At 41.5% G+C, this 71,019-nt stretch overlaps 3 protein-coding genes across 3 annotated transcripts; 1 reads left to right on the forward strand and 2 right to left on the reverse strand.

The window, feature by feature from the left end:
* Positions 1–1,127: 1,127 nt before the first annotated feature.
* CUL4B (cullin 4B) lies at positions 1,128–26,256 on the reverse strand. The gene is made up of 20 exons (XM_051630513.1): positions 25,259–26,256; positions 22,518–22,633; positions 17,835–17,938; positions 16,850–16,919; positions 16,296–16,369; positions 15,593–15,755; positions 15,410–15,499; positions 15,039–15,121; positions 13,888–13,955; positions 12,638–12,756; positions 11,643–11,835; positions 10,486–10,590; positions 10,070–10,180; positions 9,253–9,338; positions 8,364–8,471; positions 7,990–8,103; positions 6,921–7,026; positions 6,671–6,843; positions 6,045–6,197; positions 1,128–4,656 (listed from the first exon to the last, which is right to left on the reverse strand). The coding sequence occupies exons 1-20, from the start codon at positions 25,788–25,790 to the stop codon at positions 4,561–4,563; spliced, it is 2,664 nt and encodes an 887-aa protein (XP_051486473.1). The 5' UTR covers positions 25,791–26,256; the 3' UTR covers positions 1,128–4,560.
* Positions 26,257–29,655: 3,399 nt separating this feature from the next.
* MCTS1 (MCTS1 re-initiation and release factor) lies at positions 29,656–36,094 on the forward strand. The gene is made up of 6 exons (XM_051630711.1): positions 29,656–29,796; positions 30,555–30,707; positions 31,405–31,502; positions 32,618–32,751; positions 33,789–33,856; positions 35,870–36,094. The coding sequence occupies exons 1-6, from the start codon at positions 29,786–29,788 to the stop codon at positions 35,949–35,951; spliced, it is 546 nt and encodes a 181-aa protein (XP_051486671.1). The 5' UTR covers positions 29,656–29,785; the 3' UTR covers positions 35,952–36,094.
* Positions 36,095–38,822: 2,728 nt separating this feature from the next.
* C1GALT1C1 (C1GALT1 specific chaperone 1) lies at positions 38,823–41,096 on the reverse strand. The gene is made up of 2 exons (XM_051630709.1): positions 41,048–41,096; positions 38,823–40,173 (listed from the first exon to the last, which is right to left on the reverse strand). The coding sequence occupies exon 2, from the start codon at positions 40,166–40,168 to the stop codon at positions 39,212–39,214; it is 957 nt and encodes a 318-aa protein (XP_051486669.1). The 5' UTR covers positions 40,169–40,173; positions 41,048–41,096; the 3' UTR covers positions 38,823–39,211.
* Positions 41,097–71,019: the final 29,923 nt, after the last annotated feature.

The raw sequence follows: 71,019 nt of genomic DNA on the forward strand, positions 1-71,019 counted from the left end.
CTGCATTGTCCTGAGCAACAAAACTCTTCCGGGGAGTGATCACTCCCCAGTTTGGGGCTGGACATCTGCTTTGTGTTTTTGGAGCCAGGACTGGAAACAGCAGCCGCTGCTGTAGGAATAAAAAGGAAGAAGCTGAAGGGATACACAGGCAGTGCTAGTTCTGCAAGCAGTAGAATCAGCCCTTTGGCTGCAGAACCAGTTCTTGACCTACCCCTGCTGCAGCCTAAGGAGCAAGCTTTACCTGCACGGTGACAAGGTGCCAGCTCACTTCTGCAGAGGCTGTATTTTGTAATCTTTGTTCCCATCTCACTCCCAAAAGCTGTGCCTCCTCCCCAGCACACCCAGTTAACTCTGTATTTTACAAGATAGCCTCTGCACAAAGTCTGTGTTTTGCCATTACAGCAGCACTGCACAGGGTCTGCCTCCCTGCAGCCTTCAACAGATCAGTTTGGAGGACCAGCGCTTCCTTAGCTACAGTTGTCTGCATTTCCACACCACTCCTCCAGAGCTCTGAAAGGAAAGTTAAAAGACTGCCTCCCCTCTCCACTGACTCCTCAGAGCACATACACTGGGAAAGATAACTCTTGGCAAATTCTGCTCAGACTTAGTCTAGAGGTACCAAATGGCTGAAGAAAAATTAATGGCCCAGTTTGCCATCAGCAGTAACAGAAGGAAGTTCCCTATCCAGCCCAGGCCTTTGTACTTCAATAATTGTACCAGAGCCATTAAACAATTTGCTTACAGTACTGGGAGACAAGGAGTAATCGTGCAGCACAAGAGCAGCCTCCTCTGCTAGCAACCAGCCATTCCTTCTGGGATTTTTGTACCATTTCTGGCACCTACACACATTCTAATCCTGATTCAGGGCTTGCAAGGAAGATTATATCCTTCCCCTCCAATAACCTTGTAGAAGACTTAGTAAGAAAAAAATAAATTCAGGAATGGAAGCCACTTAGAAAACTCAAGGGATTTTAATGACTGAGTGAAGAAAGAACTACTTATTATACTTAAGTAGCAAACAGGTATTTTGCTATCAAAGCACAAGCTAAAGAATTTAAAGAAGCCACAAACATTAGTAAGCCCGACATACAGAACTTTGAGTAAGAAAGGCATTTTACACACAAGAGTTTATCAACACAAAACTGTTTAATATTTATTAAATGACACAAAATACCTAGATAACAGACTCACTCTCTGAAAGGACATGTATTTACATTATTTACCAACTTAAGAAAGACTCTCTGTACCCATATCAGACTTATGAAACATAAAAAAGGTTTTGCTGCTTTTTGCATCAAAGGATACAATGGTGATACATGCCCTGTTTGTAAGTCTGCATAAACTATAACTTCTTGATGCAGTGAAAAAGCACAATTTGATACTCTGGTAGCCAAGTGAAGAGGCTTCTGAAAAGTAACAGGGTTAGTTCCCCCCCCCCCACTCCAGACATACTCTGAAGAACTGTTATACAAAAAGTATATTACATTTTTGAATGCTGCTGTACTCTTACAATTTTAGTGTAACGTTTCAAAGAAAATATTCTTCCTACTATATGAAATCACTAAAAAAGTGGTATTTGAACATTTCTTTAGATGCACTTTTTTTTTTTAAAGAGAGCATTAGGGCAAATGATATGTCTAGGAAAAAATGAAAGACTGACAAAAAAAAAAAGCAGAGACCAAAATATGAAGAACAGCTAAAGCAACTTAATTTGCTAGGGTTTTTTTTTTTATTAACTATTTACTTTGGCACCTTTGTGTAAACTATAGAACAAAACAACGTTTACAACACATTTGCAGTTACAGCATTTAAACAAAATGGTCACTTTTTAAACCAGCCAAGACAAAAAAATAGTCCATTTATGGGTATAAAGATTAAAAAACCTAAAATATATATTTCTAAGAATAAACTGCAATTTCTTATGAACAAGGTGCTATAAACTGCATGCAAGAGTCAAGATTAAAAATGTGTGGCCAAACAGACAAGCTGTGTTATAGCCAGATGAGTTGTGGTCCAAGCCCACTTTGATTTATTTTCTTACAGAGATATATATGGCTCAATAGGCAGGCACATGATCCCAGCAAGAAGTTGCAGAGTTGTACGGCTGGACGATAAATCTTGGCTGCAGCTTTGTCCTTAACCAGGAATGAGCAAGACCTTAGCAGAAGAGATGAGCAAGTTCTTGGGGAAAACCCATGAAGATACAAGAAGAAGCCTTCTCTTCTCCCCTCCCCTCTCTCACCTCCTCTCTTGGCCTAGCCAGGGCTCTCAAAGTCCATTCTTTGGGTTGCTTTAACTAGATTGCTGCTTAGGGTCATGAAGTCAGATGAGATTTGAGGACATTTTCCATATATATATATTATGTTACTGAAATGGATGGGATAAATACTTAATAAACCTGCAGACCTTTCTGGTTAGTTTGACTGAATGCAACACACCTGTCTAACAAGAGAGGATTTTACCAGAATAGGTATTTTAAAGACATAGAGGTGTTAGATTTATATGCTACAACAGACTGAGTGGAACCAATTCAATACTGATACTCATCATCTCCTATCTCCCAAAAAGTTAATTTTTATGCCCCTTCTCCAAAACACCTTTTTAAAAGGAATCTTTTATTGGCTAAAGATACAAAACACATACAAGAAAAAGGAACATTGAATGCAAAACATGGAAGATTTTTTGGGGGACCATTCTTCCCTCCCCAGTGGATCTCTATTTGAACCAATACTTATTTGCAGGAGCAGTCTTCAAGTTTCTTACCAGAAAACTCTACTGTTAGTATTTTTCTTACAGAGGCAAGGGTGGTCCTGGACATCTACCAGTGGTTATGCTGCAATAGAGTCAAAGGATAAAGTAGATTTTCTGCAGATCACAAAGAGCTGTATGACAGTTAGTAGAAGGTGACAGCAAATAATTTAGTAGGAGGAAAAAAATGAATCTGCTTCATCTGTCAGCTGAGGACTGCATATAAAAGAGCTTTAGAGAAAACACAACTAGAGAAAATATGGAATTAAACAGTAGATCAAAAAAGCAAATAAGGATGGGATGTGTCAGATACAAAATACACACACTCTCCCCTCTCACACACGCACACCCCTGAATGTGGGATCACAGTGATAAAAGTTATAGAGAGCTAAGTTACACTGCCATTAAACTAAAGTAACATCTTGCTTTCAAGAAGTATCTGGTATTCCCCAGGACTATCAGTGCCTGAAAGAGAATGAGGTTTTTCTTTGTGCTCTGCAACACAGCTGATAGTAGGTCTAAAGCCTGGCTGGGTAAGGAAGAACTGTTATGTAGAGGAGTTACCTTTTCTGCTGATGCTTTCCCCCCCCACCCATATTTTCCTGGCACATGCTGCTATAGCAATAAAAAAAATGCATTTTGTTGAAACAAAGCTCTACATTCAAGTGACTTATTCTCCCATGTCTTTTAAGAATGCTCTCTGGTCATCTAAGAAAACATAGTTTAGATGCCTTGTAGCAATACTTAACTTTCTATATGAGAGGTAGGCTTCTGGGTTCTAGGAGGCCTGCCACTTCTAGGGCTGAGTTCTTAAAGCTTTAAGTTAAAGCAATCCAAAGCAGGGCAGTCTTAGGAGAGCTGCCCTGTCTAAACCTTGAGGTTAGTTCAAGTTTAGAATGTTGCTAAGCAAAACAAGTATTAAAATCCATTTGTAATTTTTGTTCTTACAGCTTTGCCACCAGAACAGTGTGGCTTTTCATAGAGATCTGTAAATAGATTATCTTGTCTAGAGTATTGCTGCCAAGAGGTGAAGGCCTCCTACCCATGACTTGTAAAAACGGTCACTTTTTCCATTATGGCTGTTTTACGCTTAAAATTCCCAAAGGTGTACAATAAGTTTTATAGGCAAGCCATATAAATCTAATCTGGACTTGTTTTTGTTATAGCAGTTATTTAAGAATGGTGTTTGTATATACAGTATATATGCCCACACTGCAAACTTTATACATCATTTTATATTGGTACCATTTTGTCTTAACTGCAACCAAGAATATTTTCCATTACATCAGCAGAAAGTATAGCTTGGCTTTTTCCCTATTTTCCCTCCCTCAAAGGAAAAATCCAAGTGTGGGCATCAACCAAACCAATGGTATGTTACTAACTGAAATGCATTCTGTACAGTAAATTAAAAGTTTGCATGCAGTTTAAGCATTTTAAAGGCTATTTTCTTATATTAACCTTCTGTTTCCATGTAAAGGTGTGAAAGACATCTGTCGTATATCAAGGGACTCCTCTTCAGACCCAGAGACAAATGGAATCACAAAGACCAGGTACTTCCTTTCAGCTTTCTGCACATCTTACTAAATAACATGCAAAGAGTTCAACAGCATTCTTCTTAAAATGTAAATAGTACTCTTTAAATGGGCATGTTAACCACTGAAAGAAGTCCACTCTACTACACTTTTCCGTTACACCGCTGTCATTCAATCATCGGTAGTATAAAAAGTCAATTAACGGGATCAACAGGCTAGTTTATCCACTGGCAACTGTGTAGGACACCAAGTGTGCAGTAAAACAAAGGCCAACATATGTTTATGCAATATAGTTGTACTGATTCGGGTTTTCTTTATCTCTTTCCATGTAGTCCCTGTCAATTAAGGATTCTATTCTCTTCTTAAGGTCAGCAGGCTGTAAAATAAAGCAGATGCCAGCATTATTACTTTGCAGTCAGTGTTTCTCAGTTCTTTCTTTTAGTGAAGGCAATCATCTAGAGTATTTAAGACTGAGGAAACAGACATCACAGTTTAAGAGAGACATCCCTTAAAGCATCAAAGTTTTTAAAGCATAATTGAAGAAAAAGTTACAAAATCAGCTCGTCACCTGCAGCTATGCAGAGGCTTTTTACAGCAGGGAAAGATATTTGCTGCTGCTTAAACCAAACTCTACACAACTGCAATTCATGCATTATGTACCAAAGTGTTTCTGACTTTTACCTGGTAAAAGACAGTACAAGTTACATTTTACCTCTATGCAAGTGAGTTTTGCAACAGCTGGGGTGCCCTATGACTTTGTTGAGTGAAGGACTTTATTAAAATGCCTCTTGAAAAATGAGTGAGAAAAAGCATTTAAATAATCTGTTATAGCCCTGCAAAGCCCAACTGCAGTTTATGCAATACTTACAGGCCTGCAGGAACATGACACTGTAATAAACCAGAGTGAGATGGGAGTACCTTTTCTGTGTTTCCACTGGGAGAAAACACTGTATATTTAGACTCAGAGGCATCAGTGTCTTTGAAAATCCATTTCCATTTATACACAATAAGCAAGTTAATTAATTTTATATTGCAACTGTGGGCTCTTTTGAGACATGCACCAGTATCTAATTTTCATTCCATATATATAATGTGTGTGTGTGTATATATATATATATACACTAACCAATATAATCTGGAAAAAACACTGTACATTTATTGGCTACTAATTTATTTAAAAGTATCAACCAAATTAAGAATCAAAAACAATAATGCATTTCATATCTGAATCATTTTCACCTCAGCCCCAAGAACACATTGCCACAACACCTAAATGCATGAAGAACAGCACAAAAGGAGAGCTAGCTTCACAGCTACTGCTTACAGACTCTGGTTCTGATAGCCTTTGGTGACAGGCTTTATTAACTTTCCAAAAGCCTGAGGCAATATTCAGATAAATGAATGCATTTGGCTCTTAAAAAAATCCTGAAAGTGAGAATTTGCCTTTTCTAATAGCATCATAGAACGGTTAAGGTTGGAAGGGACCTTAAAGATCATCAGGATCCAACCTCCTGCTACGAACAGGGACACCTCACACTAACTAGGCTACACAAAGCCTCATCCAACCTGACCTTGACCTCCTGGGAGGGGGCATCAACAACCTCCCTGAGTAACCTATTCCAGTGCCTGGAATAGTAACAAAGAGTAATGGTTAAAAAGATGCTTGTTTTAGGCAGAAGCACTGCCTGTGGACTGACTGAGGACAGGCCAGGGGATATAAAACGCAGTAATAAAGTTTTAAAAGAAGAAAAATCAGTACTACACCTTTACTGGGAATTTAAGCTGGTTGTACACCTCTGACACAAGCAGGTTGTGACTCAATGTCTTGCGCATCTTCATGATTCGTACGATCGCAGCGTCAATCTGGTACTGCCGGTCCTGGAACACTCTCTCTGTAGTGCTTGCCTGTTCCTCCACCTGAGGGATCCATTTAGAAAAGGTTAATGAGAACACCAGAACTGTCAACAGAATTATTTCTATCTCCAAGACAATTCTTGGTCTAAGACAGTAAAACATCTGCTGTCCAGTATCTGACACACATCTTCACAAACATTAAGACTGATTTGTCTTTTAAAAAACAACATTTGTACAAGGAATTAAAATATCTGCACAGGTTTTACACTGGATGTTTGTCAGGGAAAATTCACTGTGAACCTGTTTCTGTGTTCACAAACCATTCAGTAAAAGCTCCAGGGAGTGATCAAGGGTGAAAAAGTACATTGACTAATTGGAACTTCTCTTAAACAACCTATTTTAGAGACATCCAGCATCAGTGGTGTCTAAGTTAGTATGGAAGCACACATTTAAATCTGCAGTGCTAGGTATGTATCCAAATGATGCATCTAACTGAACCCAAGGATCTAAACCCCAGAAGATTAAAAATAATATACCGTTTCTTTCATCTGAATTTGGTTGATCTTTATCCTGAAGAGCTTATGTCTGAAATCATCATTACATGTGAATTTATCACCATCTTCCACATCTTTGCCTTTGGGGCTTTTAGTCAGTACTCTGGCTTTGCCACAAGCCAGAGATTGAAGTGTCCTTCTCAGCTCTCCATCCTCTAAAGCAGAAACAAGTTGTTTAGGTTTTCTTTTTAGTAGAAATACTTGGAAGTAGACAGCTGTTTTCAATACCAACCTATCCCAGTGGCTTGTTTTATTTCCTCTAAACTGAACTCCTCTCCTTCATTAAACATTAGCAGCACCAGTGTCTGGAACAAGGAGACCTGAAGTTCTTTTTTGCCCTGTCAGAAGGGAAATTAACAGACATCACTAGGCTGTTTTTTGTTGTTGTTTTTTGGGGGAGCAGGGGGAAGCAGGGGGGCAGAGAGGAAGGAACTAGTTCCTCTTCTATGTCAATTATTTCACTTAAATGATGTGACTTATTTTATTCATTTGGGAATACGAAAGAATAAGAGTGACAGGTCACCTTGTGTTTGCTGTGAAATGCAGAATATATCAGAGGTTAGAAGGTTAAACCATTATATCCAGTGACAAAACTCACCCAAGATGCATCAACATACTCAAGACAAATCCCAAAGCAGCGAGTGCTTAAAACTACAATCTGAAAGAACTTTAAGTCAAAGTGTAACTCAAACATTAGTTTAGGAAACACAGCACTAGAAACTACAGGATCTCTGAGATACCCAAGCTCGGTAATACTTGTTTTACCATTAACATTTTTCCTGCAAAACAGAATTGGCAAGCATTCCTACTCCAAGACAAATTTTCTTGAAATATAATTGCTCCCATGGGGAAATGCTACAGGGGTATCACTGGAAGCCCTTTACAAACAGTTTTCTTGCACAATCCAAAACTCTCCTTTATTTCAGTAACAAAAAGCTTACTGTAGAGATGCTGAATGCTGTCAGATGAAGTACTCTGTGGAACATGGCTCCCTTTTTTTCTAGCCAGTATAAAAATCAGTGCCATTTTTAATACTGAACTGAACTCCAAGCAGTGACTAACAGTTGTTTTTATTCCCCACCAATAAAGAAATCAGGTGCATCTTCTTCAACCTTAATACACCTATTTCAGAAACTACCAACTCCAGAAATGATAGCAAGAAGTCAGAAGTTACAAGTAATTGCAAAAACAGTGCTAAGTTTTCCATCACAGCTCAAAATAAGCTTCCCAATAGAGCCCTAAGGCCCAACCCAGACTTGGAAGCAGCAAAGCAAAAGGAATAAGAGAAACAACAGACTCACCTCTTTAAATTCTGCTTTTAGTACACAATGTCCTAGTGTTGACTGCCATTGAAGTTTCCTACCACTGTGTTTTCCTAAATAGAAGGTCTTGAAAATCTCCTGCAGTTTTACCATCTAAAAAAAACCAAAACAAATAAAAACCCCAAAACACTAGAACACAGCTTCTACTTTAAAAGCATCCTTTCCTCCTCCACAATCAAATAAACCTTAAATAAAGTCTTAGAAAGATGAAAGCAATTACAACAAAAATTTAAAAAAGACACTTCTGCATTTATCTCTAGAGATTATATGTATATCTAAAAGCAGGCTGCAGTTGATATTAAGATGCATGACTGACAGGCTGATACTTGGTCTAATACACCTCTGTTCATTACCTCTGGGGGCAGATGGACCTCCATAGGCACGTAGGTTGGCCAGTAACCCATAGTCAGTATATTCACTGTTAGTTCAATGTTGCCAGGTACATTCTGATTTTGCATATACTGCAGAAAGAAACAAGGTACATTGAAATAAAGCAATGTTTATGAAACATTTCAGGTAGAAATGAAAAGTTAGAACAGGCCTTATGACAGCACAAAAGACAAGTGACTTTATGATGTCTTTGCTATATAAACTGCACATTATATACAATACAATTAGGACAAGAAAAAACACTTTTCTGAAGTTCTAAAGGTACTTCCATACAGCAAAAGTGCTGTAGCAGGCTGATATGAAGGTGTATCTAATTATGTGTGAATGAAGGAAAAAATGTTAAAATTTGCTTGTCATCAAAACATTACAGAACCATCAGAACCAACAGGCAAAAACTTACAAGCCAGTCCATCAGAATATAGTGGTGTTACAGTGTCTTATAACTGCTGTTACAATGTTTTATAAGTTTACAATTATTTTATTACTGTAGGTGGGGTGTGTTTTTTTTTTTTTTTTTAAAGAGCTTCTTGTTTCAGGTGTTTTGCTTTGTTGTTAAGTAAAATGTTCAAAAGCACAAACAGCACAGAATTAAGAAATAGATTCCAACTGATTTTCAGTAGTGATTGTTTTCCCAGTTGGGCTTTTTTTTTTTTTTTTTTTTTTTTTTTAAATAAATCACCTAGAAAGTCCTTTTCTCTGTAGTGAACGAAGGTTGCAGAGAACTGGAATAATTCAAAGAGTTTAACTCAATTGCAATAAAAATGTTCACAACTGAAGACATCCTGCACCCTCTCATTAGGCAAATCATTCAAAGGGTAAATGAAGGAGCCATGTCAGGCTTTCCGAAAGTACCTGTTTAAATTGTATCATTATGTCTTTTGAAAGCTCCATATCTTTAAACATTCCTTCAAGTTTGCTGGTGAAAGCAGCCCCACATTCTATAAAAGAGAAGATATAAACAAGACAAATTTTTAAGATTTATTTTCAACATCAGAGCAGTTATTCTAAATATCAGAAAGTACTCCGAAGCCAGACAACCTATTTCAGTGTATGCTCTTACATAAAGACCTGGATTCAAATTAAGACACAGAATAGGGTTATAAACAAGGTGGAAAATGTTTTAACATGGCAGCTGTTTTGCAACCAAACTCTTTTTCCAGGTGGACATGACGCTTCATCCTAGGACTCCACTGATAACCTGTTACTCAGATGACAGTTCTAATCCCAATCAGCTGCCTGCCAAACTGTCTCCTGATGGTAGAACAAGATAAAGTTCTAAAAATCTTACTCTTGCCACCCAAAGACTCCATCCTGTGAAATAATGGAGACCAGACTAGTGGCAGCTTCACACTTCAGACCTTATACAGAGTAAACAACAGCAGAAGTCCTCCTCAAGTTCTCTGAGCACATCACTGATTTATCCAGCAGGGAACTTCAACTGTATCCCACAGGACAAGACACACTGTGCACTTTATGCTCTTATTTTTCAGCTATTGCTGCTGTAACTACTAAAATAAAAAGCAAATGAGTCTCCTCAAAGCCCATCCGTCATTCAAGACTTGCACACGAGGTTTTTGTCCTCACGTAAAGGGGAAATACAAACAGCACTTCTGGGAAAGCCTGTTAAAATGACTAATTTTTAAAAGCAAGCAAACTGACAGGTACTTACCGTGTTTCAGTTTGGAAAGCATAGATTTTTCAGCATCTACTGATGCACTCTTCCCAACTAACAGTCTCTTTGCTAGATCTTTTTTATAAAAGGCCTCAAAGACATCTTTTCCTGTAAGAGATGAAATTTGACAGTGATCACAAATCATAGCTTTAAACAAGCACTCCCCATGAGAGGCCCAATTCAATGCTCAGTAAAGCTAAAAAGGGGCCTTCACATTAAGATTCTCACCGATTTTGAGTCAGGTCTTGTCACTGACATTTTAACACACAAACCAGTTAACCAGCCCTATGCCAGCAAACTGCATATACAGAGAATGAACACTTGAAAATGCAGACAGACTTAAAAAATTATTTCCAAGTACCTTTATGTTACTGATTAAACAACTGTATCCCCACAAAAACCCCAACACTTACCATATATGAATCTAAATATGATCATAATTTTATCCAGCATTTTTTCAAGTTCTTCATCAGTAGCTTCTTTGTTGCCTGCACGAAGCTTTGAATCTACATATTTAGCTAAAAGAGTATTGAGGAATTAAAAGTTTAGCTTGTGCTTAGTACCACAACAAAACAGTAATTAAATTTGAATTAAAAAAAAAAAAAAGAAATAGTTTTGAAAGGTAAAGATTCCTGGAATTATCTTCAAATCAGTTTCATCACAGCTAGCTTGATAAATTTTCATAGAGGCTATAAAGTTATAAAAACATTACAACCTAGTATATTTTTTTCAGATAAGGAATTGCTACATCTTGACTTTATTAGCATACACAATGGTAAAAAAAATGTATGTAAAAAATCCTGGTCCATATTACAATCTCAAAATAAAAAGTCACTATTGCTATAGATTGACATGGCTATAACTGAAGCAAAAAGATCAGAAGAAAAATATGTAAGCCAGTTATTTAAATGTGTTTACTATTACTTCTGAATCTCTCTAGCAGATTACTGTTTGTTTTAATTTCAAATGGTTTGGTAAGCACATTACAGTTAGTGAATTAATTGTTAAAAAGGAGGATAGAAAGCATTACTCCCCAAGCACAACAGCAAAACAGATTGCAAAGCAGGTATTATTCACTGTATGGGGAAATGATTAAGGTATTCAAACATGCAGAGATCCAGGCTTGTAATGCACAATCTGTAAACAATGTTCTTTGCAAACTAAAAAGGCTCATTCGTCGTGGGACTCACAGCACATCCTCATCTGTCTTAAGTTAATGTAGAGCCCCTAATAGCTCTGTGCACATGTGCTGGTGGCACAGTTATGTAAGCCTCTGAAAAAGTCAAATTATTGGCTGTGCTCTCACATCTGGACACCAGTCAATTGCTGGAATGATCAAGTTCTAATGTTTTTCACTTTTCTACATCCTAGCCAGTGAATTGATTAATAGACCTTCATGTTTAATGCTATCTTCTCAAATAATTCACTTGCACAGTAAGGCACCATAGAGCCCCACTTTGACAATGCTTTGTCCATACAATTCCATCATATCCCACCCATTAGCTGCAGCAGCAACTCCCTCTTGTCCCCCACCCAAATTCTCACATGGGAAGAAACTGAAGAGAAATACCTATGAGTTCAGCTGGCTTATTTGGTCTTTTGTTAATGAATGTTTCAAAGGCTTCTTTCATGGCATTTACAAACTTCTCATTCTTGAGAAAACAAACATCAATAATATGGTCAACTTTGTCTTTAAAATCAAGTAGTTCTTGGACCATGGTTTTGTCTTTTTCTGGATTAATTACTATGGTGCTACCAAATGCCTGCAAAATAAAACATATCTTTCAATTAGTCTGAATAATAAATGTAAATTACAAGACTTCTAAAGCCCAAGTTATCTTTGAAACGTCTTATTCCTGGCATTGGTATTAGTTCCACTAAGACAAGAAATGCAATAGTATTGTAAAGGATTTACTAGATAATAATTCCTAGACCTTGTATGTTGATTAAAAACCAATTTATGAGAAAATTAATAGATTCATAACTTTTGCCTGAAGAAGTAAATTTAAACATGGCAAACCCAACACATTCTTTTTAAACATCTATACCCTCAGGTTTTATGCAGGTAAAGCTCCCACTAAACTTTATTTAACAGTACCATGCCATTACAAAACCTTTCTTCATGACAACATTTTAACTTAGTATTAAGAGGAAACATCTTATGTGATATTCAGTGCTTTTTGAACTTCCACTGGTTGGTAACTTAAGCTACCACCCATTCTGACAAGAAATTTTAGCAGGGAGAAGACAGAAATGTTCTGCCATTACCAAAATGTCTGTTAGAAAAATACAGTTGTCCCCCATAACTAACTATAAGCAAGATAAAAACTCCACATTTATTTGGAGTTTAGTTATTAAATGACCATTCAGCATTTTCTTCAATAGGGCTAGAACAGTTACTGTACTTTTTCTAGTACAAAAAGCTGCCCATTAAAAATACATTTATAAGCAAGCAGCCTTTAATTCCTAGAAATAGGCAACAGTTTATATAGATGACTCAAATATCTGTGTATAAACCCCATTGATACAGTAATGGTATCTGTTCCAGAGTTGTAGAAATAGCACCTTTATGTACTCAATCCAGTGCTGCAAGAGAACCTGCACTCCACCTCTCACACGACTGAACAACTGATACAGAAGAGACAGATCCTGAATTCGGTTTTCATCCAGAAGGTGGTTTAAACCTGCATGAGAGAATTTCAACAGAAATGAAAACCAGAGCAATCCAAAGAAAGGACAGTGTATTATTACAGTAAGAGACCTCTTCAAAGCTAGTCTTTTTTAAAGCAATTAGTTGTTGTTATTTGTTTTGGGGTGTAGTTTTTTTTTTAAGCTACCTTATTTAACAATGAAACACAGACCGGTTACCTGAACAGGATCAAACCTTCAAAACCTTGTTATTGAACTGGATATCTTAGGCTACATGTACTTTATGTACCACACTCATCACAACACCTTTGCTTACTTCTGCTTTACTCTTCCCTAAAGATTTGAAAAGTTTACGCTCTACTAATCTGTAGGAATAGGTTCCCTGGCAAGACAGCACTTCAAGTCTCAACTCCAGCTGAAAACTAAATTTTATAGAAGTCTGAAGGTGAGCAGCTTCAAGAAATATCTTTCACTTTTTAGCTTTCTGGCAGAGATGGTCTGATGCTCCACGACAAGGTTCTAAGGAAGTAGATGGGTAAATATTGCAAACTTGTTACTCCTCTCAGTGAAGTGTCTGTCTCAGATGTGCAGGAAGATGCTCACATACCTGCTTCATCCAGAATCTGGCTAATAAGGGCTTCATAATTTTCTTTTATTATTTAGCTCTTGCTACACCCATACCTATTTCCAGACTACCTCTCAGAGCAACTGAGGATCACTTGAATCTACAGACTATTGCAGAACTGAGACAATGTACTTTATTGCTCAAATTGCACTGAATTTTTAAAATAAGCTGCTTTTTGTGAGAAGCAAATTAATGTTTCCCCTTTCTGGTACAGCCATAAATTTGAAGGCTGCTTCTTTACCTGAGTCTTCAAAACGTTACTTAACACACTGAACTTGAGTCCCCTGTTCTAGTTCCCCCTTTTGCTTTGCTGTGTCTCTGCAGACAGCACTGCACCTCCTTACTTCTGACAAGGAGAATGGTACTTGCCCTCTTGCAAAATGGTCAATGCTATTTCATGAACTGAGTAGCAAAGGGCATAAAAGAATGATGCAGTTTGTATCCTCCCCCAGCACCTCAATCTCTCACTTTCTGCTTCAGCACAAGACTTGAAAGCCCCAAAGCAGCAATTAGAAACATCTCTATAAAGAAGAAAGATTACCTTTCTGAAGAATGGCTGTTAAATGTTCACCTAGAAGTTGCTTTTCTACAGTAGCAATTAGTGGCTTCCTATAGAAAAAAACACATTTGGAATTACTTTTCCTTTTTCCATTATTGACAGTTTTAAATTCTTTTTTTGAGATTGCATTCACTACAATTGTCATTGTGAGTGCTTTGATTATCTGCGGCCAATGACCTGAAATGATTATACACATATTTATCCTTTTTCCTCCCCATTAAGCAATCTTTTTTCTGTTTGCTGACTGGGGATTTAATTCATGCAATAAGCCTGTTGTATGTGACCTCTAGAGGGCTGGACAATGATGATTCCACCAGTGAAGAAACTGGGCAATGGTGTGTCAAAGAATGTACCTTCTCCTGCCTTTGTGGGAGGAGATTTATGTCATGGGAGACAAAGAAGAAAAAACATACCTCGTGAGTCAAGAGGTATTTAAACAAACTAGGGAGTTGGCCACGAATAGTGGTGTGGAAGAAGGAAGCCACTAAACAAGCCAAATGTTTTTAACACCTGAAGGAGGGAGGAACTAAAAACATATGATGGTAGCAATAAAACACCTTCTTGAAGAGATCCTCTGTAGCTGCCCTTTAAGAAGTTGCTACCACTTGCTCAAAGAGTTTTGTTGTATTAGGGACCTACATTTCCTCTAGGATACAACAGCCATGGCTTTGTATTAGGAGAACAACTCTCCTGTACTACCAGTCATGACCTCCACTTGATAGTATTTGAGGAAATCCTGCCTCTAAGTAGAAAAGATTGAAGACTGACATTACTCAGTAATTTCCCAGATTCCATTAAAAATATGCAAATATTTTAATGTAAATATTCAGAGCCTGCAGCTTGAGAATTCTCTGTGATAAGTCCTATCTTTTTGAGGTAGGACAAGAGCTGATTTCAGCAAGAAAGAGATGTTTGTACTGGGGATAGCAGTCTATATTTCTCCAAGCAAATGCCCAACAACATTTGTGTCTAAATAGCTACTGGCTTAGTAGAAAAGGATATTAACTGTGTGAGCCGAGACTAGTGAGAAGCATTTAAGTCAATAACTGAAATAAATAGTAGCTATTAGATGGCCCTCAACAGAAGAAAAGCCAAACAGCTAACAATACCATACCAAGAGAGACTGTACTTACTGTGTGCTCTGGTCTAAATAAGTGATTATCCTGTCTGCTTCTTCTTCCAAGCGCTTGTTGACATGGTGAAGATATTCTGGGACCTGAAAATGCCAGAGTAGTTTTGTATGTTTAAAAAAAAACAACAAACAAAGAGGGGAAAAAGGAAAAGAGAAAAAGACAGTACTGGTTTGACAGCAGCAGCTTGTTTTAAGCAGAAATCATTAACACTGTGACTGAAGGCAAGTGCATGTGAGTTTGCTTTTTTAGAGTAGTATAAAACATAAAGGTCATATTACTGCCCTGTGCACTGGATAATGCAGCAGAATAGCTCCTCTCCCTGACTTCATTCATCATTAGGCTTAACAAATATTGTTGAAGATGGAAAATACCTCTCGTTCCTGCATCAGCCTCTGTCCCTCTGCTGCGTACAGGCGGTTGGTCTCTTCCAAGAATCTATGCTCGAAGGAGTCTTGATAAATCTAGGGAAACAACACAACAGCAATCCAGGGTAAAGCTTACTGAGCATTAAGAAACTGAGCTGTTTAGTTTAAAGGTGAAACAAGTTAACTCACCTGCAAGTCAGAAAGCATGCTTAGAAGGCTTCGCAGTAAACTCCTATCAATAGCCTCACCGTTTCTTTCTCTCTCAATCAGCAGAAGAATGCCATCAATAGTTTTGTTCTGAACCTTCTGATCACTGATTATATGAGTTCTGAACAATTCTAGCCCCATATCCCTAAAAAGAAAATAGACTGTTCAATAAATTGTGTAAGAATCAATCCCATATATTGTCTATTAATAAGATTTGATCTAGATCAAATAGAGAGAACAATAAATAATAGCATTATTCACATTTCTCATTCCTCTGCCCCTAAATCACTCAGGATGAACAAACACTAAAATAAGTCAGGACAAAGCATCAACAGTAAACTACAGTTTTTACTTTTTCCTAGATAACCACCTAACTTTTGCAGCAACTTTATTTTTCACTTGATTAGCAACAACTTCAGTTGCTGAACAGGCCCTTCCCTTACTGTGCAAACAGGAGGTTGGTATCTAGTTTGCTGCAATTTGCTATCACAGCTATTGCAGAAGAATCCTGTAATTCATGGCAAATAAATTAGAAGTGAAATCTCCCTTTGCAACAAGCATGTAACCAGTCACCATCTAATTTACTGGTTGCAATTAATTTTCTATTTAAAGAACACTGAAAATCAGCAAGATGTTTGCAATAATTTAAATATAACCCTAATAGTTTTATTCTTTGTGCCCTTACCAAATAGATGGCAGCATTGAATTCTGAAGTACGTAAGTTCGATCCAAGAACAAAAAGATACTTCTAATCATTATCTGTTATGAGAAGGAATAAGAAAAAGCCACAATCATTTTACTCATGATTTTGAAGAGCAACACAAATTATGTTCAACAACCAAAAAGTCCCACTGACAGGTTTCAGGCAGTGCTTTCTTAGATAGCACTGATTTGTTTGAAATATTCTGCCCATCTCAGTGAGATGATGAATTTGATATTTAGCATCTTCCTGTATGAAAAACAGGTCCTTTTATAATAGGTATAAAAGGAGAAAGGTTCGCATAGGAACAACAGTTAGGAGTTGAGTGTGTGTGGGGTTGTCCCAGATCAGACCAATGTGTCAAGAAACACAAGACAGACAAGCCTTTCCAAGGCTCAAACTTGATACAGTTGTATTTAATGACAAAGCTTCATATACATTTAAGACAACATTTCAGAAACACAGTATGTAAAGGAACAGAGATAAGCAAAACATTGGCTGAGTAGGCAACTGGTTTTCTTTAAAAAGATAAAACTTACCATTTGTCTGCAGTGATCTTGCCAACATTTGTCTATTTTCTTTAGAAAAAGGACACTATCCAATGAATCCATGAAAAACTTGTTAAGAAAATTATGATTAATAGTGTTAGCAATGAAATGAACCAACATTATTCTTTTTCTTAAGATGCTTATCAGAGAGCACAACAAACTCATCTATTCCCAAAAAGAACCAGTTAACTTCTTGCAGCATTTTTTTTTTAAATGAGGGTCCTTGTATTCATAATGAGAAATCAAAATTATTTTAATTATTTAAAAGAAAGGATCTTAATGCTTTTGAATGTTTTGTCTAATTCCCAGTCCCTCAGGAGTGAAACAAACATACATATCCTGACACCTGTTTTTTGACTATAATTTCAGCTCGTGTTGAGATACAACCTTGAGAGAAATTTTGTACTTCAAATTTAACTTTTATTCAGTTCATTAAGTCATTAAGTTTTATTCAGTTGTATAGTTCTGGTACTAACTAATATCCACTTAACAGGTTCTCCACCTGATGCAACTCAAAACTTGTGAAAATAAAACATTTTGATCCTCAGAGCTACCAACACTGCCTGCTGCCAGATCACTAGCACTTTTCATGAAGAAAATAAGAATACTTGTTGGAAGACTTTTCTGTTTACCTGAGCATGACAAGATCAGCATGTAAAGAAGCCTGAACTGATTCAGACAACACAGCCTTTTTAAACCTCGCTGTAAGCTTAATATGAGCTTCTGTAAGATGTCAAAGTGCTTCATAAATACCAATTAAACTTTCTTATAAACTTTTCAAATGGTTACAGGCATAAAGGAACTAGTGGTATCTTCTGAGGTCCCATGAAAAAAATGAAAACAGACCAAATTCTGCTCAAGCTAGGAATTCAGATTACCATGGTCTACTGTTACGGACTAGTCAAAGGAATTCATCACCACATACTGGTAGGCAAAAATGTTTGGTTTGTCACACAAAACAGCTAAAAAAGGATATTCTCTGAATTGGTGGATTTGTGCTTTAATGTGGTCTTCACAGATCTGTCTCAATTGTTTGTACAAGTTTGCAGAAATCTTGTAGGAGCAGAGATTTTCAACAGCCTGAAGTAAAGAGAAACAAATACTAAGAAATTGATTTATATTCTTAGATGTGGTTTTACAAGGAAAGAGGGAACACCACCTCCCCAACAACCATGGAATTCTTCTGCTTCTCACTCAAAACTCTTTTTAGAAAGCTTTTACTTGTAACATAATTAACACTTGCAAACCAGACACCAGGGAGAGACATGGCACTATGATGGCACTAGGAGTAAAGGAAGGCCATACCCTGACCAGCTCACAGCTGATCAGTTTCAGTGGCAGCACAGATATCTCAAAGGAACTTCAGGATTTGCATCTCTAAGAACCAGGGTGTTGGGTTAGTATGTTCAGGCAGCCTGCTGGGCTTACTTCTTACTTCTTACTTCAAAGCAAACACTTAAAGTCTTAATTTTATTAACTGCTGTGCTCTGCAACTCATACTGATATTAGCAGTGTTACTTCCTTTTGCAGTCCTTTCCTTAATTCATCCCCAAGAAGTACATATACATTTATATATAAATATAATCCCCATCAATAACTTCAGCTATAATCCAGAACTATTTTCACTACTAGTATAACATTCCAAATGTTTACAGCGACAAATCTCAGATTTCTAAATCATAATCAAGTATTAGTATTGTTGATGTGCTTCACAGAAAGAAGCCAAAAGAAGTTTAATGGGTACATGTCTTGGAGAAACATCAAGCAAACAAGCATCCCTAAATCCATAAGTGTAACTCAAGATTTTTTCCAAAATTTATACCAATTGCCTGGATTTCAAAAGCAACTGAACAACTTTAACTCTTTACAGACTGGGGAAAGACATCATATGTGATTATTCCATAAAACATCTGTAGAAGCTAGAGGAGAGGTAAATATGATTTTCAACTAACACCTCTCAATTTTAAATTGTTTTTTAATGGAAAACACTTCAGTTGCCAGTACAACCAACTAATAAGCAAAACAAGGACTGGAAGATCAAGTTTGTTCCCCAGCAACTGCAGGGAACAATGCAGAGACAGAGCAGGTCAGAAGTATACAGAGCAAATCTCCATTGCACTGAAGTCCCCCAGAATATCTCCCAAAAGTCCAAACAAAAGCCACCAGCACACAGTAAGCGGCCACCACTAAAAGCACAGCAACAATCAGCACAGCTAAACAAGGAGCTCCTCAGTTTGTCCTAGAATGTCAACAGTAATGATTCTCAGTATCAACAGTAAACAATTTCTAGAGCAATTGCACTCCAGCTAATACAGGCTCTAGGACACAGAGGATTTTAAAAAACCACAGCACCACAAAATTCCACAACAAAAGCACCTCACACAACAACAAAAGAAAACCAAACTTGCAAAAGCTTACTGTCAGAAAGCAACAGGTGTAGCAATTAAAACTAAACCAGGTCTGAATGAGGATTATTAGGAAAGCCAGAACTATCACTGAAGTAACTAATATTTAGAAATAGCAACAAATTCAACTCTCAGCCTTAACACTCATAAAACCCCAACCAAACACAATGATGTGATTGGAAAATGTGTTCCACAGTTCCCTGTTCAGAGCAGGTTACGGACACAGTTCAACTCTGATCTGCTCCTGTGCCTGCAGGGTCAGGCACTAGCTGAAATGGCAGCACAACAGGAAATAACCACTGCTGTGATTCCAAAAGAAAAAGGGGATGGAAAGCACTAAGCCTGATTAGACCTTCAACAAGCTCAATAAATGGGTTTCTTCTTTTCTACCACTTACTCTGGAAGAAGCCAGCTGAGAGCTGGGAAGATGAATGTTTTGTGTAGAACTTGCTAGTCACCTGCTTACCCACAGGTAGCCTTGCTTCCACCTACCAGCTTAGGACACCAGTGGTCATTTCACTATTCTGGTCAGTTCATCCATCTCAACTACCAACACTTTCATAACTGCTGTTGACCAAAACAAGTACTATCTAACCATGCTAATACAAATCCTCAAAAGAATTAGCCTCTGCATGTAATGGACAAACACATACTATTAACTCTTGGAGAAATAATAAAGATGTATCAGTGACACTTTTATGTAGTGTTCATACAAAGCTGTGCTTTTGTATTTGTGTGTCAGAAATTCCAAAGTGTTTGAACACGTCGGCTAGTATCAAGTGTTTGAACACTGAATACAAAACTTCTGCATCTTCTTTGATATCATCCAGAAAAGTGCTGTAATTTTATTTTGCGACCTTTCTAGGCACACAAAGTACAGGACCTTTCACTAAGATTTGCTCTGTGGAACATAACACCACTACTGAAATACTATGCTTTGTGAATTTAATTACTGGTGTTACACAACAGTAATTGCATCAAAAATTCCTATGAACTTGAGGGGTCCACAATTTTTTCTTGTTCTGAATTTGTGGAATAAAACTTCCTGATCAGGCAATCTGTGCCCTAAAGATGGTCAGAACATCCGAAGGCAAAGCATCATATTTCCTTTGTGAAACACATATTCTGGGATTTTGTAGGGGGTGTGTTTTTTTTTTTAATTGCAGCAGCCACACCTGGGTTTGTGCACTGGGGAAAAGTAGGAAAAAGTACTGAACACAGCTCTGATTAAAGAAAATCAGAACTTTCCAGAAGTACTTAACTCTGTGATTGGTACCAAAGATGTAGATCACTATTTTTTGGTACTAGCCTAAGGAAAATGATGCTAATAGCAAAGTTTTCCGTTCTGTAGCTTTTTAGCTACTCTAAGACGTATCTCCTCTCTTGCTGAGAAGGAAAAGAGTGCTAAGCTGGTGTCCCACAAATAAATAAAGCCTCAAAATGTTTGCTCAGTGGGATTTTACAACACAGACAAGAGTTAAACCAAACTCAAGAGGTTTAACTTCGTTTAAAAAAGAAGCATCTGATTTTGAGGTATGCAGGAGAACTTTTGCAGAGTCTTCTGCAATTCCTCTCTATGCTTGGATAATGGTGCCTGCCAAAGCATATTTGGCATCAGATCCATTTACCAAGCAGCTGTTCAGAAATGACATTAGTTTAGTTAGCATTTAAAAACACTACCGATTCCTATTTCTATTTTTAAGTCAATACATTTATTTTTAGATTTATAAGAAAGAAAAATGTCATACTTAATTGCAATCTATTTCACTGAGAAGTATCTTAAGTTACTACAATGTTAAAACTGAGATTTCAAAGAAAAAAAGCACATTTCTGGATTTCTGAGCACAAGCAACATTACATTAAGCCTGTGGTAAAATTGAGCAGAAATGTAAGTGGTTAAGCAGGGCGTTCAATTGAACTTTGTACTTTTAAACAATTTTGGATATTCTTCAAATATCTAATTAACAGTTATTTGCGTTGCTATTCAGTCTAAAGTAATGCACAATGCCAGCCAATACAGTGGATTGTAATTTGCTTAGTTTCACCAAGTTTTGCAAAAGTAACAATACTATTGTTACTTTAACAATATTACACATTATAATGACAAACTGTTAAAGAAAGCTGTTTTTAGATTAATTGAACACTATAAAAGATTACAATGAGCTTAAAAACACACCGAACTGAGGAACTTGTCCCATGAGGCTCTTGGTTCCACAAGGAATGGCAATTTATCCTTCCCTAAATCTGTCCCCAAACCTTGTGCAAACAGGATTTTCTCTCCCCAACTTTTCCCTGGAGTAAATAATATCCAAATGCAACTTTTATTGAAAAGAGGATGGCAGGGGAAGACAAGACAATAAAACCAGATGCAAATAAGGCTATACACACACACAGGAACAAATCAAGCAACTAACCAGGTACTAAAGGCTTTAAAAGTAGAGTAAAAAGCAGGAGTGCTCATTAATACCAAGCTAAAGCAGCACTGTTCATAGGCTGCTAAAACCTTAAGTATTGCCATGTCACTAGGGACAAGGTGAGAAGGAAGAGAAGTCTCCCTACCACCATCATCTGAAAAAGCAGAAGTGGAGCTTATAAAGAAAGTTAGGAAATGCAGTTCAGTCTGATCACTTCCTGAATCATTTAGGGCAAAACAATCAGAGCTGTTGCTGGGAATAAGATGATTCTCTGTTGTTAGAACACACAGAAGGCTCAATTATAAAAAAAGCTACAATCAAACCAATGTAATAAAATAAATAAGGAAAAATGGTAGTTTATTTAATTTTAAGAAGTTAAATTAAAAGTTTGGTTTAAAATAATTTATTTTCAATCATGAACAGACACTGTCATCAGAAAAAGGATTATATTTTAATATAAATAGTCTTTTCTTACCTAAACACCAACATTTTAATTTCACATTTCTCCTTTAGCAGCTACACACCATAAACCACAAAACAATAAAGGGAATACAGGTCCTTGCCTTATTTAATTCTTGTGAAATGTTGCAAGGGAAACCATATCTTGGCTTACGTTGCAGCAGGTAAATTAATTTACAAGCTCAATGTCAGGCCTTGTGAAATTTTCACTGATGACTTTAAAATTTGAGAAATTATTAGAAGTTTTTCAGTGACAAAAGCAGGTATCAAGCATAATGTCATATTCTTACCACTTTATCAAAAGTGTTTTAAGCAAAAAAGAAATAAATCCAACAAGGAAACCAAAAACTCTTCCCCATTGCTTCTACTTAAAGCACTTACCTGATAGAGCTCCTCTAAGTTGTACTTAATGGAAGTACTGTTCTGGATAGCTTCTACAGCTTCTTTCAGTTTTTGCCAGGTTTCATCTGTGTAGTTTTCAGGCAATTTGGGTTTATCTTTAGAAGAAATGATACAGAGTTTGAGAAAGCATTTAGAAAGAGCAGAACACTTCAACTTTCATAGAAATAAAAAATGTGGCTGAGAGGAAACAGGGACAGGCTGATGCTCTAGATGTTACTTTGTACTTACATGAAAATAAAGCTCTAGTGTAAAAGCAGTATCTTATTTATATTTGAAATAGTGATGCATTGTAAAAATTCAACATTGCTCTTCACATACACATCACAGCATCTGTAGCCCAAACAGCATGTGTGATATGTAAGAATCACAACACTGCATCAGAGCAGCTCAAGGGATAAAAAGCTAAAACCCAGCAAAAATTAGCTACCTCTTCAATACACTCTTTTTCACTATTAGACAACACAACCAAAAGAAAGCAAACATAAAAGCTGGAAAGGATGGATTAAAAGATAAGAGTTGTGTATAGCTTTTTTAAAAAATAATTATGGCTCATTAACTGAACTCTGCACAACCAATGCAGAGAAACTCAAAAAACATGCATGGCAACACTGTAATTATAGTACAGGCTTTATGGCCGCAAGGAAAACCTCCATATTTTAAAGTAATCCATTTATGTCTTTCTTGGGTTTGGCCAGTGGATATTTGTGAAGAGTTAAGCCCTCTTTTATTGTTCAAATAGCTCAAGCTTTGCAGATTTTACTCCTTCCATTATTTTTTTTCAGCCCCTTTTCTCTAGATAACCCTGCTATGTGGCATCTGCATTTACAACAGTCTGAGAGATTTCCCAAGCCATAACCTCAAAATACCAGGACTTTTAAAAAAACTTCTGTGTGTTCCCAAACAGAGATAATTTGTGATAATTTGTGTTCCCAAACAGAGCAGGAAGGAGAAGAAAATTCATGGAGGAAGTCACGTGCACACCCATGCCACCAACAGGTGAACCTGGCCCAGAGTTTATACTCTGTGAAAACTGATTTTTACATACTTAAAGGTAAAAAACAAATGGTAAAATTTTATGATTTCTCCAGAAACAACAGCAAGGAGTAATTGTTTTTGTCTTCCCAAGCATTCCCTTTCAATATTGGCAATATCCCAACATAAACTGTATCATAAGAATCTAGAGACAACTAATGACAACCAGGATTCTTAATTTTAGGAAGTTATCTTAGTTGTAAAGGATGTTATTGACATCATACCAAGATAAAGACAGAAATCTTCAGACTGTTACTCAGTTTAGCATCTGAGAGTAAACAAAAAGCAAAGCTGGCAGATTCCTGAGACATCCTTGTAAAGCAAGTGATTCAAATACCAATTCATAAGCAACAGTGATCACAGACCGATGCAAGCCATGACATTTAACAAGTATCTGGAACATGAAAAGCTGATTTCCCTTAGACATAAGTGTGCAAGCAGCATAAGAGTGGCATCTATTTCTCACTACCATGCATCATAGGCAGGAGTGTTAAAATCAGTCAAATGAAATTATGATGTGATGAGCAGAGAACATTTTTGAGAATTAAGAGGACTTTAAAGGAAAAAGTTACACTGTGATCATTAATTCCTGTAAAACTTCACCGTGGCTAAAACAATCCTAATCCTTATCTTCTGCTATATCTCTACAGAACACTTGTCTCAGTTGTGTATTTGAAAATTTATTTTTATGTCAGTAATTTCTTTTACCCCATCCCTACCCCAAAAACATGGGGAAAAAGAAAAAAAACAACAACCCAACAAGAAAGCAAGCCTTCAGACAGTTTTAGAAGAGAGCAAGAGGCAGGAAATTAGAAAGGCCCATGATTTCCCCCTCCTTATAAGGTTAAAAAAAAAAAAAAAATTTAGCTAAGCTTTCTGCCCATACCTACTTCTATTGTTGTTTACTAGAAAATGAAACAACACAGTCAAAAACTTTCATTTCGCTGCTTCAGTTGGTTTCTAGTAACAATACTCACACATCTCAAACACATCTTTTTAGACAATTGGTAAATAGGGTAGGCTTGTAAAGTGAGAGCATGTTAAGACAGAGAAAAGACAGAGTTAAATAAGAAAAACTACAGCAAAGATATTGCAAGGAAAACACTTCAGCAAAAATCTGAACTACCTGCTTTAAGGGCAAGTGGGAAAAGCAGAAAGGAAATCCGCCATAATAGCCTGATAATCACCTTAGTTTCAACATTTAAAACTAAGCACAGGCAGATTAACCTACAACAACATGGAGAGAAGCAAGACATATAGATTTAGGCCCAATTAAAAAAACTGCAAAGACCTTATGATAACTGGACTAAAACATACACTCTGCCCTGAATCAGAATTACTAGAAAAGAGGTATCAAAGGTTAAAAGTTTTAAGAAAGGCAATTCACACAGTTATGTAGTAAAACCTTGTGTCTACCATGCAAGTTAAGGCCTTCACAGCAGAGTGAAAAGAGTATGAAAAACAATCCCAAGCTATGAAGTGTAGCTCAAGACATCTACACGACTGGGCAAGTATGCATCAGAAAACATTACTGCCTCTTTACATAAGCATAGAAACCTTCACCACAGAAAAGCATTTCCTGTAAGACTTTGAGCTATTTGAAAGCCAACCGGTTTTTTCAAGTTGAAAACAAAACACTAAGTTGAGCATCAGCTCCCCACGGGTTGTGACAAATTATGGCCTGTTACCTTTAAAGTTCTTGATCACTAATTTCTTAGCAGAGCCAGGTTTACTGTTGGCGAAACTGGAAACAGTAGAGGAGGCAGCTTTGGTCAGACCATTTGCGTGGTGCCCCACGGCCACTGACGAAATTAAAAGGCTTTTATTTTTGAGCTGTTGTTGGTGCTGCTGTTGAGAAGAGGCAGCAGGAGAGGAGGAGGAAGACGACTCTTCAGCCATCTTCACATCGAGTCCAATAAAATCCACGGAGTCCTCAAAGCGCAGCTTCTTCTGGAGGTGATGGTTGGAGGAGGCAACCCCTGAGGAGGAGCACGAGGAGGTGGTGATGATGGAGGAAGATGATGAGGAGGTGTTTTTGGAAGGAGAAGAGGCGCAGGAAGAAATGGAATCGAATTCTTCTCTTTCAGAATTGCTGTTGCTGCTGTTATTTAACTTTCTCTTCTTGCAGGAGGAGCTGCTGCTGGTATTACCATCAGTGGCAGGTCTGACCTCCTGGGCTGCAGCTGGGGGGTTGGGGGAAGAGAAACCTGTGGGAAACATGAACACACAGAAGTGAGCAGGCTGAGGGGCATCAAATCCTTGTGGTGTGACAAAGGGAGAGAGAGTTGTAGAGCCAGTCTCTGGTGTCTTTCGGGAGGGGGGGTGTCTTTCAACTCTTCTCTCTCATCGGTGGAGTCCTTCCGTATTCCCTCTCCTTCGCTTTCTTCTCTCTCTCAGAGGAGTCACTTTATCTCCGCTCTCCCCTTTTTCTTTATTACTTTGTTTCTTCTCGTATTTCGTCTCTGCTCTCCTGTTTTTACTCTTTCCTCAGCAGAGCGTCTCCGTTCCTGCCTCTTGCCACCCACCAGCTTCCTTCAAATCTCCTCTCCAGCACCGGTACCTCCCCAGGGCTGCCCGCTCCCCCGGCTTCTCCTTCCGCTCCTCTCCGGCTCCGGCCGCCTCGTCTCCGCCGAGCAGCAGCGGGGAGGGCTGAGCGCGGCTGCCTCACGCCTCGGCCCCGGGCCCCAGACGCCACCGCTCCCCCCGCGCCCCGCTCCGCTCGGGCTCCCGCCTCCCCCCGCTCTGCCTCGGGCCCGCGCTTCCTGAGGGGGGACGGCCCGGCCCGGGCTTGTTATTGTCAATCCACGGCGGAGAGGGAGCCTAAAGATGGCGGCACATCCGGCCGCGGGGCACGCTGGGGCGCGGCCGCCCGGAAGCGCGGCCGGTCAGCGCGGCGGGCCCCACCTCCGCCCCGGCGGCCCTGCCCGCGCTCCCGCCGCCGCGCCCCGACCTACCGGCGGCGAGCATGGCCCCGGCCGCGCGCCTCGGCCCTCGCGCGCCGGCGCGGGGCGGGCCGCGCGGGAAGGGGCGTGGCCGCCGCTCTCCGCGTGGCGGGAGCGGGAGGGGGCGGGGCTCGGCGCGCGCGCGGGGGCGGGGCCGGTCCCGCGTCCCCTCGGCGGGGCTGACCCGGGGCCCGCTGCCCCCCGGGACCCGCCGGTGCCGCCCCCGGGACCCGCCGGTGCCGCCCCCGGGACCCGCTGCCCCCCGGGACCCGCCGGTGCCCCCGGGAGCCCGGGCAGGGGCCGCCGGCCTGAGGTGAAGGCTGAACGGGAGCGCGGGCGGCGGCGGCCGCCTGGGAGCGAGGGCTGGACACGGTTTCCCTCCCGGTTATTCACAGGCGATCCCTGAGCATCGATTTTTTCATCTGATCTAAGCACAGAGATGAGGTCGCCTGCGGCCGAAGCCCCGGGCTGGCCTGTTGTGGGGTTTTTAACGGTGTTGTCGGGAGGCAACAGCAGAAGCCGCCGCGCTTCGGCGGCTGTTCCCGGTGTATCCAGCGCCCGAACCACACCGAGCTCTCCGGGAGCGCGGGGAGGATCGAGCCGTGCTGAGAAACAGCTGCAGGAAAAGTAACAGGAGCCGCGCGGAGGTTTCGTCCCGGCAGAGACGGTCCCAGGGCGCCGGGCCGCCCGCGGGCGGGCTGCTGGCGGTGCCGTGCCTGGTAGGAAGAGACGCTGACTTGTCCTGGCACGACCTGTGGCTCGCACAGATGTGAGTGTCATCCTACTGAGGTTTTTCTGGAGCGCGTTTCCTGCCTGAGTAACTGGCAGACAGCTCCCGAGGCCTCAACCCCCGTGCTGGCGCTGTGTCGGGAAGTACTGTCCCCAGATTAAAAAGAAATAACAAAACCACAAAGCTTCAGCCTGGTTTTGCCTGGCTTTAGAACAGGTTGTGTAGTACCCAAGTACTAATAAGCTACATTCCAAGTCAGACGTAACAGAAATAAACAGGTTTGCTGAGTAAATGGAACTCAGGTGATGATGCTGTCAAGTTTTCCTGTGTTCCCAGTAACTGTCATGTTCAAATAAACCCGATTAGGCTAAGAGGTGCAGAGATGTAAGAGATCCTCAGTTTCTATGTATTCTCGGTTTGGGAAAACACTTGGGTTTATGAAAGAGGAGACACGAGTAAGTGTCCCTTTCCTGTCCCAGGGGGAGGAGTCAGTGACTGTGCCAATGGGTCAGAACATGCAGCTTCTGACCAGTCATGGTCTGGGGGATGTGGGAGAGGTAAGGTGCCCGGGACCCAGGAGAAATCCAGGTGCAGTGGATTTTCCCCTTTTCCACGGAAACATATGAAGAAAATCCTTTCTAGTTAACATTTCACCTTGAAGGGTGGTTTCTGTTGGAGCTGTAGGGGTGGTAAAGCCATTTGCTTGACAAGCCTCTTGGTCAGTCCTATCCAGGTACTTTGCTTTTAAAATCTTGTTACTTAAGAGTGACACTGCAACCAGAGCAAAAGTCTCCAGCTTTTTGGGGGTGAGGCTGAGCAATGAGAGCTGTGCTACAACATTCCAGTCTAGGTGCTCATAGCCTTCTTCCAAAATCCTTTGTACAAACAAATTGAGATTGGGCAAGCACTTGGCTGGCATTGAGGTCTTTGCAGCTACAGCAACAAAAAGCATTTGGAAGAGGACATGGAGATGGTGAGACCCACCTTGAGGTTAAGCTCAGCCCTGAGTGGAGCCAGGGGTCCAGGTGCTTGAAGGCTGAGGAGCAGAGATAAGAACTTCCTGGTGTCAGAAGTAATTTTTGAAGAATAGAAATGAGTGAGTCCTGGCGTTTCAGGCTAGCATGGAACCAGTGGCTCAGGGGGCTTCAGTGAGAGGGGCCATATTTATTGGGGGTCAGCAAGGGTAAAAGTTTAGCTTTTGTTTCTAACATTCAAAGTGGGAGTCTGGTGAATTTTTAACTACAGGTTTTAAAAATGCGAGCACACCTGCAAGGGTTGTTTACTTGGCAAAGTATGATTTAATAACAGTTATTTCCAGGAGCACAACAAAATGTGTGGAATGGTTTGTTGGCGTGATAAACCCCTGTTCTCACTTTCTAATCTGGGCGTGAGCGACGTGCCTGTGTTTCAGTGCAAACAAAACTCTTGATTATAGCTTTGTATTTTTAGGGATGCTACAAACTGGGTGGAGGTGGCATTGAGAAGTTAACTGCCTGAATGTTTATCTGATGCTATAGCTCATTCCTGTCCTTTTTAAAAGTTACTAGTGTGTTCCTGACTCTGTATTTCACTATTTGAATAAATTATCCCATCTGTTAAGGCCTGGTTTTGCTTCGTGTGACTGATGGAACTCTCCAGTATTAGGTTTTAATTAGTTGTCATAGTATCAAAGCCGATGAATTTGGTTTGTGTGGGAAAAAAAAAGAACCTGGCAGTGAGCACCGGTGCTGACCTGGTGCTCCGTGCCCTGCCCCACGTGCCAGCAGTGATGTTCCCATTATTCCAATGGCCTGTGTGTGCTCCTGTGGCAGCCACCGGCCTGGAGAACAAAACCTGTCTGTCTGCTTTTCTAAGAGCTGAGAAGCAGGAAGGTAAATTCCCTCGCTCTCTCTTTCTCGATTCGTGTTCACAGTTATCGCACGAAGCCAAACGGATCCCAACAGTCGCTGTGCAAACAACCCCGGGAGCGCAGCCGCTCCCTGCCGGCAGCTGGCATCCCCCTGCAGGCAGCGTTCACCCGCTCCTTCTCCCTCGGGACGATTCCTTGGCCGGTTCCGGGATCTCTTTCACCAGAAACACCTTTTTTCCAGGACCCTGCTCCTGCCCCGAGGCCGGGACGGGGCAGCTCCTGCTGTGCTGACTGGCCGCTGCCTGCGTCTTTTCCCAGCTGACGTTAGCTAGTAGCGCTTTGATTTTCTTCGGAAGGACTGACGTGACGGAAAAGCGACCCGCCGCGCGGTTCAGCTCCCGCACGTCCTCCCGCCGGGCGGGGCGGGCCCGGCCGCCCCAGTGCGCATGCGCAGAGGCACCGCGTTGCCTGCTGGGAGCTGTAGTCCCCGCCCGCCCCGGTGACGCTGTGCGCGTTCGGTTGCCATGGAGCGGCGCGACAGGCCGTAAAGCGTGCGGCGCTTCCGGCGGGCGCGGAGGGGAGGGAGGGCGGGCCGGGAGCCTCGTGTGAGGGAGCGCCGAGGCCGCGGTGTCCGCGCCGCCGGCCCCACGCCCGGCACAAGGCACTTGCCCGTCCGGCGCCCACCGCCCCCAGGATGTTCAAGAAGTGAGTGAGGCCGGACTCGCCGCTCCCGTCGGACCGGGGCTTGGGGGGCGGTCGGAGAGGGGGGGAAAGGGGGCTGAGGCGGGCTCGGCCCTGCTCACCTGGGCTCGGCCCTGCTCACCTGGGCTCGGCCCCGCTCACCTGGGCTCGGCGTGGCCGGGCCCGTCTGCGGGCCGGGGCCGGGGCAGCGGCCGACCCCGCTGCCCCCGCGGCTGCCTGGGCCTGCCTGGGCGCAGGATCCCCTCGGGCCATGGGCAGCCCCCTGGGGCGCGCTGGGCTGGGCTGCTGGGCACTTGGTTGTTACCAGGAAAAAAAAAAAATAGCTAAAATGTAAGCTGAGTCATTACCTTGTCTGAACTTTGGGGTGGTACAAAGTGCCGTTGATATGTCCGTGGTAAAGGTGAAGGGCTCTTTATGAATACATCTGAACAGGGCCATAGGTGTCATACGAGCTTCAAATGAAATCCTGCTGTGTGCCAGGGTGTATCTGTGGGACCACACGCATGTTTCATGCGTGTAAACAAAGTGTAGGATCAAAGGTAGCCTACCAGTGGGAACCCCCTTTCCCTCCCCTGGCCCAGTGTTTTCAGGGGATACATTTAAGCCTCAGGAAATCCTAAGCTTGAAGGTTGGACAGATGTGGGACTGCTAAAGTGTTATGGAGAATCTTTAAACATTTCTGAAGAATGTTGCTGAGATATTACATCTTTGGGGCAGCAAATCGTGCATTTCTGAAATACTTTCTTTCACTCCTGTGATAGATTTGATGAAAAGGAGAATGTATCAAACTGCATCCAGCTGAAAACTTCAGTTATTAAAGGTATTAAGAATCAGCTGATAGACCAGTTCCCTGTTATTGAACCATGGCTAAACCAAATTATGCCAAAGAAGGACCCAGTCAAAATTGTAAGATGGTAAGTTAATTTTCTCCCAACTTTTGCTTCCAAAGTGATAGGATTGCTTCCTTCACGTGCTTATTTTGTGTAGTAGATCAGCTTGGTGCTTTTGAAAAGCATTTAATTTCTTACAGATAACAGTCCATATTATGCCTAGACCTGAAAGTTTGCCTGTGATCACATGCTTGAAGGTGTGCTGGTGGGTGCTTAAGGAACACAAAGATGCTGCCTGCTGGGGAAGGTGCAGCATCCTCAGGGACACTCCAGGGATCAGCCTGTTGTTGAAGGGAAGCATTCAGTGTGATGGATATAGAAGCTGAAACTCCTTTGAATAGCATTTCTTACTGTCTTTGGGCTTCTGTAAATGATCTGGATTATTTTCTTTTTTTGTTTTTTTGCATAGAGGGTAGTGTTTTTTCCTGATTCTTTCTCCTTGTCCACACTGTGTATTGCATTTAAAAAAAACCCTGAAGAAAAGCAGTTTGTGAACAGATGAATGTTTGTATACTTTTTTTCCTATTTTGAAAGGGGAAGAAAGGTGTTGAAAAACAAGCCATACAAAATTTAATATTGTTAGTTTTAAATTTTTTTGCTAATTGACTGTTTTAATTCTCAGATGCCAAGATAGGCCAGACTCTGCGAAGTGAAATATTTCATTTTGTCTGTAAAAAAATTAAGTAGCTATTGGAATAAGTTTTTCTCTTTAATTTTGCAGCCATGAACATATAGAAATCCTCACTGTGAATGGGGAGTTGCTGTTCTTCAGACAAAGAGAAGGGATTTTCTACCCAACACTAAGGTTGCTTCACAAATGTGAGTTTCCTGAGGATGGTAGTGGTGGGGAGAGAGGGGTGATGATATTCCACAAGACTTCTTCCTCTAGATCCAAATTAAAAAGAACTTACTACTTAGATGCATATATATATTCCAGAATAGATCTTAAGAGATCCAGCTACCTTCTCAACTGTAATTTGTTGCTTTGCTACTTCAGGTGCCCATATGGATTGCTTCCCCATAATTATTGCAGTGCTATATGTTAAGCAAGCTGAATTTAGATTTCTAAGAATTAAATTGTGCAGAGATCTGCAAAAAGTATTGAGAGGTTTGCCTAGGACAGAGATTTAGGCAAACTTCCTATTGTTGGCCTCAATCTTTGTTCTTTCAATACTTCCTTTAAGCCCTTTTTGCTTCCTTCCAAGTATTTGTAAGTTCTTACTAGAAAAGTACTCTTTAATAATGAGTTTAGTGGTGTGATGTGTACTTGTCTCCTGTAAGAACTGATGCTTCATGCTTTTTACTTTTTGCAGCTTGCTCTCTTGCAATATTTTTCTTGCTGTTTTCACTGTTCTGGTTGATTGCATTACTCTGATTTGGATGAGCACAGGTATCTCTAAGAAGGTTATTCAGTCAAATCTTAATGTTTGAAATACTTCAAGAAGATGTGTGTGCTTGAGGGATGGTTTGGAGAGCTGACAGCCTTCATGGATTTTGTCCATCTTGGCCTTTTTTGGTCCTGTTAACATGAAACTCTTTTCTTCTTCATGTAAGAGGTTGTTCACGTAATTTGAGGGTTTTAAGACCCCTTGTTTTTAAGACCTCTTAGTATGTGGGCACCTGTGTGATTTTTTTTTTTTTTTCATGGGGGTAACTCGTTACACTGGTTACTCAGTGTGTGGGATATGAATGTGCAGGAGGCACAGGCCTAGTGTTGGATTCCTTTGGTTCAGGTAGAAGGAGAGCTCTGGGACATCAGGACTTGTGTCCTTCTGGGACAGCGCAGCCCAGCAGGAGCTCTGGTCACTGTTTCTCAAGCTTCCTACCCCTGCAGCACACTCTGTATCTAATTGTCCCATCTAAACTGATTGAATGCATTATCCATGTTGTCATCTTACTGTATGAATTGTAATGCTGTATCTTTCCCCTCCTAGACCCATTTATTCTACCACATCAGCAGGTTGATAAAGGCGCCATTAAATTTGTACTAAGTGGAGCTAATATAATGTGCCCTGGCCTGACATCTCCTGGAGCAAAACTTTACCCTGCTGCTGTTGATACTGTTGTTGTATCCTTCTTTAACTGTGAATTACTGCTTGCTGTGAGATGAGTTAAGTTTCTGTTGTGTTCTCAGTTGATCACAAGCTGAGTTACTTTCGGTTTTAATGGTATTTCATGGAATAAATAGGAATATGAAAAAAGCTGCAGAGGTTCAGATGCTATTTGGCATAGTTTAAATTTATTTTGAATTTTTTTTTTACCTGATGTGATGTTTCAAAACAAATAACTTCCTGCTGTGCTTTTGGGTGATATCTAACTGATAAGTGGAGCTCCTTTCTGATGTATGCAGAGCTGTAAAAATAGATGAAGTACAGTGTAATTTGCTCTGTCTCCGTGATCAGTCCTGAATCTCCTGCAGTTACAGAAGAACTCGCTCCTGTTCCTAGGAAATTTGGAAAGATGTTTCAGCTTTGTTCAGATGTTACAGCTTTGCTGTAGTCAGGACTTCTCTATGTGTCTGATGAAGTTAGCATATGTAAAATGAGGAAAGTATGTTAATTCACTCCTGCTCCTTGTATTACTGAGAAAGGAACTCTGAGCAAATACAGCACTAATAATACCAAGCTGTCCTGCTGTTGTTAATGCTATAGGAAAAGCTCAGCAATTAGCAACACATATTACTGAGCTTTAAAAAGAACGTCTGATTTCAGCACATGTATTTTTTTTTTTTTAGATATGTGCCTCAATTATTCAGTACCTAGGAATTTAAAATGACCTCAAAAACGTGCGGTTTTGTTGCAGAGCGGGCGAGATTTATCTCTGGGTTAGGCACAAAGGAAGAAATGAAGTGTAGTGCTGGGAGATCTTTCTCTGCACTTGCTGTTCCAAGTTCATAAATACATGCTTTGTTCTACACACTGTGATTCAATTGTTAAATACAGTGCATTGTTTTGTTTATCTTTAAGAGCTAGAGCTCTAAAATTACTGAAAGGGTAAAAGTTCAACATGGTGTTTTTAAATTTTCTGGAAAGTAATTTCCTTATATTGCTTTTACTTTTCTGAAATAGTTTTAAAAAAACTGTTTTCCTTAGTGGTAATTTGTAGGCGATAATGGCAGAGGGAAAACAACATGCATTATGTGTGGGAGTAATGAAGATGTCAGCTGAGGACATGTAAGTGTTTTAAAAATTGAAATATAATCTATCCCACATCATTCCTATGTTAGCTTGGAATATAAGCCCCACTGTCAGGGTTACTGTGTTCTTGTAGTTTGTCATTCAAGTACAGCATTTCTTAAGATTCTGTTTTGTTAATTAAAATTCAGGGAAATAAGAGGAGGCAGGGAACATCTTCCCCATTTATTTGTTTACTACAGGAAATAAAAATAGTTCTTTGCATGTGGATTTTAAGATGCACAACATTAGAACTGGTGCTCAATGTTTGTATTTTTTGCTCTCTGCTCGTACTTCTTCAAAGTTCTTGCTGAGCAAGTAAATACTTGTGTAGAGTACTTACTACCTGGGCTGGTCAAGAGATGTAATTTGGATTTGAGGGGGTTGAAAATGTTGAAGTGATTTTTGTTTGCAGGGACAGCAGAGACTGTGGTCTTGCTGGTACTGGGTTGACCAGCTGGGCTTTCCTCTGTGGAAAAGGGGAGGTAGTTTTTCTTTGTACCCACATGCAGGGTTCCTGCTTGATGTGCTTACCAGCTTCGCTGAGCTGCTTGTGAAGTGTACAGAATAAACATCAACTGGGAACTAGTTGAGAAGGAAAAGAGAGAAAATGCAAATGAATGTTAGTTGTTCTCAGCATTCAGATAGTGCTAATTAAAAGTGGCTAAACCACTTTGTCACTTTAAGTCCTATGATGTCTTGCAGCAGGATGTAAGATGCACCCGGCAGGTTTGGGCTGTGTTGCTTCCAGCCCGGTCTAGCACTTGTGTGGGTGAGGGAGCTGATTTTGATGAAAACAAGTCACTCTTCATGGGGATAATTCTCAGCAGGATCATTTTCTATGCTGGGTCACTCTCTGGTCCTGAGTTGAGAGGTGGGAACGTGTTAAAGAGGACAGAGATGAAGTGGGGCTGCAGCAACCTGGATTTGCACCTGCAGTAGCTGTTGAGGAGTTACATTCCTCAGGATTTCTCAGTGCCTTCAAAAGACTCCAAGAGTAGGTGGAAAGGATAGCTACTTTTGTCCCAGTCCTACATCTGCTGTGATCTGTTGTGATCACTGCAAACCAAGATTAGGTATTCCTAATCCTAACTTCAGCAGCCTTGCAGCTGTATGTCCTGTTCCTGTGAGAACCAGAGAGGAAACTGAAGTGATACTGATCCGTGCAGCCTGTTAGCATGAGTTTTTGTGATATATTGTTTGAAACAAAGTTATGAAACAGTGTGGTATCAGTCACTTGGTGTGATTGTGGTACACAATGTGTTAATGCTAGTAACAGCAGTATTTTCCTTCCTGGTTACTTTTGGGCAAGTTGTATAAGCAATGGAACACTGAGTATAAATTCAGTAATTATATTATCCAGAGGAGATTTGCTTGTTTATTATGGCAAAACTAGAGTCTGTGGAATAATATACTGGAAAAAAGGTGAACGCAAATCCAATGCAGATCCACAAAACAACCATTTTTAAAAGATGACATAACTCAAAAGATAGAGAAGGGTAGTCTGTCTGAAACATTCTGCAAGTTCTTGGTACATAAATTTTGCATTTACAGCTCTTTATTGAGCAGGCAGATGCCTTGACCTGATTGTGTCAGTGGTGCACTTGGAAGGACAATTGTCAAATTCCACATTCCAGCCATGTGCCACCAGCTCCTGTTCTAGGAGAGGGAGAGTCACAACTGTTGGGCTACTTTGATAGAAAAACACTAACATTAGGAAAAGTAGCAGAAGTGCTGTCTGAAGAGCTGCCTCTTGCAAAGTAGTTAAAAATACTGTGGACAGTTGTTGACAAAACACAGAAGGCAAATATGCTCATCTCACATTCAGCAATGTGGCAGCCTGTAATAACAAATACTGTCTCTTGTCCACCTGCTGTTGTTTATGACTTTGTGTGTGATAGCTTCTGGAACTGCTGAGAAGTATTGCACCTTCTACTTTCACTATTTTATGTTGTGTACTGCTCTAATATTTACCTTAGCTAATACTTCTGTACCTTTTTCCTCCTTCTGCAGTGAGAAGGTCAACAAAGGGATTGGTATCGAAAATATCCACTATTTAAATGATGGCCTTTGGCATATGAAGACATACAAGTGAAACACAAGGAACCATGTTACTCCAAAGGAATGCACTTAGATTAAATGTGGACTGCTTTGTAATTCCTTGTTTTTAATGTGACTGAATGTACAAATTATTTTGTTCTGTGGCTATGCTAAATAAATCAAGTGAATGCGAAAGTACTGTTAGGCTACAATAGTTTTCTAAATTTCTTTTTATTACAGTTCTTTTGTCTTAAACCCAAGTCTTCAGTGACTGAAGATATCTGGTGGAAAGATCCTGTATGGACTGAGAGTAGACTATTTGAAACAAAAAGGAGGAAAATGCCAGAAATGTTTACATTTTTATGCTCTTCTAAAAGAGTAATACAAAGTGTATGTGAAATATAATTAATACAGTTTGTAAAACCTCTGAAACATTTCAGATTTTTTTCTTCTGATTAACATCTTCTTACGTCTACTTGTTTTGGAATGTGGAAAAATCAGTTTTTCTGACATTTATTTTTTAATTTATTAACAGCATTAACTTCAGTGTTTTACTTAAGGATTTTCTGTTTTTAAAATGCATATATCTGTATAGTATTTACAAACTTAAACTGGTATGTGGACTAGAAATTCATTTATGCTAGTTCATATCTGAAGAATATACCTATGTTCAGATTTCTACCTGCCAACACTGTTTGATATCACTCTCCTTATAGTGGAGTTTAGAGTCATGGTTGGCAGACTCCAAACAGAGTCTGTGCCAGCTCGGTGCCTGATCCTCTACTCCCTCTTTGCTGCCTTATTTTTAGAAGCAGAAACAAAGTCGCTGTTTAGCAAAAGCACGATAGCAGAAGGTGGTTATCAGTGTAGCCAGAAGTGACTTCCTGAGGTGGAACTGCAGAAGAGCTCTCAGCTTGTGCACACTGCCACATGTCTGTACACCTACAGAATGAGTTGAAGAGCACTGTGTATTTGTCTGGATAATCCAACTCTGTTCAACCACTGCATACCCAAAGCTATGCCTATGGGAAACAGCCTGTGCCATGGAATCCTGTAATAAACTAAGGAAACTTTAAGGTCTACCACTCATAACTCTTTTTGTCTCTGGAAGCATTTATTAATGTTTCAAGTCTAAGCTTTAACACATTTTATAATGGCAGAATGTAATTTTGTATGCAAATACCTTGTCTTGGTGCTGTTCTGCATGTTTGATTTCCCCACTCTGGGGCCTTTACGGAAGATTTGGCAGAGGTCTTCTCCATCAGATTCTGAAGTCAAATTAAGACATGGGAGATGGAGCGTGTTACCTAATATGTGCTAATTTTAAGTTTCTCCTATTATTTACAAAATGTACTTTTGGAAATGAAAGGATAAATCTGCAACTATTAATGTAGGAAGACAAGGTGATTACAGCAGTGTTGCAGAAAAAAGTTTGGTCAAATTTCAGACCTTCCCTTTAGAATGCAAATGGGCATTTTTATGCATCTTAAAGACTACTATAAATGTACTAATGTCTTCTTAGTGCCATGAAGAATCTTGTTTGTGCTTCAGTGGTTCTTTTTTTTTTGCATAAAATGAGCTAGTCTGGAGTTCTGTGGCTTGCTTTTTTCCCTTCCATCTTGTTTCCTCCTGTCATGTTACAGTACCTGTCAAATGGGTGATCAGTGATACTTGTTCTGGTTTGAATTGTTAATTTCCAGTCTATTTTCTTGACTTGTCTCATGACTGCTGTTGCTGCAGTGGGGTCGGAACTGTCTTTAACATCAGAAACACCACTGAAATGAAAATGTTACTTTTTTTTGTCTGGCTTTGTCAGATCTAACCTTTAAAAATGATGCTGTGAGAAGATACCAGTTAAATAATGCTTAATTCATTTGTATATGAATAGAGCAAGATGTCAAAAATACTAACTTAAGTTTTATCTAGGTTTTGACAGCAATCATGGACATGTTTGTCTTGCTATGTCAGCTGAGCTTAGACTGACAGGGAGGGGAGAAAGTGCAAAAGCTTAGAGAAGGTGGTGAGACAAGGTGCAGTTCCTGAAACAGCTGAGCTGTGGGAGCTTGTTTGAGGGTCTGAGCAGTTGTCCTCCCAGTTTTGTCAAAAATGAAGGACCTGATGCTTAAAACAAAATATGTGGATATTGTCATCAGCTCTGAAGCAGCAGGATAAGATACTACAAAGAAAGGTGAAGTAACACACTGTGCTCCAAGGTCTTTTATGGACACCAGTACCACCCAAGCCTGTGGTGGTGCTAGATGTGGTACCTTCCTCAAGTTCTGAAACATTCAGGTTAGTGAATTCTAAATGGAGTAAATCCCAAAGTACTGTTTGTTTTTCCCCCTGCAAGGGAGTGTAACTTACATAAAGTTGGTAACATGTATAAAGCTGACTGTAAGCCCTCCCCAAGCCAAAAAGCAACAATACCAAAAACCATGGCACAGTCCACCCCTCCCAAACCAGATTTGCATAATATTCCAAGAAAGGTTGGGTGTGCAAACACGTTGCTTTCTCTGCATCTTGATAGTAAAATCCCTGCAAATCATCTACACTACATGTGTACTGGTAGATAACCAACTTCCTTGTAAATAGCACCACTTACAGGAATGCAAGTAATACAGAACCTTTGTTCTAATATTTAAATATGAAGTGAAATTTTAAATGGGCAATTACTTTTGTACTGACAGGCTACCTGACCATATTAATTCTTACTCAAATACAGTTATCTCCTTCTTTTGTCTACATAGAAAGGGCAGTCCCAACAGTCAACATTACTATGCTGTAACTTCCTAACAGATCTCTGTTCTTCAGCTTGCTTTCTGCTAACTCCCTACTGTGCTAGGAGGCTGTACATAAGCGACAGGTGCTGCATGAACAGCAGAGCTCAAGCTCTTGTGTAATTGAGTGCAAAGGAAATAGATGAAAGTTGGTCTTTGAGTCTAGTCAGTTTTATTAGTACCTTTTACAAAGATAGAAAGACATTCTAGAAATGCCTGGAAGAACCAAAAAAATCAAAATCTTGCAAAAATATATTTGTAATAGTAGACTAAAGTTAGTTTGAATTTTCATTAATAAATATTTACATGTAAAAACCCCCCATATAAATTTAGTTTCCTTTTATCATAAACATTAGCAACTTCAACATTTCATTCCAGCACTGTCAAAAGCCAGAAGCATTTCTGTATAAAAGATATAGAAAAGAGTTCTCCTTCCACTTTTAAAATGTGAGCTTTACCAAACCTCAATGTGCAAAAAAAATTCATAGCTGTACACCAGGAACACCAGATACAAGGATCCAACCTCTCTGAAGGGCAGTCAATCGTTGTCTGAGCCTTCAGGTGGAAGGAAGACAAGGGCATCATTGTATGTGTGGCCGTAGGGTCTCAGCCTGTAAACACCAAACATCATCACGTGCATGTGGTTGGGGGCCAGTCTGCTGAAGGTGATGGCCATGTCGGAGCAGCAGCCGTCCACCACCTGATCAGGGTGATTGGACATGGCTTCCTTAATGAGGGCACTGACTGATTTAGTGTTGAAGACATCTTTTCCTTCTGAATCTTCTGCATTTTCAGCAAACACTCCGGTGTACTTCAGGCAGATTGCTAGCTGCTTGTCCTCAGCAAGTTTCCAAATCATACCTCCCTGCTCTGGGCACTTGTCAGTGTCTTCAAAAACACGTGAGAGTCGTCTTAGTGATTCAATGCTTAGGACGATTCCTCCCTCACCATCTACATACTCAAGGTCACCAGATTTCACAGTGTGGCCTATATAAAAAGGCTGTGAGGGGTCTTTTTTCAGTAAGAAATACTTGAGATTTTCAATAATAGCGAACGTTGTTGGATATGCAAGGAAGAACCAGTTGAATTCATCTTTATAGCGTTCATAGGTTATCTTGTAAGCTTTTCTCATCATCACCCACATATCGTTTGTGTTGAGGGCTACAGAATCAAACACTTTGACTTTTTCAGAGCTGTAGAATTCTGCCTTGTCACAGTGCTTGCTCCATGTCTCTTTCACTGCAGCCCAGTGCCCCAGATCTTTTGGCTTCACAAGGATGATACAATACACACGGATACTCTTACTAAGCTCCATGCGTTCAGCTTCCGAAAGGTTTAAGACCTCTTCTTTTTTGGGAGCTTGGATGTGATGGTGCTCGTGGTGATGTGATTTAGTCCCCTGGCCCACCTTAATGTGTCCAAGGAGTGTCACCAGCATGCAGAATGCTCCTCCGAGCACCACACCCTTCATGAAGGAGGTGCCTTCAGAAATCATTTTTCCTAGAAAGGAGAGAGAACTGTGAGAACCTACAGGAATATAAATTTACTGCTGCAGATTCCCTCCAAAAGGGCAACTGAAGCTGGTGAAGAGTCTGGAGCACAAGTCTTACAAGGAGTGGGGTTGCTTAACCTGGGGAAAAGGAGGCTGAGAGGCTGACCTTACTGCTCTCTACAACTACCTAAAGGAGGTTGTTGTGAGGTGGGTGTTGGCCTCTTCTCGCTAGTGACAACCGACAGACCAAGAGGAAATGGACTCAACTTGTCCAGGGCAGGTTTAGATTGGATGTTAGTGCCAGGCACTGTGTCACCATTGGACTCAAACCAGGCCACGCTGTCCCAGGAAAGTGGAGTCACCACCCCTGGAAGGATTTAGAAGAAATGTCGATGTGGTGCTGAGGGGCTTCGTCTAGCGGCGGCCTTGGCGGTGCTGGGTTAACGGTTGGACTCGATGATCTTAGAGGTCTTTTCAACCAAAACGAGTCTATCATTCTAGCTCTAATACATTCTCCAGTTTCTAAACCTGGCCGCGGGCCCCTGACCCCACGCACCGGGGCACAGCCGGAAGGCAGAGCGCCGGCCGGCTGCGCTCCCGCCGCCACTAACGCTACGACAGACCCCGGCCCCGCTTCGCCGCCTGCCCGCAGGGCCCCCGCCCCGCAGCTGCTCGGCGCGAACCCCGCAGCCCCCCGCACCGAGACGCTGCTCCCCGCCGCCCCCCGGGGCTCCGACCGCGACCCCCGCCGAGGCGGCCCGGCCCTCCGCCGCAGCCCCCCGGGGACGCGCGGAGCTCCCGGGGAGCCTCGCGACCCGCAGGACCCGCTCCCGCCTCGCTCTCCCCGCGCAGCCCCGCTGACCGAACCCGCCCGCCTCTTACCGGTGCCACCAGAGCCCCCCGCGCCCGCACACCGGTCCCCGCGCGCCCGGCGCCTGCCAGCGCAGCCCCGCCCGGCACGCGCGGCCCCGCCCCGCCGGAAGCGCCGCGCCCGGCCCTTCTAGGCGCGGCTGCGCGGGGGCGCCGCCTGCCGGCGCGGACGCCCAATCGCCAGCCCCGCGCGAGCCCCTCGCGAGCCCCGCGCGAGCCCCTCGCGAACCCCGGTGCCCCTCACGAGCCCCTCACGAGCCCCGCGCGAGCCCCGCTGCCCTCCGCCCCCCCCGCGGGATCCCGCCGCGGCCGCGCTCGCCGGGCGGCTGAGGAGGAAAGCCCCGGTACGGGCGGGGCGCCCCGGGCGTTCGCCGGGCGGCGGGGCCCTGTGGCCCCGGGGGCGGCGGGCAGGCGGGGCGGGGCGGGGCGGCGCTGCCGTCTGGCGGGAAGGGCCGTTGGCGGCTCCCGCTGCCAGCGCGTCCCGCGGGGCTGCGGGGAAGGGCGCGGGCGCTGCTGCCCGGGCCGAGGCGGGCGGAGGCCGCTCACCGTCCGGTTTGCTATATCCACCGGGATCTCTCGCTGTGAACGTATTTACGTGGCCAGCGCGGACAGCGTTTTAAGTTTCTAGGACGAACTCGCTGCTTTTTAAATCAGAAGGTACAGGAATGGGGACAAGATGGTGAAGGCAAGGCAGGCCCGGCCTTAAATCATACCCAGAATCAAATCTGCTGCCACCGATTGGATACACGGCCCTGAATTTCCAAACCAATACAATAAACAGTGCTGGAAACACAGTACATTTCACTTGTTTTCCTTTCCCCTGGCACAGAGCACAGCACGCATATGAGATTAGTTAATGCTTACAGAGTAAAGCCAAAACATTTCTTTACTAACGTAACTTTTTCTTTCCTTTAGTGATAATTCCTGAGCTCCAGACTGAAGGAAGTAGGTCAGGATCACTTCCTACACATCAGCTTCCAGGAGCTTAGGACTGACACCCGATTTGAAGGAGTATCGCTGGACAGTAGCTTGCTCCCTTTTTCCACCAGTCTCTTGGAAAAAAAAAAAAAAAAGGTTTTACATGTTTTATTTCTTTATTAGCTGATAGTGGCATATCCTTAGGCCCACACAGTAGTTAGGATAAAGTCCTATATAGGTTTTCCCTATATTGTAAAGTATGACCTGGTTGGCTAAACTTAGTGGGTTTTATTTAAGCCAATTTACAGCTGAGCTGCTCTGGATTCTCTGGTATCTGGCTGGGGTCCCCAGGTGCCCCAGTTACTCAGGTAAGGTTTTTTTAGGCTTGTGGCTGTACTGTGGACATCAAAGCTTAACAATGTTATTTTTGGCAGAAAGATCTGTAAGAACATGGATTGCTCAGTTCTTCTGGGCCTGGGGAACCACTGACTGTGGTTCAGGTAAAAATGTTAGAGAACAGTGATTTTAGCTGGATCACTGGACGTCCAGAATGGCTCCATTCGGTGGAACAAAACCCTAAACACTGTGGCAGAAAAAATGGTCAGTTTCTATGTTCAGGTAGTTCTGATACTTCATTAAGGGAATATCATTCACCCTATCTTTTCCCGCCTATCTGCTTTTAAGGTATGAATAGGTGGACATTAACGTTGTTATCACATACCAGAGACTGGAGGTCAGTTTTAGGTTGGTGTTACATATCTCCCATTTGGAGAATTAATTGTGGCTTTCAGGGCTTCAGCAGTTGCTTGATCATGTACTTTAAAGAGCTTCGAATGAGTTGCAACTCACTGCTTCAGCTGATGCTTCAACATGTTGTTTTCCTGCTTGACTTCAGTGAGGTTCTTCCGAAAGCTCTGGCAGAGTGACTAATGTAGCTACAGATCTTGATGTCACTGTAATATATTTTCAGCATTGCCTTTATCCAGCAGCTGATCAGTGAAGAAAAAGTTTAAGCAGCATGTAAATCATGCTATAAACCTGAAGAGACTCTTCTGGCATCTATGTTGCTTGAAATTGTTGCTTGGTGTGAAAAGGACTAAAACGGCAAAGTAATGTATAAGATCTCACAGCAGCCATTTTTAAGTGTTCTGGAGCTATGTTAGAGCTTTAGACACACATGTGCCCCTGTAAAACATTAATCTCAAATTACTACAAGAAACTGTTTTTAAGAACTGCAGGATGGAAGTGTTTGAAGTAATTCCACCATGGGCTGGGAACCAGTCAAATGCCATGACCAAGGAGAGGATAACCCTAAGATGGAAGTTGAATAAGGAAAGTCACATGGTAAAGATGGACCAGAAGAGCTAGCTCCTTGTAAGGTCACCACAAATGGCTGTGCATTAGTTTCGTATTAAAACATGAGTCATGTGTGCACACAGGATATTGGTCAGGTTTCAGCCTTGAGAACTGACTTGCGGTTCATTGAGATGTTCTTTAGCTGCAGCTTCACTCCTTACTTGCTACTGATAATTTGTACCGTCTCTACCACATTCTTAAAGAGTAGCAGCTTTGGAAACCTGCAGACCTGAGTCGGGATTTAAACTGCTACTGGAGCTGAACAGCTCCATGGCTCGTTGCTTGTCTTGACAGACAGCTGATCTCCTGCTGTGCTCTGTTTGTCTTTCCCTGCTGCCTGCAGCTGCATTGCCTTCTGATGCTCCTTCTTGCCTCTGAGGAATGACATTAAACATTATGTTCTCATTGTGTGGCCCAAAATGTCCATGAGAGATTGGCTATTATCAAAACATATTTGATAAGAACTTTGTTCCAATTAATGTGAAATGTTTCAGCTGACACATGCGTTGTAATCTTTTACAGTGACTGCTTGTTAATGATCATAAATGTCTGTTCACTCTCTTGGAAAGGGACTATCTGTTCCTCTGTTGAAGTGTGCAGCAGGGGCTGGGCTAGAGCAGGGCAGTGGCTTTCCAAATGGGTAACCAAAGCTAGAGGTGAGCTATTGTAGGTGTTTCTGGGCAGTTAAAACACTAGTTCTGCTATTGGTCATACAGAAAGAATCCCTAATCAGAAGATACTATTGAAATTATGAGAAATGCAGAGGTATGCTTGAACTGGGACAGCTGACTTTGTGGTCACATCACCCATATATTTATAATGCTGAAAATACTGGAAATAATACTTCCATTGTTCCATTCAGCCTAGAAAGTGTGTAATTGAAAAACACATCTGTTGAGATCCTCCATCCTATTGTTGGAAAAGGTTTGGGAATCCCTGATTCTACAGACATAAAATTGTGAGGTGAAGATTCTAGTTCACAGGTACATAAATGTAGATTTCTTCATTCACTTCACAGGGAGCTGCTCAGCTCCCTTTCTTTTGGGGGAGGATGGATTCTGGAGCCAAACTTTAGCGCCCTCTTCTGAAAATTTCGTGCTGCATCCTCTTCAGTTTCACACTCAAAATCTGGAATCTGGAAAGGTGAGGACTCTGTGGGTCTTTGTGCATCTTGAGCAAATGTGCACAGCCACATATGACACCCAGACTTTGTCACAGGGTTAGGCACTGGACAAAGAAAATAAGTTCTAAAGCCAACAAGAGAGACTGTTATATTTTGAATATAATTTCAAAACTCAGGTTCCCGTATTTACTTTGAAAAAGGGTTCTTTCCATTTGTTGGACACAATACTGGAATTACACTGTAGAGACTACATTTTATAGGAAATAATGCATAATCTTTTAGCCTTGAAATCTGTTAAATTGATTAACTATGTTAAACAATAGTTTTAAATCACTTTTCTCTCCTCTTTCATCCATGAGCACTGTCAAGGATGGGCTTGGCATTGAAATAGCTGTTATTTAAATGGTGCCCTCAAGCACAGGAAGACATATGAGAAGCAAAAGATGTGTGACTCCAAAATAACTTAGCAAGTTTGGACTGCTTTATACTTTCTTCAGTTTTTAATGTGTGTAGCTGAATGCAAACCCCATCTTATTATCTGGACATGCTAAATCAATCAAGTGAATGCTAATGACCCGCTAGCTCCAGCAATTCAGCTGGAATTGAACTAGCAGAGACAATGCCCAGAGCTGAGCTGACATCATTGTGAATGGCTCTGATGCACAAACACAACAGAAGGAGAACAGGAACTAGACATTTTAATGTCAACTCTTAGAAAAGGGAAAAAAAGAGTAATCATTGATCAAAGAGAAACAGTCAGGAAATAAAGGCAGAGGTAGAGAAATGTTATTTTTCAAGCTCCCAAAGGAAAAAAAAAGGGGAGATGAAAACAGAATTATATCAGAAAGAATGGATTCTTAGTAGTGCTTTAAAATGAAATGCATGAAACTATAAAGTGCTTTTGCTGCATCTTTAGGGACATTGCTTTTGTCAGTCTGAGGTTATTTGAAAAATGGCCTCTGCAGAAAATGATGGTCTCAAATTATGGTTTCAGGCTCAGATGGCACAGGTAAGAAGCACCATTGCGAGCAGCAGTGATGAGCAGCCCGATGGCACCCAGACAAGCCAGAGGGGGAACCTTGCTCTTTGGGCTCTGTCTGGACGGGATTTACGGGCAGTTTGTGGAGCATGAGCATGGGACTAAGTTTGTGTTTTGGTTTACAGGAGTTCTGGTCAAGTGCCTGAGAAAATTGTCTTTAGACATTGCCTCAGTTTGGTTACCTGCAACCTGGAGATACACAAAAGCTTCTGGCATGATATTTATTGTAAAAGAGGTTATAGTGAGTAAATAGTGTCTGTAGATAGAAATATGTGTGAAGTTCTATTGATGTTAGCCCACTAAGAAAAGAGGAGGAAGAGGAGGGATGGAAATAGCAGAGCATTTGACAGGCCTGAATGTCAGTAGCTTCCATGAGATGCTTTCTTGTCAAATGTTGACATCCCTTCATTTCACCAAGGAAGGTGAGGTTTTGAAGTGTCAGATTCTCCAAGCCGACATTTGCTTTCCTATACTGATGCTGGAATAGGAGACTCTTAAGCTGTATGTGCAGAGGCAAAGCGAAAATGTCATGTGTTTGCAGTGAACTGGATTTGTTCACAATGTTAGAGCAGCCGCTCAGGGCCCTGTACTGCAACCATACATCTATGATTTAGCAGAGAGGAGATGTACCATGAATGTTATATGCCTGGTCCTGGGGTGGGGAAAGAACTGCTTCATCCTTACCTGCTAGCTGAGGTAGACGACAGAGAGAGATTGTTCTGTGTGGGAGGGGATGCTGTTACTCTGGCAGATGTAGGAGCTTTATGCTTTCTGGTGATGCAGGGATGTGAGCAGTGCTTGTGTGAGCAGAGAGCAGCACGGACTGCAGGCAGAGTGTGTAGGGTCTGAGATTCCTGCATTTGAGATCCGTCAATGTGTCAGATTTCAGCCTCCTTCAAACACGTTGACAGTCCTGTGTTGTCTCACAGGGGCTCCGTTTGGCCAGTCCTAACGTGTGGGCTGGTGTCTTTCAGTCTGGTTTGTAAATAGTGGGCTGTAGAGTCCTGACTTGCACAGCCTTCTGTTACTGCAGCTACTGTGCTGCAGCTTTTTGCAGAGGCACTGCAGTCGACAGCTAAACCACATGCTCACGTGTGCTGCCTTTTATTGGCCTTTACGGATCCCTTTAACATAGACAAATCTGCAAAGGTGCCCCTGCTCCTTAGTGCTACAGTAGTATCTACAGTGTGCCAGAGGCTTAATCATATGGGAGGGGGCACTAGGAGAAAGGCACCTGAGGGATCTCTGATCCTACAACACTTGGTGCTGCTCCTGGCTCCTTGAATGCTGGCATTGAGGGATGCCAGTGGAGTGAAGCAAATATTGGTTCTGTTCACACCAGCTGTACATCCCAACAGTCCTTTGATGGCAGGGAGCAAGTTATTGCTACTGCTGTGGGGCAGCAGGTACAGATAAGATATCCCACTTCCTAATTCCCAAGGGAAAGAGGTCCTTGATGATAAATACAGTGGGGTCTGTTGAGGGAGGGGATGCTACATGCTGCATAGGCTTCTCTGTTCTCTCATTTCTGTAGAGCTTCCATGTACTTTATACTCACTATGTGGGACTTTTTTTTTTTTTTTTAAGTATGTGCAAAATCTAACATGATCATAATTCTGACATCATGCTCATAGTTTCAAATGTTGATATGCTGATATGTGGATAATGGTGTCCTAGTTGCCACTGATATCTAAACATCTACCTTAAGGTAGAATAATGCAGTAGCTGATTGTTACACCTTCTTTCATTTGAGCTTAATTTTGCTATCTCATTATTCTAACAAATTTTTCTTGAGAAAAAAATGATACCTGTTTGAGTCAGTTATATCAGTACAAGAGGCTGTGAAGCTGCTGTGAAGGAACAGAAAAATCTCTTTAGTGGTCTGAATTGTCAATAATGCACAGTATCTATTCACACTCCAAAGATTGAATTGAAAGTGATAATTATGTGCTGTTTTTGCTGCTTAAGTGGTTTAATGCCATTATGACTCTGCTACTTAATGGAAAAGCTTAGAATCAGACTAGCATGGGAATAGTAAAAATTTTAATGGATTTCTGCTCAAGTCATTCTTCCTATTAAAAAACAAACCCACCAAAATATGTAACTAGATCTTTGGATTCAATTATTAATCCTTTCTCCTAATTTGAAGAGCAAAATTACTGCTTAACAGCAGTTCTCTGAAACAGAATTTTAATGATACTAGTCATCTAGTTGAACATGATTTTTTCTGATCAGAACAAAGTTAGATGATTCTCAGTGCTGAAGCAGTTATAATTATTAATCCTAAGCAGTTAAAAAATATACTGTCAACAGCATGTCTTGAACTTGTGTCAAAGAAGCTGTCAGAATTATTTTGAATGGGCTCTCAAGTATTACCTGGCTTGTCTGCATGAGGAAAAGGCTTTGGAACATGGTAATTGGAATGGGATTCTAGAAATAATGTATAGGAAGAAAACTAAGCCATACACTTGGAAGGATTCTCATGGGCTGATGCTAACATTTTATAGTTCTAAAACAAATCCTATGGGCTTATTCATAGAGTTATTAGGGTTGGAAGAGACCTTCAAGATCATCAAGTCCAACCATAACCCAGCTATCAGAACCCGTTTCCTCCCGTCCTATCCCTAGTTACTTGGGAGAAGAGACCAACACTGACGTCTCTATAACCTCCCTTTGAGTAATTGTAGGGAGCAATAAGATCTCTCCTGAGCCTTCTCTTCTTCAGAGTAAACAACCCTAGCTCCCTCAGCCTCTCCTCATATGACATGCCCTTCAAACCCCTCATCACCCTCGTTGCTCTTCTCTGGACATGCTCCAGGATGTCAATGTCTTTCTTAAACTGTGGTGCCCAGAGCTGAACACAGTGCTCAAGCTGTGGCCTCACCAGGGCTGAGTACAGGAGCACGATCACTTCCCTACTCCTGCTGGACACACTGCTTTTCATACAGGCCAGGATGCTGTTGGCCTTCTTGGCCACCTGGGCACACTGCTGGCTCATGTTCAGCCAGCGGTCCACCAGTACTCTCAGATCCTTTTTCACCAAGCTGCTAAATCCCTGTACTCTTCTTGAGTTGCCTTCTCCTTTTTCCAAAGGTGGCAGACTCTCCTTTTTTTTTTTTTTTTTTCCTGAGCCCTTGCAAGAGCTCCCTGTTCAGCCAGGCCGGTTGTCTTCCCTGTGTGATTCTATCTCCCCAAGGAAATTTGCAGTAGTTTAGGTGAAGTGCTTGTTTTGACTGTGAAAGGAGAAAAGGAGGCAGGTAGAAGACTGAACAGTTATGGGTCATCCTTCGGTTGGTGCCGAAGCAAATGGATTGAGATATTGAGGTGGTATAATTTGTGCTCCTTGCATGCGGACAGAGGTGTTCATGGCTTACAGGGAGCTGCTGTTGGTTACAACTGCTATTGCAAATTAAAAATCAGAAATAATGCCTCGTAATAAAACTCTGCAAAACTTCTCTAGGTGAAATACAGATAAAGGTGGGAAGACCCAGTTCAAAAACCCCTTCTTTTTTCATGATTAGCCACACACTTCCAGCTATTCGTGTGCCTGATTATTCCCTGGGATTTTTTACATCCACTCTGAAGACTGTGTAAACTCAGGGGAGAATTTTCCTCTATAATGTTAACAACCAAAGCTGCTTTGCTCCCACTGTCTCATGGCAACTATTTGTGCTTTTTGATTCCTGTCCTAGAAAACTAAAGTTAGGAATTGTTCTACAGAATGCATGTTATTTGAGACATCAGTAATTTGCCAGGAGCAGCTTTCTGGCACTTACGAAAATCAAGTCACCTCTTCAGGCCAGCAAGCTGTCAGTCCTTTCTCACTGCTCATTTTTTTTGTGTTTTATACAACATGAGTCAAGTTCATACTGACCAAGAAGGTTGTTTGGCCTCTTAGTAGCAGTAAACTTCTGGGCTTTCATGACAGAATACCCAGTGTTGCAGTTTGCCAATCTGTTCGGATTATTGCATATTTTTCCTTTCCCATGCATTTTTACTTTGTTTTGCCTCTTTCCATGCTAAAATGACAAATAATAAAATGTAATACGCTTGAATTTTATGTTCCCAAGGTCTTTCTGTATTAGGGCTTCTTTACAGTTGCATTCAGTTTTCCTGACTTAGAGCAGGACAACAGAGCAGAGTCTTACACCTATGAACTGTGAGACTGAAATTCTTTCCTTTTGAAATTGAGAAATCGATACAAGTTGACAGAAATGCTCATGTGCCAAGAAACATCTTAAGAGGCTGACTCTGAAGTTCATGGATGCTATTGCAATCAAAGGAAATACTGCATGTTCTGCTATGAACCCAACTCGTTTGTCAGCAGTAGTTAAGCTAATTGTGGGCGTTTTCTTTGGTGATTTTTCCGGTTGGAACTCTATCAGGAATATCACCATGATCAATATTAATACAGGTCTTAATACCACATTCCGCTTCTCAATTTGAAGTGAAAGGCAAGTTGGAGTGTGGGATCAAGCCCTTAATTTGTTACTTACATTTGATTGAAGCTTAGTGTCTGAAGTTGAGCTAAAAGGGTAACGGAATAACTCAGGCCTGTGAACAACTCATCTCATTAGACAGGAAGCAATTTGGTCCAAGGTGTAGCATGTTGGAAGACTGCCACTTCCTTTCTCTTTCAGTGCTGTTCTGCATTCTCTCTCCTGTAAACAGTCTCTTCATCCCTTTCTGTGTGTGTGTCACGATCCGGTATTCGGGTACGTGGCAATTTTTTACGATCTTGCCAGGACAAAACAAGGATAACACAACATCGGGTGCACAAAGAGGCACTGGGGCTGGCGTGCGGTCTTACGAGAGATGGGGCAGAACCCCCTTGCTTTCTAACCCTCCTCACCACAGCAGGAGGCTGGGACAGCTGAATTCTGCCTTCCCTCTCCTGGGATAAGCCATACGGCAGCTGCACCCTTTGTTGCCCAGCAGGACCTGAGAAGAAGTTTAAAGGTGATCCCAAATGGTGAAATTAAGGTGCAAACGAGCTCAGATGTCACACACACAGCAAACTTTTATTAGAGTAACACAGCAAAGTCCCTAGAGCGGATAGGACAGGGAGGAAAACAGAGACAGAAAAGAAAGGAGAAAGCAGAGATACAGAGGACAGCAAGTGAGAGCATAGTTACCACCACAGTCCAGCGATGTTGTCGGTGGGGAAGTGGTTCCTGGTGGGGAAGTGGTTCCTGGTGGGGAAGTGCTTCCCTGCACCCATAGTGTCCCAGATTTTTATACAGTTCTTGCCCACTGCAGCTCCACTTTTCTCCCTGAATAAGGGAAAAAAAAAAAATCCTTCTATCTTCTCCATGCTCCTCCAAGATAGGAGGGGGGTAGGTATGGCTCCAGGGCTATGTCCTGCAGATAGTCTTTGGCTAATTGTTGAGACCAGCCATTTCAAAGAGGAGGTTGGGACAACTGGCACCACAGGATTAGTTTATTGCAGTGGAGTTTTGATCCTAGGAAGTGGCTTGAGACCAGCACTCTTTGTCTTGTCCTGCTAAGTCGGTGGTTTTCATGAGATATCATATCAAGGCCTGGTTATCACTGGATATTCTGTTCCCAGCACCAGCTGTAGATCTCCTTTTTCTCCAAGCTCAGCCTGTCCCACACTAAACTCCCCAGTTCTCAGGTACACATCGCAGGCGGGGAAGCAAAATGGTTGGGTGGGTTGCTGAGACATCTCTTTAGTCCATCAACAAATGTTGTTTAACTCTCAGATGCCACAAGACAGACAACAGATATCCTGAGTGCCAAAGTCCATCACTTATCTCTTGGATTGTTCCAGACAAGCACTGTACATCCTGAATGCCACAGTGTGTCAGGGCTTCCTTCCTGAAACCTTCCCAAATTCAAACTGCATTTGGCAATAATTTTGTATTTGTGTTTGATACAAAAGTTTTCAAAGTAGCTTCTCAGACACTATTCAGGGTAAAAATGCAAATCCAAAATCTGTCTTATTGTAATGTTTCCTTTGGAAACCATTGAATTTCTTACAAGCACACTTTGGCAGATGATGTGGCCCTTATAGTAATAAATCACAGGAACATAAGACACTTCACTGCAGCTGCAATGTGGCTAGTTAGGATCCTATTCAAGAAAAAGGCTTAGGCTGTGTATTTTCTTCTCTATACTCTGCTGTACCATTTCTCCCTCTTATAGATCAAGTGAAAAGACTCTCAGAATGCTCTTATAATTGTCTTCTTAGAGTTATAATCTGCAAATGCTTTTTTTTTTTTCCTAAACGATAAAAATACCCTAATCTTAATGGAGCCTTTTTAAATGGCACATCATTAACTCTCCAACCTCCTTCATGATTTTGTAAATCTCTTTAATAAGGGTGAGAAGAAGCTTAGAGAGGTCTCTCTCATTAAAGGTTTGACCTGGAATTTGTCTTATGGAGTCAGCAGGTTTACTGTGGTAGTCTTAGCAGAGAATCTTTTGAAGTGCTTTGCAGGTGGAGCTGTAAAGAGAGTTATATAAAACTTGCTAAAAATGTAGCAGAAGCAGTTAAGCATCAGGGCACTATGTTGAAAAACCAGATCCATAGAGCACTGGGAGCAAACTGCCTTGCTAATTTGAAGCTTGAATTTGTAAGTCTTGTGAGTGAGATGATATTGGCAGAGTTTCAAGAAATGGAGGCTGGATTCAGTGATCCATGAGGTCCCTCCAGACCTATGCCCAGGCTTCCTGCAATGCTATAATTGCTGAAAAATAACAGTTCTAAGAAATTACTCAAATCAGCAAGAAATAAAGCCAGGACAGTGAGTTGCATGGAACTTAATGTGCTCAGTGCTTCATCACCATGTGTGACTTGTCTCAAAGGAAAAGACCAGGGGCACGAAAACCTGTGAGGCCTTTAAACCCCTCTAATTTTGAGTCTTATGGGTACAAGTTTCTTAGAAGGTGATGTTCCCCTCAAGGTCACCTAAATGTCCACTGACAGATTTGCTGTGTTTGTCAGTGGTGGCCCTATAATTCTGATTGATGGAAATGCTTCTCTGTAGGATGGGTGGCCTTGCTTCTCCCTGCTGTGACTCTGTAAGATCTCTAAAGCTTAAGCAAAAATTTCAGTATGGGGCAGTGAGTCTATGCTGGTTTTATTGTACAATATTTAATGGCTGACTACAGGAGGATTTAGGAGGAGAATCATCCAACATTTACAGTACTTAGGTCAGAGACCTCAGAAAGGTCAGATTTTCTTTGACAGTGTCCTTTTTTATTTAGTATTTGCTTTCGCAGTTGGACTGCTTGGCACGAATATACAACATTCCTGTAGCTGCCAATGAAGATGAGGAAATGGCAGCTTACGGAGATCAGCACTGCAGCACAGGTGGCCTCTGCTTTGGAGGGTCTGTTTGCCAGGCCGATATGCCAAATGTCAGCATGATGAACCATGCTTTGCATATAGCCAGGTTTGCAGGACCTGTAGCAAGGCCATAATGTTTACAAGACTATTATAAGGTCAACAGGGGAGGTCAATCTTAATTTCCCTTGTTTGCCTGTTCTTCCTGGTTCTTTGTACTTTGCAGAAATACGAACAGTACATAGAACGAGTGTGTGCACATGTGAGCTACCCATTCACTGCATGGTGTCAGATGCTGTCAGCTGAACTTCCCACTAAACAAACACCATCTCACTAGCACTGCTGATTTTTTTCAACCTTTCAGGCAGGGTGTTAGGACTTTTCCCTCCTAGCTGCACCCAGCCCCTGCTCCTCTGCTTTTGCCAAGGTGTTGAGACGTGTTTTTGGAGACTTGTCTTGTGCTGGAGGTTGGTGTGTGAAGCAGCCCAAGGGAGCACAGCTGCTTCTGTTGCCTCTCCCACCAACCTTAGATACAGGATTTGCCAGTTCAGAGCAGCTCTTCCCCCAGGCACACAATCTCCACACTTGAAATTTGCTGGGCAGAGGGAAGTGATGGGAGTAGGGAAGGGAGAAGATAAGAAGCGAATAGTCTGTTTTTCCTCTCCCAGTTGCTAAAACAGAGACTGTTCAAAGAGGACCCAGATCTGGCAAAGGGAAGCAGGAAGGACCCTCAGAAGAAGTGGGCAGAACAGAGATGATGAAAAATAGGACATGAAAGTGGCACTGCAGAAAGCTCTTTTAGCCTTGAAGAAAAGTGAAAGGTCTTTGTGTCTCCTGAAGGAAAGCCTTGTCAGTGGCTGTGGGTAAGGTTTTTTGTCAGTTTTTCAAGCAATGTTAAAAAAAGAGACTTCTGTTGCTGTGATAAAATGTTCTCTCCTGCCTTGCAATGATAGCACTAAAGACATTTCAAGTGAATTATTAGGCTCTTGTGTACGACACATGCACATCCTACTCCAGAACTTGGAGGCTGAATGTAGACAGATTTCTCTGCAGATGTTCAATGCTTTTAATCTCTCCTTAGGTTGATGATAGAGGAAGCTTCAGCTTGTATCAGAAGCCTTTAGCATTCTCTTAGAATAAGTCCCATTTCAACAGACTCCGGAGAAACTGAGTGTTGATCTGTTTAGTCTGATTAGGTGGCAGCAAGACTGAAATCCTCTGGAGGGAAGTATTGCTGAAAAGTTGCTTGAACAAGAAAAATTTATAAGGTGATCCCAGAAGTAGCTGGTATTCAAAGCACAGCTTGGCAGAGTACACAAACACATCTGATGGGACAGGGCAGAGGACATGGTAGAGCACCAGCAGTGCTGCATTCAAAGAGCAGTGCTAGATGCTCTGTAGGCTTCCTGAACACCTCAGAGTTTTTTAGTTTTGTATTTGAAGTTTTGTTCCTTTTGAAGAAAAATAGTAGGTATACTTTCATTAAAGAGCAGTAGCTTAGCACCTGTCTCCATATGTGGCCAAATAGGATGGTACAACAGCATGTTGTACAAAATAAAGCATTTCACTGATTTTGCTGTAATTCTGGGAGTAATTTCCTTTGTGACTTCCCAGCAGCCTGCATACATCTTCCTGGAGAAAGAGCAGTGATTATTCCTGCTTGTGTCAGCCTAGCCTTTTTTTGGAAATAATACTGCAGTATTTAAGTCTACTCAAATGGTGGATGACAGGAGCCAGGACAAAACCTTAGACTCTGCACAGTGCTGATGTAACTGGTGGGATGGTCTGGTGGTTATGAGATTAAAGTGCTCCAGGTCACTGTTGCCTTTTGTCTCAGTGGAATGTGCCGTCCTTCATTTTGGATTTGATCCAGCTTCAATTAATAGGATTCAAAAGCACCCAGGAACTTGTCAATTATAGTATCTATTTCTATAAAGAAAGATCAGATCCTTACTATTTGTTGCTGAAGTATGTGATGCTACTTGTGCATTGTCTTCACAGACATCAGCAGAAGCAGATGGCGATGACATCTTGTTTGGAAAAATTCAGTATCTGGAGAAATGTATGCCCAGTGACTTATGTTGCACAGTCCTCACATATTTTTTGTGTGGATCAGCCAAAGGCTACTTGAGCCATTCTGTGGTCCTCAGCTGCCTGTGAGATCAAGCCTTTGTAACAAGGACTATAGCAGGATGTGACACTGCTGCAAGGCATGATGAGTGTATGGTGACAGACTGGGGCTAAGCATGCCCTGCTTTTCCTGTGCTGCATGTGAGGGAGCTCACTTGTACTAAGCTTTCTCTGATTTTTTGATGGGGTTTAAAAAAGTAGCAGAGTATCTAAGGGGCTAGTGCTGAGGCAAGTCCAGCTGCTTTCCAATTGAGGAGATTATTCACTCCTCCTTGTTTAAGCATGTAATCTTTTGGTCCTCTGAATCACCACCTCTGTTGGTAACACTTCTCTCATCTTGTATTCTCCTGAGGGGAATGCAAGCTCCCATCTTTAGATGCTGTTTGAAAAAGCAAAGCAGGCTCTGCATGAACCCCTTAATGTACACAAAGCTGGAATAGAAAAAGTAAAAATACTACCTTCTGTTCCTTGGAACTCTGACATCTGTCTCCTGTTCTCTGATTTGCATACTATCCCATTTCCTTATGTATTTAACTGGTTGTGTAGGAGCCTTTATTGCTTCCAGTATTTAGATAGAGTGAAAACTATTGCTTTAATAGTTCCCGAAATTGTTTCTTTGCTGGGAACTGATAATATGCCATGCGCATTCAATTCCTTTATCTGAGCTAATATTGCACCCAGAATTGCTAACACTTTTTCTTTTGAACCCTTAACCCTATATTGGATAGGTGAGGATTTTTTTTTTTTTTTTCTCTTTTAGTAGCTGAGGTTTCAAATGTGTATATGCTGCAGTCACTCAAGTTGCTGCATTTGGGCATCTCCTTCTCCTGGAGTGTTACATATCTTATTCTCTCACCAAGGGTCTCAGGATGTTTTGTAAAGTTATTCTCAATTCAGATGTGAGGAAAAGGAGGCATAAGAAATGTCAGAATGTCTCTTGCAGAGCTGAGAATAGAGCTACTCTCTGGCTTCCTAGGACCCCAGGCAAACCTTGTCACTTCCCAGAAACCTGTACTGCTCAGGAGTACAATTCCCTCTGCCACTCAGAGGTCAGTGGGAAATTCAGCAGAAACAGGTGGAGTAGCCAGTGTTGGGAGAGTTGGAGAAGGCTGAAATGAAAATGTGGAGTAAGAATGAGAGATGGCAGTTGATGGAGATTTGAAGGCAAGTGGCTGTAAGTGATTGACAGTGCTCTCTCAGCCTAGTGCAAATGTAGAGTGAAAAATACTGGCTTTAATCACCTTCCTCAAGCCTTTCTGATGTTTACCTGATAAGTGCAAGGAAATAGTAACTCGAGCTCAGCTGACAAATGGTAATTCATTAGGATATGGTAATTTGATTGCTTGTGATTGTATTTCTCTTCACTTAGTATCTGAAAAAGAAGAGTATTCTTAATTGTAAGGGAAATAAACTGTCCTGATTTATGCCACACACACAAAAATAATAAAAAAATCCCAGAGGAAGATTAATTCCAAGAAACAAAAGTGTCTGTTAACATAAATGACTGTTGGCTATAGTGAGCATTAAACTTAAATGTATCTATTATCGCCAAGTGGCCCCACAGTTTTTAGCATAGACACTTGAGTGCTCCATTAAGTTGAATGAGGAATAGTGGAAGCTTTATAGCTCAGCCAGGCATTGACATGGTACCAGTTCAGAAAGCTTGACAGGTGAGGCAGTCTTGAGAAAAACAGGTGAATCAAAGCCGTAGTTAGAAAACCAACTCAACACCAATGTTCCCATTTCTCCTATGGTTTAGTAACGGTACTTCTGTTGATTTACTTGCCTCACCTTGTCTCAGGAGATGAGATCTATAACAATGATAGAGAACTCCCTTTTGAACTTACATGAACTCATTCAACAAAGAGATTAAAATTGGATTTCAGCTTAGTGGCTCTCATGTTGACTAGCATGAGGAAGTGTGTTGCTAGCAGGAGAGCTACCTTGCCTGGTGTGTGCCTGTATGTCCTTGAGGGTTAATGTGCTACATCAATGCCCCTATTTTTAAAGCATGTTGCTCAGGCTGCAGCTTGAAGGTCTGTGGTGGCTGAGACTGTTCCTCTGTGAGCTGTTCTCAGGCCAAATGGTCAAGCATTGGTACCAGCCTGCTCCTGCTCTCTGCCTTTGCTATGTAGCTCTGCCATCTCCGCCATGGGAGGACAGTGCTGGGCGCTTATAGTTGCCGTTCTGCCTGTGGGCAGATAGCCACAGAATTTGTGCCTCTCTGCACTCCTTCAGCTCTGCAGTCAGCCCAGCACATTTTCCTCAGCTGAAGAAGCTGCTCTTCTGCACTTGCAGAGCAAAGCACATTTGCTGAGGAGGTGTCAGGGCTCTGTGTGTTTATGGTCAGCCCAGCATGGGGGGAGGAGATATCACTGTGGTCTCTGTCCCTTCTCAGGCTGAAACTGGGGAACTGCCCCAGCTAACCAAAGACAGGGTCATTGTGTCCATGCTGCAAGGTGGATTGCAAGGGGGCTTTGCATGCTGAACTCTGCTCCCTCCATTTACATTGCTCCAGCACATTGTGCTCACATTGCGTTGATGAATACTCAGAGTCAGGTGTGAGGGTTTATTGCCTAGTTGCAGTGCTATCAGTGGTGAGAAAAGATATGGGAAAACGAACAAAAATATTTGAGATAAGCAGATGCAATAATGCAACACTAATCTAGAAAATGCCAGAAAGAAGCAATGACTTCCCGAATTGGCCAATGTCCATTTTGAAAGGGGAGGGTGAAAAAATGTTTTGCGTATCTGTTCTGAAAAGGACACTGGAGAGTCAAGGGTACAGAAGTATCTGTACTAGGAAGTTAAGGCCTGGTAATAAAATCTGGAGCCTACTGCAGCTGTTCAACAGGCAGCTATTGGAGGAAATTGAGTTCGTGACTGTTTTTGAGCTGATGAAATAGATTCTTCCTTCAGGATTAGCTTTGTGGAGTCAAGCAGGGCGATGACTGCTTCCTCCTCTGGCTGCTGCAAAATCCTCAGCTAGATGGTTACCTCAGTTGAAGCAAATAAGAGGCCTGATTTTTTAATTTTTATTTATTTTTAAATATTTTTTACCTGAAGTGTCCTTTGTCTTCTTACAATATACATGTGAGAATAGCCCTTGAAGTATTTTCTTGGAAGCTAACAATTTCTAACAGCCTGCTCAGAAAGGAATAGACTTTTACTTTTTCTGCCAAAGATCCTAACTCCAGCCCTTGCTTGTTATTATTGCTGGAGGACTGAATAAGAGCAAGTAAAAGCACAGATCATTTGGTAGTTGAACTTCATCCTGGTTAGAAAAAAGCTAGATGAGGCTGCAGAACAGCTGCAGAAGTGGCATTGTCACTATTAGGAAGCATCTCAAAGCAGACTGTATGTGTTCACCACAGCTGGCAGAACTTAAGGAACAGAAGTTCCTTTGCTTGAAGGTGACTACTATGGTACTGGAACATAGAAAAGCATGGTAGAAACCGATCTGGCCAAATAGTATATTTTTGAGGCTATTTCATGTATTTTCCTTTGTTCCATTCATCCTAAGGCTGGAACTTCTCTGCGTTGGCTGTGACTGATACTGAGAGATGTTTGCTTCTGATACTCTCCACTGAAGGTTAAAGTAGATACTAGGGAGTTGCTATTGAATCTGCTTTTAGACAGACTTAGAAATTGAAGTAAATTTTTCCTTAATTGAGGTGGAAAGGCTAATGTACTATGAGATTGCTCTGCTAAAGCGGAGTTGCTTTCCATCTGACAGACTGGTGTCTTGATTGCATTTGTTTTTAAGCAAATATTTTTCTAAAGGGGGAAAATAAAATAATAGCCAGCCAGCTTCACCTCAGTAAAAAGTGTTGCTCTTTCCCAAGCTTGCAGTCAACAGCACCCCTTTTTCTGAGCCAGCCGCAAGGGCTGGATTAGTACAATGTTACAAGCCTTTACAACATACAGACAAATAAAATCCCAGATAAACTGTATTTTGGGAGAGAAAGAACTGTCTGAAAGCTTCATCCTTTGTTAAAGTATGGGTTAGTCTACTGTCTGTCATACTTTAGCTCCAGTCACACACATCTAAACTCTTGCCATTTCTTTCTGACTGCTTGGTATCTGCTGTTACTGGTGGTAAAATCCCATGCATTAAATTGCAATGGAAAACCAGCAGCATGATACAGAATAAACTGCAGTGTTGTATGTATTGTATGCACAATATTTTTTTCCCATTTGTCTGCTTTTTCCTGGGTGATCACTAGAGGCAGAAGTGCTTGCCAGACCCACCCTTCAGCACAGTGGGCATAACTCCTAGTTAGCACTTCTGTCCCTTCTGAAGGGGAAGATGACTCTACTGCTGTACTGCAAGAAGGGGAGAACTCCCACTCTGAAAGGCTGGTGCTACTCCTTCCATTTCCTAATCATGAAGTTAGAAAGAGCTAGTATTGGACTACAGCCCTTGAGCCTGGCCTCTCTACATCTTGGAACTGGAAAGAATCTGAACTGCTTTTTTTGCTGAAGAGCATTTTTTTTAACTGAGAAAGCTGAGCTGCAATTTGCATGTATAGAGGTGCTGTGAGTGACCAAGGGTGACTGGATGGGTGGGGCTGTACAGGAGTTTGGCAAGCAGTTCCTACAGCAATTAACCCAGGGCTCTGCTGGCTCCCACTGGTCTGGTTTGCTCTGGATGGGTTATGGAGTGGGTGGAAATAATCTCCATTCACAAGACACAGTAGAACACAGTACCCTATTTTAAGAACAAAAGTCAAATTTTTGTAAGTACAGCTAATGTACTGAATGTTTGATGTAGAGCCCACATGAGTTACTCAGTGAAGCTGAAATAACATAATGAACCTTAACCCTTAAGAGCTTCCTGGTTCAATAGTGGCCATGGAAATAAAAATCTGCCTCTTTGAGCTCTAATGAGTGCCAGGCTGCCATTGCAGAATAAGGGCTCTTTGACAGTGGGATGGGGTGTTAAGTAGTGAAAAGGATGGATAGAAAATCTCTCTTTACCCTTGCTTTCTTACCAGATAAAGAAAGTTACTTTGAGGCTTGGGAGCACTTTACAGAAAACAGCAGGTGTGTATTGGTCAAGCCTAACTATTCTATACAGAGTAGGGACTATCATGTTTGAATCAATTTTTCTTTATTTTTTTTTCTTCTACGGATGGTTTATTTTGTTTCTACTCCAGTTGTATTTCCAGTTCTACTCCAGTTGTATTTCCATCTGTTTCTGAACAGAGATGTTTGTTTTTATAGCTGGGAGCTGAGGCTTTTTGTAGAATATGAGTTATAAAGTGCTTAATTAGGAGGGTGGAGAGGAGCTTGAAATGAAACCTGCACCTACCTAGCGAGAGTGACATTGTGCTTCTCAGCAGTAGAGGCTGCATTGATTAATTCATTCTGCCCTGAAATGCTATTGTGTTAGTTGCCTTATCTCTAGCAAATGGTATTTTTATAATGAAGCAGAAAGGGCTTGAAATAATGAGACACAAAAATAATCACTGTGGTGGAGCAATAGAAAACTCCATCTTCTTAAAACATATACTAAGTGCCTTTTCCTGTGTGATTGGTCATCACAATGGTAGTGTAGTACATCACAGTGACTGCTCTGCTTTCTTCTCTCTGAGATGATGGGGAAAAGGCAATCTCTAAAATTAAAATGAGAACACAATGAGGCTACTTAAACTATTCCAGACTCTTTTATCAATGTGATGAGTAAACTTAGACAATGCACAGTATATCAGAAAAGCATACAAATTATGCTCTGCTTGACGAAGGGTGAAAAGGGAGCCCTCACATATTCACCCAAAAGCCCAAACAAAATTAAGCCCAAATACCTGTGTGGCTATTTCTCAGCTATTTTGAAAGTAAGAAATCTAGCATGCTTTTAGCTCTACTAGGCTGTTTTCTAATCTCTTAATATTAGTGGAATAGTACCATGGGCATCTCGTGGCATATTCGTTGTAGGAAGAGACTGGGTGGGAAGAGGAGAAATAAGGAGACTCTTATCTTTGACAATATTCTGGTTGTCTATATAAAATGAGTTTGTGATTGAAAATATTTATTTGAACTGAATGCCAAAGAGGATCAAAACTATTGTGTCACACCCTGTGAAAAAAGGAGGGGAAGAAGAATGTAATATCTTCTTACATTCCATTTGAAGACTGGGTAGCTGGAGGATCTGCTTGTAATAGAGGATACAACTGGGTTGGGTTGGATATGGTGCTGTGCTGACACAGGTTCAACGTCCAGCAGTGGAGTTACTGAGTTGAGAGCAGGGGCAGGAGACTTTGCCTCTGTATGTGCCTGCATTTTCCAGAAAGCCCTAAATGACTTGTCAGGAATAGAAACCAGGTCTGTGTGGTGGTAATGATTTTTCTGCTCTCTGTGTGTATTTTTGACATGAATACATGCTAAAACTAATGTAGTAGCTGTAAAAATCAGTACCCTGCTTGAAATCAAAATGTCAGATCCACTTGTGATTATTTAAGAGGAAAAAGTCATCATGTACTATATTAGAGATGAGGCCTGTGTGGAAGAGATTTTTAGGAGATTCTCTGTATTCTCATTCTTCTGTGCAGCACCAATGGCTACTCTGGAGCACAGCTAGTTAAAATTACTGTTTGAAGACTTCATTAAACTGGAAGTTCCTCCAATACAAAATACAGTCCAGAGAAAAGTATTTTAGTATATCCTTAAAAAGTCAACAGTCCATTCCTGGTGTATATCCTTGATTGGGGGAACAAACGGTGCTGTAACTACTGTGAGTCCTATCCTTGTTCAAAGGGGAAAGTATTTCTCTAATTAAAAAAAGAAGTAAAATTGGGTTATTTGTCTAAACTTTTCTGTGTAAACTGAATTAGAGAACTGTGGATTTGGGTCCCAGTGTAATATGGATGCAATTGCAAAAATCAATGCATAAAACAGCCTAGAAGAGAATTATATTTAACAAGAGACAGAAAATCAAAACATTCCAAACAAATTAGAAATTAAGACTGCAGCAGCTTGAGGCAAGTTTGCCTTACAGGGAAAGCTTATTAATATAACCAAGGTGATTTTTTTTTTTTTTTCCAGAACCCCCATCAATAGCATTTGCCCATGTCACATCTCTGTTCTGTGACTTAACACCGTGACAGGGGTAGCAGATGAACAACAGTAAAATGACAAGAAGATAATTAAAGCTTTACTTTACAACATGTTGGAACTTTAAAGGTATTGGAAGGTGCTGATATGAATTCTCAGCAACTTAGCTGCAGCAATATGACACAACAGAAGTAATATAGCTCTTAGTCTAGAGAAATCTCTAGAGTTGCTGGCCAGCTGGTTATTTACAGCTCTCCAGCAGTCCACTAAATGGCTGCTCAGGGTACCTGAGGTCCATGGGTCCATTTGGATGAATAGTTTAGAATGTAGTTAGGGCACTTAAGCACTACTGTCCCTTTTCTCCCTTGAGTTACTGCAGCATTCTTTAAGCTTCCTCTGTTTGATTAATTTTGCAAAATGTTTAATAAGCTCCACTCATGATTTTCCAACTGTTTGTCTGACCGTAAACTGTTGTTTCCAAGAGGATATATTTATGTGCTGTTATCTCTTGATCGTGGCAATGTTCAGGCATGTGTGTGTTGTTTCTGCCTTGTTCCCACATAATTACAAGCTTGTGTTTGGCAAATACGGATATGTTTGCTTTCTTGATTAAGAGGGTTCTAAGCAGTTTTTGCATGCATGGTAGGACATAACTTATGAAAAGAGCTAGTTTAGAAGAGAAGCCCAGCAGGAGACATGCTTAGCATTTCCCTAATACTTTCCTCTGCTGGGCAGAAAGCAGTTTGTGAATGCTAATGAAATCAGCTTTGCATTAGCCCAGTGAAGTCACTGTGCATTATTCCTCTGAGGAGATGGAAGCACAGTATGATAAGTGACTTGTCTGGATTCACATGGCTGCTGGGATTCCAGCATTTGCTCAGGTGTTGGCTTTCAGCACTAGACCCAAGGGCCAAACTGGGATACAGTACAGGCTTGGCAAACTGGTATTATTTTTTATCCTGGAAACTGCTGTTTTGTGTCCTAAAAGCTAAACTCTTGTTTAAACTAAAATGTCTCCACTCTTTATGGTTGGGAAATTAATATTCAAAACATGGATTGTGTGTAATCAATGCCTTATTCCTGCAGTCAGCCTGAAATAAAAAGCATCAGAGAGAAATGGACTGCAGGTGTTTCTGCTGTGATGAGTTAGTTCATCTCATGAAGACCTGGGTGGTGCCAATGAACTGTTCCTCCTCTGGTCAAATGAGACAACAAAAGAGCAGGGTGGGCACATTGCTCTGCTAGAACAGATTGTACACATCACATCTTCTCACATTAGAGGGAATGGATGTTGGGTTGTATGTGACAACCCATTTATTTCCATTCTGATCCCTGCCTGGGTCACAAAGGGTGGAACTGTCTCAGAGCTTATAAGCTTGTTTAAATTCACCTGCTGGAGGCCGTCATTTAGTGATATTTTTTTTCTGATGAGCCTTTGGATGTCTGACAACATCTCAGGTATTTTTGAGTGGGCAGAAGCAATCAGCTGAATGAGAGGCCAGACTGTAATGCAAAATGGTCCTGAAGTGTGCTAAGCCCAGTGTGAGAAATGAAAGCATGCTAACGAGAACCAGCATGGCAGCAAGCAGCAACAGGAGTGTGTCTAATGCTGGGTGGCCTGCTGTGGGACAAGGAGAGACAACAAATGGTCTCTTTCATCTGTTGCTGTTGTCCTTGTGCTGACAGCAAGGTCCCTGCAACCAAAATCTGAGACTGAGATAATTTCTGATGCTTTGGGAAGGGTTTCTGTTCACCCAGACAAGGGAAAGGTGACCAAATTTTCTTGGAGTTAATACAGTAGCTGTCTGAGATGGTGGAGCAGAGCTGGCTGGGCTCTGCAGTTCATTGTCTCAGGATGGCAGTGCAGGTAATAGCCAGAGCCTGTGGCCCAGTGGCTGGCTTGCCAACCTCATCCGTCCCAGATCTTGGGTTTCTAGGTGGCTGTACATTCTTCCACTGCCCTTCCACCTCACTAGGTCCAGTAGCTTTTGCATGAAGCTGTGCCCAGAGCAGTCTGTCAATTACTGTTAATCTAAAAATGGTATGACCAGGCAAGCACGTGCTTGTGCTTTTGTGTGTGTGTGCTGGGAACTGGAGAGTAAACCGTCCAACACCAGCTTTTGGTTTAGGCTTTGGGGATGTACAAGCCTCCACAAAATGTGCTTTTTGTGTTATATAAGCAGTGAGATACATTTATATGGAAACTGTTATGGTACATGTTAGAGACTGGGGACAGTACTAATTTTTTTTTTCCTTGAAAGGCAGCAAGTTCTAAGTTGCCCAGAAAGAAGGGGGAAGCTTCTGAATAATTTTCTATGGATGTGAGTTTGTTGGTGGCATAATCCTTCTCCTGTTGCCTGGTTTGCTGACCTTAACATTTTATGTCAGTTTCTGAAGCCCCAGCTAATGAGGACACATGCACACACATTTGACAAAAACTGGGTCATGTCACTCTTCTCACAATTGTAAAAAAATACCTTAGTAGTATTAGTGAAAATTGCCTTTTGTCTGTGTGTGGTAGAAAGGAGACAAAGAGTACTTTGCTGTCTTAACAGCCTCACCCCTGGCAGAATCAGTTAAAATAGAAAGTTATTGCAGCGTGAAGATCAGAGCAAAGACTCTGACAGAGTGCAGCTGGTTCACATCAGCCTTGATTAATCCATCATCTATGACTGAAAACTGGTGGTGTAAAGTTGCCAAGGTCACTGCATACGGGATAAGGCTGATGGTGGTTATTCCTTGAGGGGCTGGGCTTTCACCCACATGTACATCAAACCCTAAACGAATAATGCCTACAAAACTAAGGGAGACAGTGGTGCCTAGCAAAGGCTTATTCCCTTCTTCCTGAATTTACTTGGGCTTAGATCCTTAAGGAGGGAGCTATGGGACAAGTTGCTACTTTTGGGATCTGTAAGTCCAAAGTTAAAAATGGTTATAAGTGTATTAACACTGGAGGAGCCTGTGTCTTCAGGTGTATTTGGGTTTTGTTACTGAAGTGCCACAGGTGCCTTAAATTCTGCTGCTTGGCTCAGAGAGAGATAAATAACACCTGTTCTGGGTGGTCCAATTTTTATCTGCAGCTGTAGGCTTTCTGGGCTCCCCAGAAGGAAATCTCTCTGTGCTTATCTTGGTTGTGGCTATTGTTTGCCTATGTATTTGTTAGGGCTTGTGGAGGAAAGTAGGCTGTCATCCCATAGAAGGGGAAGGTGGTGTTATGGAAGGACTAAGACTGTTTCCTTCTGTTATTTAGGAAGATTTGATCCATCTTCTGGGTGAGTGCTCTGATGCTAGACCATGTGCCCTTTGGAGAGGAGAACAGCTGGCTGCTGAGAGAAGAAAGAGTGAGTAGGATGTTTTCACTTTGGGATTTGGGTATACGGAGAGAGAGAAACTGGGACTCCTAAGTTGTGTAAAATAGCAATAAATTGGGGGAGGAGAGGACTGCAATCTTGTTTTCCTCTGCTCTTATACTTTGAGTACTGTGCTTTTCTCTGGTAAGTAATTATGTAACTATTCAACAAGGAGTAGATTTGACTCAGTTTGCAGGAGTGCAAATCTTATTTTCTCTCCTTTGTCCCAAATAGTCTGTTGCCAGAGCATCGTCCTTGAAGCAGTGGGCTTGAGTTTTCTCTGGCAAGGAGGGCTCTGAATCTGTGACTTTCTGTGTACTTGATTCTGGGGTCACATAAGTTTCTTTACAGCAAAGCTTAAAGGCAGCACATTCTCAGTGAATCTGTAATTACTATTTCTTGGTCAAGTCAGCAGAAAACATATTGAAGGTAGCAATGACAACTGAAGAAAGGTATTGGTTAATACAGAAAAGGAAAAAAAAGCAGGGCAGTGGTTCAAAGAGGCTTCTTTTGTTCAAGAAGTTCAGGAGACTTGTCAAGGTGTGTGGGGAGGTGCATCTCTGCAGCTGAAAGAGAAAGCACTTTGGAGAGATGGGCTTTCTGTGCACTCAGCACTTGCCACTGACAACCTTAAGAAGCACTTGTGTTCTTGGGAATGCCTATGAATTAACACTGGAGTCAGGCTCATAATAACAGAGAGCCCTGAACATATAACCCCAAATCATAGAGGAAGGAGTGATTGTGTTATTTTTCTTCTGGGCTTCATATTGAGTGGTGACACTGGTGCTAGTGTGCATGACAACAGCTTGGTTGTGTTTCAGCTGAAGTGTTATGAAGAGCTCAGTGTTTAGGGAGTGGCTTTTGTGGTTCCACTTCTGCAGTGCACCACAGTATTTGTGTGGAGCATCAGGACCCTGGGAATGTAATTTGAATGTTACACACTCCTTCACAAGGAGTGAAACAACACTAAGACATGGGAGCTACAAAACTCTGAGACATTTTGTGGCTGCAGATTTAATTTCTTTCAAATTGGTACCACTCAATCCTGTGTTGAAAGAAAAGAGGGTTGTAATTACTTGAGGCCTGTTGTTCTGATAACTTCTTAAATCTTGGTATTCTGAAAAGCATAATATTTTTCTATCAAAAGGAAAAATGTATAGTCCCTATTTCTATGGAACCTAATCCTTAATAAGAAATGGTCTATTACCTAGAATAAATTTCTTTACTGTTTTTTAAGTGCTTATTTGCTTTAATAGAATAGTTAGCAAGGACATCTTTCAGTGTTTATTTTGAAAACTGCTATCATTTTAATAAGCTGAAGACTTCCTTAAAGCAAGGCTTTAGGAGAGTCGGATCCTACTGAATTTATAGTTGCTATTTGCTAGCAGGGCCAACAACTCTGGGATCTCAGCAGAACACTTGAATGGTTACAAAACCATGCAATCCAAATACAGCTGCAAAATACCACCCTCTACCTCTGCTCCACCCATAGATCATAAATAGTTAAAGAGGGAAAACATCTACTGCTGAACAAGGAGATACTTAAGTGATAGACGTCAATAATTTAACCAGTTATAATTTATTTATTCCATCATTATTCACTGCACTTTGGGTAAAATGAATGGGTTTGTATTTTGCTCTTTTCTAGATGTATTACCATCAGGAGAGGCTACCTTTTTATTTCTGCAGGTTTAGTGCATCTACAGGCAACAATTTATCACAGTAGAATGAGTTAGTATAGACAAAGAATGGCAGGCTGAGAATTGGTCTGCTTACGAAAAACATTTCTAGAGCATTCAGGACATGGGGAGAATGTGCTTTTAGTTAGACAAGTAATTACTTGCACTGGCCATCAGGAGTTTTATGGTGCATTATTTTGCTTTTTAATCTATAAAATAGCTGACCTAATGTTTGTACCTAATTCTGAGGAGAACCTGTTTGTGTAATTCATCTGGAAAGTGGCTGCCGAGCTCAAAATGTCGTTGTAATGATTGCTATCAAGGAGAGACAAGGTGATTTGAGGAAGTTTCTGTAGTCGTTAGACAATCTGTTGCATCTTAGTATTGAGTAAAATCTTACTTGGTTTGTGTCATAACCTAGATACTGTAACAGAAAAGAAACCTGAAGGTAGGGTGTTATTCAGGATTTTCATGTTTCCGTAACCCATTGTAGTAACACTGCACAGAGGGTGTACAAAGCACAGGCCCCACTATTGATAAATGAACTAATGCAGGTGTAAAGATAACTTACATTGGGAGGGACCTTTAGGTGAGTGATCTCTTCAGAGGTGCTGTGCTAACAGCAAAGTCAGCTTGGATAAGACTGTTCAGAGTTTTGTCCAGTTGAGTGTTAAATATCTTCAAGGATAAATCTTCCCCACCCACCTGGCCCCTGTTTTGGTGTTTGATCACCTGCATGGTTGAAAAACAAATAATTAAAAAATCATGCAAATATTTAATCAGAATTTAAAGCACTGGCCTCAATTTGGTGTTGTCTGCGAACTTGCTGAGAATGTTACCTAGGTAATCTAAAAAAACCCCAACTTTAAATAGCATTGACTCTAATATCTGTCTCTGAGGGATGTTACTAGTGGCACCAGGTGGACTTGGTGTCATTGATCACAAAATTGGAGTTTTTAATTTCAGCCAGTTTAGCTGTGTTTATGGGATTAGAGTAGTAGTTTCTGACTCAACATTTTACTGCATTGTGCGTAGTGTGCCTGGATGTACTTCCTCTCTTGTTGGCTGACATCCCCCATTCCGTCCCCATTTAAAAAATGCAAAGGAAGTGTTGTGACCAGTTTGCCACTTCTGAGCCACACAACTGTAGCTGACATTAGGTCCAGTAGTGCTGGCCTGAAGGGCCCTTTTTTGTTCCCCTTTTAGAGAGCACCCATGGAAATGTGCCATTCTGTCTGTTGTCATTCTGGCTTATGCTTCAGGAGCAGTGGATCCTCAGCACTTCCAACTTTCATGGATTTGGGAGTAAAATGTCACCACGTTGCTTCTGCTTTGTGTGTTCAGCACCAGTGGATTAGAGTGAGTGTTGAATGGGTGTGAGACAGGCAGCATGCCCAGAATATCAGCAGTGATATCCACTATAGCTCTTGTTTTGACTCATTACCTTAGCTGTCTTCTGCCCAAGTTCAGCCACTAACGATGCCACTAGGGACAGTTTTGGTTATAGAGTAGGGATTTGGGATGGTTTGTATTAGCAATAATGCAGTTTAATTACAAATGAGCAGAGGTTACTTAGTTCCTGTTAATGTGAAAAAAGTAACTTTGAACGCCAGGTGTGCCACCCTCATGGTGGGTGAACAAGTTAGATGTTAGGGAATAGTGAGGGCAGGTGAGCTGCAAGCCCAGGATGATGCTAAGCCAGGCAGAGCAGTGACCTTTCTGAACATACAAACACCTCCCAGAACATGGATGAGAGGCCCCAGCAGAGACCTCTCCTTTATCTTGCCCTCTGTGGCTCTTCCCAGCAGTTGGACCCCAGGTTACCATTGTGTCAGGTCAGAGCAGGCCTTGAGCAGCTGAACCCTGCCAGGGAAAGGTTGCAGAGCATCTTGGTGCACTTGGACAGTTATGTTAAAGCAGGAGATACAAATATCTCTAATCCGTACATCTGATGCCTTGTAGGTGCAACTGAAGATGAACAGTAAGGCTTGTTATTTTATAGTGTGGAGTGTTTTCTTATAGTCGATATAAGAAATTAGGACCTGAACTGTAATGTGTTTTATCTAGCAGCTTAATCAGCTGTGAGCTGGCTGTGCAAAATGGATCATAGGCTGTTATTGAAGGTTCCTCTGGTATGTGCAAGACCTGAGGTATATTGACAGCAGACAAAAGTTAAAGAAAGTGTGTATTTTGGCTACGGACTTGACAGAAGGTGAATTTGAGAGCAGTCAAGTCAGCCTGAGTGTGATGTCTAATATTATATTATATTATATTATGGGAACCTATATTATATTATGGGAACCTTATTTCCAGATTAATATAGTGCAAAAGAAAGGGGATGGTATTTACAAATCAAGAGACTCAAATCCATAACCTTGTCTCCCTGACCCTTTTCTTGCTAGTGTTTGCAAGTGTCAGCTTTAATTGAATTCCACCTTCCTTGCTACTCAGATAAAATAACTTGCTAATTAGCAAGGAAAACACCCCAGGATGTAATAGAGACCTTTCTTTAAAACTTTTTGGCTTTACTGAGATCTGTCTAGTCTTCAGATGACCAGCTCTTACCAAGTGATGGTGCATTTAACAAATAGCTGTCCTGTCCCCTGTGATCTCATCTACTCTGCTCAGGAGAATGGCAACTTTTTTTGAAAAATGGATGGTCTTAAGTCATGTTTTTTTCTACTCTGCTGGGCAAATGGCAAGACATCTTTTTTTGCTTTTACTGCTTTACCACTATTTTTCTTGCCATCGTGTTTTCATACCTGTTAAAAATACTATGGTTTTGTTGCACTGCAGGTGGTTATGTGATCACACTTGCAATTCCAGCTGACTCCTCTTTGTTCTATGCAATTACTCTTCACAAATTTAATGTGTTACTTATTTACTGTTCCAGATGCTTCAGTAGAAATGTTATATAAAATGGAGTCTAATGTTAAACCCTGCAGAAGCAGAGTTGTAAATGCCTTTCTTGTTCAGCACACTACTGCCCAACTTTGCTTCCTGCTTGTGGTTTGCAGTTAGCTTTCACCTTGCCTGACTGTGCTTCTCTCTAAACCATTTTGATTCAGACATTTTAGCAATTTTTTTTTTTTTTAATGCACTGCAGTGGATGCTTGATGAAAATCAAGATATTGCATCTCCTTTGCTCCCTTCAGCTACTTTTTTTTGGTAATGTGATCAAACATAGCAATCAATCTTGGCCCAATTTCTTTTATTTGCTATGGTGCCATTGCAAGCAACAGCACACAGAGACAGTCACCAGGATTGCTGTCATTTCTGCCTAGGCAGGCATTACTGTGCAGGTGATGAAAATAGAGAAGACACACAGATGACAGAAATGAAGCACTCTGCATTGTGTCAGGAGGAAAAGCACTGTGTTGGTGCTGTTCCAAAGCAGCCACCTGGATGCTGAGGTATTGGCAATGGTCCTTTAGTTCAACATGTGCCTTCCATCTCCTTTCTGTTGGACTTGCTCGTACAAGTTCTTTGTGCTCATTTATCTTCTCTAGGTGTTTTGTACCTCAGCCTCTGACTCGGTCTCTAGGTGTTGCATGTATTGAAACACTTTTCCTAGGCAAAGGGGGCCAGAGAAGCATTTTGGAGTTGTCTTGATGGAGCTGCACTTGTCCAGGGCTAACAGAGATTGGCTGAAAAATAACAGTGTAACAAACTAGTGACTAAAATTCAAGATGCAGCAACTTTGCAAAACCTAGTCAAGGGAGCTTGTTCTCACTGGTTGGAATTCAGTCAGAATTATAGCAAACCTTGGCAAATAGAAACTCTAGTGCTCCTACTCTGCCAGCATAGCCAACTCTGTACTGCAACAATTGGCTCTGTTGCTGCCTGTGTAGCTTCGTGTCTTCTGATCTAGCCTGTCAGTCATTTTTCAGAGAAAACTGAGACCTGCTACTTACCCTTCACTTCTGCACACTGCAGCACTAGCACAAGGGAAACAAAGAAAAGGAGTTCATAGTTGGCTAAATACTTAAAGCTAGGAAAGCCTTCCTGTGTGGAAATGTGTCAAAAA

Source organism: Apus apus, chromosome 12 (assembly GCF_020740795.1).
Source record: "Apus apus isolate bApuApu2 chromosome 12, bApuApu2.pri.cur, whole genome shotgun sequence".
NCBI lineage: Eukaryota > Metazoa > Chordata > Aves > Apodiformes > Apodidae > Apus > Apus apus.

Excerpts from the sequence above, each read along its gene's own strand:
- CUL4B (XM_051630513.1), bottom strand. The coding sequence starts at position 25,790 with ATGTTTCCCACAGGTTTCTCTTCCCCCAACCCCCCAGCTGCAGCCCAG. Across the intron at positions 6,844-6,920 it reads AAAACAAGCCACTGGGATAG|AGGATGGAGAGCTGAGAAGG; the intron begins GTTGGTATTGAA and ends TTTCTGCTTTAG. Across the intron at positions 4,657-6,044 it reads AGCTTAAATTCCCAGTAAAG|CCTGCTGACCTTAAGAAGAG; the intron begins GTGTAGTACTGA and ends TTTATTTTACAG.
- MCTS1 (XM_051630711.1), top strand. Across the intron at positions 32,752-33,788 it reads CTGCTGTTGATACTGTTGTT|GCGATAATGGCAGAGGGAAA; the intron begins GTATCCTTCTTT and ends GGTAATTTGTAG. Across the intron at positions 33,857-35,869 it reads AAGATGTCAGCTGAGGACAT|TGAGAAGGTCAACAAAGGGA; the intron begins GTAAGTGTTTTA and ends CTCCTTCTGCAG.
- C1GALT1C1 (XM_051630709.1), bottom strand. The coding sequence starts at position 40,168 with ATGATTTCTGAAGGCACCTCCTTCATGAAGGGTGTGGTGCTCGGAGGA.